Below are 72,089 nucleotides of genomic sequence, written 5' to 3' on the forward strand. Positions count from 1 at the left end.
CCTATAAGGGACTTTTTATATCAGATCATTTGACTCAGAAAGGCCCTACCTAAGTCTTGGTGGCACCTTCTGGGGCAGTCAAGAAAAACAAATAACACAAAAAAGAAAATCCTGCTTATTTTTCCTGCTTGCTTTCACATTCCCTGAAAGTTCATCTCTTTGTTATGGCGTCATGCCTTCACAGGTGTTAGAATCAGTTTCTTTGGGATTCTGAGGAGGCTGAGGAGAAGCTGCTCTCCAGGCATCCTCCAGGATCCTAGAGCCAGATTGAGACTGTTAAGACAGCCAGCCTCTGGGACTGAACAACTCCTGAGTCTCAGCCTTTCTGGTGTGAGGCAGCTGTTGTTGGACTTCCTGGATCACATCCTGTAAGCCAGGCTAGTTAATCCTCATTCACTCTATTGTTTTTATTCCTTGAGGTACTAATACAAAATACAAGTTGAAGCTGTACTCTCAAGCAAAACTATGACGTAGTCAAAGAATCAAATATAAAGGTACACAAAGAATAAGTAGTCTTAAAAGAGTCAAAATGACCATCAGAGTCATCGCCAGATTGTGAGTTAAATTTTAGTTCGCGAGTTTATTGGAAGTGATTCTATGAAGCTTCATTAATTTCAAAACTATAGATTATCTAATAATAAAAAGTTAAAGTGAAATCTAGTGATATATTGTTAACTAGATGGTATTGCATGTACAGACTTGTGAAATAAGTTTATTCAAAGTCCTTTAAAGTGAATACATTTATAGAACACCATTGTCAAAATAAACAGGCAAATAAATTAGAGTAAATGAAAACAAAAGCATATGGGTTGTTAAAACACAACATAAGGGGACTTGAAAGATGGCTCAGAAGTTAAAATCATTGGCTGCTCTCACAGAGGACTCAGATTTGGTTCCCAGAACCCACAACCAGGCAGCCCAGAACCACTTTTAACTCAAGTTTCATGGCATCTGGTTCCCTCTTCTGACCTTGTGGGTACCAGCACACACTCAGATATACACACTTACAAATAAAATACAAAAATGAATAAAACATAACACATAATTGTTGATATATATTTGTTTAAATACTCTAATGAGCATTTGGACTAGATGCTTTTAAAATTCTGAGCATTATGCAATTGCATTTTTAAATAAGCAACTAAAGGTTCATTTAAAGGCTATCAAGTTTATCTATGCCACTTCATTTTTATGATAATCATTTAAAGCTTGCAAATTTAAGTTGTGCTTCTTACAGACATACTTTCTTGTTTGTTTTTAATTACTTAAAGTTTTTACGTAATAAATTTCAGCCATTTTCAACCCCCATTTTCCTTATCCATCCTCCTCTTCCAATAGCATCCTTCTTCTCAATGAGTCACCTCTTATTTTCATGTCTTCCATTTGTGTGTAGCATGCTGTGTTTAAATTCAGTTACTTGGCCAACCATGAGTGGAAGTTACCTAATGGGGCTACACCATTGAAGAAAGCAAGATTCCCCTGGCAACAAGCGTTAATTGCCTATGGTCCCTCTAGTAGGGGTAGGCCTCATACCTCAAACCCACCAGTGATAAAATATTGATGGGCTCAATCTTGTACAGCTAACAAAATCCAGTGTGTTGATGAGTGTAATGGCTACAGAATGTCCAGAAGGGGGAGATGTACAACCCAAGAATTTTATATTTTTGATGCATAGGCTATGCCTGCTTCAGACATATGAAACTGAGTTGTTTTTCAATCCAGAGAGTAAAGCTACATGTTAGGCATGTGAACCTTCTCACTGCTAGACTGACTATATCAGACCTTTGATACACTGGTATGGCTATTGATGGTATGTTGCCTCAATTATTATTTCTCTTCCTATGACTATATGTTTACAATATACCTTTGCTGCTATAATTGAATACCATTTGCCAGGTAACTCATAAAAAGTGAACAAAAATGCATTTCTTATAGTTCTGGAAAGTGCAAGGTCAAGAGGCTATTGAGTTGGGTGCTCCCGCCTGATATTCTTCCAAGGGGATGGACTCGGCTCCATACAGTACAGACAGAAGAGCCGAAAAGACAAAACAAAATTTACTGCCTTAAAGCTCTTTATCAGGACATTAAGTCAACCCATGAGGATGATGCCCTCATAATCTAAATACCTCTTAAAAGCCCCATCTCCCAGTGCCACTTAATTGGTAATAAAATGTCAAATTAATGTTGGCAGATATTGAGACCATAGTTCAATATTGTGAATGAGTCCTATAGTCATCCTTTTGCCCTATTTTTGATTGACAGCGGTCTACATTTTAACCTTAAAGCTACTCAACAGTGAGTGAACAGTCAGGATATTTTCATAGACCTTGCATATTCGATACGCTAAAGAAAACTTAAATTGTTGAGCTTTGGAACAACCTACCCAAACCTAAACTAGAGAAAACGACTTAATCTCCCTTCCCCTCTGTATAATATGGGTTAGGCACCTTGGTCACTGCATGTGACTGTATCAGAAAAGCATCCTTTCCTCTGATTCCTAGGAAGTGATCACAGTGAAGGGATGGCATGATCCATATAAATAATTTGAAAGGTAAAGATTCTACCTTGACTGCTTGCTGAACATGAGTTAGCTTTCTTTCCCTGGATAGCAATTGGATCTTGTCTGGTCAACACACAGTCCTGGTGGAAGTTCTGCAGAATGGAGATTTTGAGGACTCTCACTTGAGTTGAGTTTTCTAATGACTGATTAATTAACTTTTGGCCTGATAGGATTCTAGATAAGATGAAGATGACAATGATGTTGACAACGACAATGAAATGCATTGTGGAGAATGATTATCAAGTCTCATCACAGTGTCTCACATGGACCAAACTTAGAGCTAAACAGGTCTTTCTGGTTATCAAGATTACTTTTCTTTCTTTCTTTCTTTCTTTCTTTCTTTCTTTCTTTCTTTCTTTCTTTCTTTCTTTCTTTCCTTCCTTCTAAGGTTTTATTTATTTATTTATTTATTTATTTATTTATTTTTATATATGTGACAAGTACACTGTAGCTGTCTTCAGACACACAGCAGAAGAGGGCATCAGATCCCATTACAGATGGTTGTGAGCCACCATGTGGTTGCTGGGAATTGAACTCAGGACCTCTGAAAGAGCAGTCAGTGCTCTTAACCACTGAGCCATCTCTCCATTCTATTATATCTAGTCTTTCATGGACAGAAAGTCTGAATATGAGTATAATTCAGAAGAAGTCATGATTGTAGTTGTAGTAAACCAAAAGAATTTTGTGGGAGCAGAATGGAGCATCACAAATGGGGACCCTGAAGGAGGTACACTTTGATTCTATAAAGTATAGGAAGCGAGAAATAAGACATATTAGGGATCATTACACATTTCTTTGTGTGTGTGTGTGTGTGTATGTGTGTGTGTGCGTGCCTGTGTGTGCTTTTGTGGTGTTTTGTTTTTTTAATGATACATGAGTATAGGGTTTCACTATGTATCTCAGGTTAGACTTGAACTTGTGAATTTCCTGCCTTGGGTTCTCAGGTACCACTGTGCTTTCCTTTCTCTTGTTGATTTTGCAACAATTTTTATTTCCTGTAGTTCAAGGCATAGGTCTCAACTGGAAAACAGAGATTTATTTAAGATACACATTTTTATGTGTATCTTATTTATTATAAGTTACATAAAGTTAGGAAATTTTTCTTCTTTGCTAGAAAATTACATCATTTTTTTCCAGTGAGCTCTCTCACCTCACTGCAACCCCTGGCAATCATTCTTTCAATTTCTTTAGAATGTATATTGCTAGCCTTCATATCATAAACTACTGCATAGCATCTGTTCTGTTTAACATATTTTGAAATCCTTATATGTTTGTACATAGTTTATTTCTTGTATTCAGCCACTGTACTACACTGTTAAGTAGACCATAAGATACAGATGACATTTGAAATGTTTTTTCCTTTTATTCATATAACTATACATTTCATGAACATTCTGATCCTTGGAATTTGATCTTCTTTTTTGAGAAAAATTCATATTTTGAGCCATGTTCATGTTATTGGATTTTCTCCCACCAAGCTACATATCAGGCACCACCCTACATCTTAGTCCTCATTGGTTGGTTTGTATGCCATTGTCTTTGCCACTGTTCAATTGCTGTAAGGAAATACCATCACCGTGGCGTCTCTTATAAGAGAACGCATTTAATTGGGACCTTGTTTATACTTTCAGAGAATTAGTTCATTATTATAATGCCAGAAAGCTGACATGTATAGCAAGAACCGTAGCTGTAGCTGAGAGCTTTGCATCTTGATCCAAAGGCAGCAGGCAGAAGAGAAACATGCACAGGGCCTGTTGGGACTTTTGAAATCTCAAAGCTTACCGCCAGTAGTGCACTTCCACTAAAAGGCCACACCTTCTAATCCTTCTTAAACAGTTCAATATGAGCCTGTAGATGCTGTTCTCATCTTAACCACATTCCACTCACTAGATAAGCCTGTAGCCACATTGTAATGCAAAGCCCAACTTCAAAAGCCACATAATCTTTCACAGTCTCAAGACTGCTTACAAGTCCAAAGTTGAAAATCTCTTCTGTGACTCAAGATAATCTCTTAAGTATAACATCCTTCCTTTATGAAAGGAAAAAAAAAAAAAAGGCAGATCACATAGTTCCAACAACCTCCAATGACACAGAACATATATTACCATTACAAAAGGGAAGAAAGCAAGCATAGTAAGGAAATACTTTGCATGGGCAAAGCCAAGCAGTATAAGCTCCAAATCTGCATCTTCATGTCATACATGTCCTACACCTGAGCTCAGTGGCTTTCCTTAACCACTGAGGAAGTTTCCATAACCCCTTTAGTTCTGTATTTTTCTTTTCTATTTCTTTTCTTTTTTTATTGAAAATGGAAAAAAAAAAGAAAATGGATTCTTTTATATAACACACTCTGACCACAATTTTCTCTCCCTGCACTCCTTCCAAGCTCTCTCCATCTTCCTCAGATCTACTCCTGCTCCATTTCTCTTCAGAAAAGAGGATCCTCCAAGACACAACAAACAAATGTAACAATTAAAGATACAGTAAGGCAAGGTAGCAGCCCTCCTACCTAGGCTGGATAAGGCAACCCAATAGGAGGAAAAGTCTCCCAAGAGCAGGCAAAGTTTCAGAAACAAGCAATAGTTCCCACTGTTAGGAATCTTACAAACAACAACAACAACAAACAAAACAAAACAAACAAACAAACAAACAAAAAACCACACAGAACAACGTAGCCAAAGCTGTCAAGTTCTTTCTGCTTCCTGGGGCAGGAACTTGGCTCCCTCCTTGAATTATAGTTGCATCAGCTTTCTGTTTTGGTTTGCGCCTAGAAGGTTGCAACACTTCCTAACCCTTCTAATCTTTCTCAAACACCAGCTGGGGGCAAAGCACTATATAACCCTATAGGGGCTATTCTCATTCAAACCACAACAGCCATATTTTTGTTGTTGTTTGAAAACTTAGGTTTTTAATAAATCCTGGCAAAACATTTTGCATGTGGTAGATGTTATTCAAAGTACTTTTAAAATACTAACTTCATCTTGACAACTCCTCAATAGATATAGGTATTCATATTCCTCAAATGAAGAGTAAAGCGAGGTGACTTATCTAAGCTCATTGAACTAGATTCCTAGGTTTCACAGGGACTTCTGTGTCCCTGAAAGTGTTCACATCTGATCATGAAAACCCACAAATATGCACTCATGCAACCTTCGAAAACTAGTTCTATCAAACATGATTCAGATGTTCACTATCCTGAACTATCACACACACACAAAAATGAATACATATAAAATGTGATGAAGTTGTAGGGTTAGTAAACAAAAGATAAATGAAACATAGGGAAAAGCAGAATTCTTGACTAATACTCATTCACGTTTTAGAGAGAAATCTTTAATCTTGTCCCATACAGGTTGCAAGTCCACATGACAGGTATGTGAGGCTTCAGTGCCTTGTCTTGCCAGTTACCCTCCATGTTATCTTGATATCAGCCTTCCACTAAATGTTTACAAAAATAATCTGATGTTGGTATCATGGACCTCATTGTCCTGCATCTGTGTCTCTGCAAAGTAGTTGGAAAGCTCATTACAACCTTTGATGCTAACATAGACTAAGGCCAAATGGAAGTTATCCAAAGGATGCTCCAATTGGAATTTGACCAAGCCAAGCCAGGAAACAGTTTTCATGACAAAGTGAAACCAAACAAAAAAGGTACTTTGAAGAAAAATTTAGGTTTGAGAATTGTTCAACTCCAACTGGCGAGGACAGGACCCTGATATAACTGTCTCTTGTGAGGCTATGCCAGTGCCTGGCAAATACAGAAGTGGATGCTCACAGTCATCTATTGGATGGAACACAGGGCTCCCAATGGAGGAGCTAGAGAAAGTACCCAAGATGCTGAAGGGGTCTGCAACCCTATAAGAGGAACAACAATATGAACTCACCAGTACCCCCCAGAGCTCATGTCTCTAGCTGCGTATGTAGCAGAGGATGGCCTAGTTGGCCATCAATGGGAGGAGAGGCCCTAGGTTTTATATGATTATAAGATTATATGCCCCAATACAGGGGAATGCCAGGGCCAGGAAGCGGGAGTGGGTTGTTTGGTGAGCAGGACAGGGGAGGGTATAGGGGACTTTTGGGATAGCATTTGAAATGTAAATGAAGAAAATATCTAAGAAAAAAAGAAGATATAAATACCAAATTATTACTGAAGACAACAGCCAGAGGAAGGCTTCTCTTGACTTTCTTGTGGTTTTACAATCCATATGCTATAGAAAGGAGCAAAACAAATTGCAAAATTGGCAGAAAATGGACTGTTTGAAAAATTTGGATATATTATTTGCTCCAGGTGTGGATTCAGCAGATAATGTCAAGATTAGCATCATAAAGACACAGATCTCACTTGTCTGCTCACTGATTTGTCCATGTAAGCCGGGAACACTTTGCTCACAGAAAGTTCTGAAAAAACGTGAGTGAACGCAGGAGTTGCTTCTTGACATGTGAAGCAGAGCAGAGGTGGTTGCAGTTAGGTATGCAGCAGTGAATTAGAGTTTTATTTATAAATAGACATCATCAGATTTGCTTACTACTTTTAAAAGCAATAAAACCAGTGATTTGTGTTTAAATGATATGAACATTTATTAGAGAGCAACAAAATATTAGACAGTTTTTTCAAGGTCCTTACAAATCCATGAGATAACAGATATCCCTCTTTGTAAGTGAGCATACAGAATCAGAAAGATTAAAAAAAATTGTTGAAATCTTATTTGATCTTTTTCAAAAGTGAGATGTGCCTGGGTGGTGGCTCATACCTTTACTCCCAGGACTTGGGAGACAGAGACAGGTGGATCTTCGTGAGCTCAAGGCCAGCTCTGTCTATAAAGTAAGTCCAGGACAGTCAGGACTCTTTCACAGAGCAACCCTGTCTCAAGGAACTGAACTTTGGTCCACTGCAAAAGCAGCAAGTTCCCATAACACTCCTTTCTCTCCAGCTGTGTTAATTTTTATAATGTACCTCTGACCTTCTTCCTATTTCCAGATGAGAGTGGTGTCAGAGACTAGCAGAGACCAGCCCAAGGTTGACAGTGGTGGGGTGCTGGAAGCGATCGAGCCTCTGCTGACTGGGCTTTGCTCAGTTTCTATAACACTGGAGTGAGGAATGAGAGGCTGAAGAAGAACACAAAGAACGTAAAGCACTTTGGAAGGGTGACATGCTAAGTTCTTCTAAGTAATGAAGATACTAATCTAAGCCATACTCTAATGGGGATGTGTTTAAGCTGTGGTTTCCCCTGAAAGTCATAATTGATGCTAAAAATAAGCTTATAAGCCCTCCAGACAATACCTCTGTTGCCAAGGAAACGGCAACAGAATGCTAACCAGAATTGTTCAAATATGCCAATGTTAATACCCAATTGATTACAGTCTAGGTTAGTTATATATTTTATTTCAGGAAAAATGATAACTATTAATTTATATAAGTATCTAAATATCATGATCAAATTACCAGGCTGGACATACCTATAAGATGACCTAACCATCTCATTTCTAATATAGTCCCACATTTTATCTTCAACACATGGTATATGGAAATATAATCTCTTAAATATGTGATTAGCTAAAGTGTCAGTTAGAGCAAATTCTTAATCACAGGAGGGATGAGTGGACCCCATTGGATTCAGCCCACTGCAGTACACAAGTATTTAGCCAAAGGCTATTTATAGTCCACACATGGCACAATTGCATGCTACGATCAAAGGGTGTGGTAAGCAGAAGGTACTGGGTAAACTCGACACTGTGAGTGCTTCAGTGCTGACTTTTTAAACAGCATTCTCAGAAGAATGGCCATGAAAATGGAATCTAGTGCTCCCACCTCCATTTATATAATTTTCACAATACCTGCTTTTTTTTTTAAAGCTCCTTCGTACCCACTTCATAACTTCCTCATAAAGACTCCACAAAATATATCAGGACATTTTCTTTATAAGGTGGAAAACAATGAACTGAAGACTGATTTAATTAACAAGTAAGACTTTAATATTTTTTGGTACTTTAAATTCATATTAGTATTGGATTCACCTGCTTCAGTTAAACCTGTACCCAGATTCTCAGATGAAGATAACCTGATGATTCTTGCCTAAATACTGACTGGGCTTCCCTGTTTACTGGCATGAGCCACACACCAACCATTCTTTACTGTTAGCGAGATCCTAGAAAGTCTGCTTCTCCTACAGAGTAAAAGAAAATTTCTAACTCCTCAGATAGATTCCCAAAAGCATCTTTCATTGGCCTTGTTTGGTCAAGCATCCTTCTTGTGAACCAGAAAATTAAGTGACTGGAAAAAATTGGGTGAGATATCCTTTAGAGAAATTCTGTGCTTGTAAACTAAACAAGAAATTGAAAGGTAAAACCAATTCTATTGTGGTATATAGTATTACAAAACACAATAGCTAGAATGTAGAAATACACTGTAAAATGTAATATCTAGAAAAGTATTTAGGGTAAAGTATTTCCTAAATATTCATAATAAGATATAATTATTTTAAAGTTAAATGTGCATAGTTGCTGGCTTTTAGCCATGTTTCCTAGGACTGCACATAAAGATGAGAGCATGTTGAATATAAGTCAACTTATAATTACATCTAATCAAAATGTTTGAGTTTGATATAACTCAAAGTATAGACAGAATCTGATCTGTTTCAGAAAAAGTAAATGATGTTCCCTAGAGGGCCTACAACCTAAATTTAAGAAATCTTGTCATGCAATATTTCTGTGGGATTATCATAACGCTAGCAGATTTTTTGGGTCCATTATACTGGTAATTGCTATGGAAACCTAACATAACCATTTACTCCCAAGTCCTATCATCAAACATAGAATAGTTCTCACCAAAAGTTGCCCCACCAAAAAAAAAAATTTAAGTAATATTACCCTAACTTTAATCCTAATTAGAATGTATCTTTATTTTAATTGGTCATTAATGAAAAGGGAGATGGGGGAAATCTTTGAGGATTTGGGGAAGGAGGACGAATAACCAGACCACTTAAACAGATTGAGATTGATTCAGAAGGATAAATAATGCATGTTTGATTTCATTTATAGAATCTATGTCTTGTATACAAAAAGGGCAAAGAAAGATGAAAGGGTATGAAGACATAGTCAAAAATGCAAAATATCCTGAAAAGGCTGTCTTTATGAGTGCTAGAATTATATATAATATCAAATTATTTTGATCTATTTTCTAATTTTTGAAAAATTTTCCACAAGAACTCTGTGTTTATGCAATAGTGTCTGAGTTTGGTGGTTGTATATGGGATGGTTCCCCGGGTGGGGCAGTTTCTGGATGGTCATTTCTTCCATTTCAGCTCCAAACTTTGTCTCTGTAACTCCTTCCATGGGTATTTTGTTCCCCATTCTCAGAAAGAGAGAAGTATCCACACTTTTGTTTTCCTTCTTCTTGAGTTTCATGTGTTTTGCAAATTATATCTTGGATATTCTAAGTTTCTGGGCTAATACTGCTTGTAACAGAGGATGGCCTAGTCGGCCATCAATGGGAGGAGAGGTCCTTGGTCTTGCGAAGACCATATGCCCCAGTACAGGGGAATGCTAAAGCCAGGAAGGGGGAGTGGGTGGGTTGGGGAGCAGGGTGAGGAGAGGGGCTTTGGGGATAGCATTTGAAATGTAAATGAAGAAAATATCTAATAAAATTCAAAAGAAAAAAAAGAATTCTGTGTTTACATAATTTCCACCTCATCCTCTCCCCTCACCTCCTCCTGTGCCTCACCATTCACTCTCCAATTCATGATGTCTATAATTGTTGCTACATGTGTGTATATGTGTGTGCCTGTATAAAAATAACTTTCTGAGTCCATTTAGTGTCACTTCTGTGTGTTTGTATGTGTTCAGGGCTGATCGCTTAGGATTGCATAACATATCCCTGGAGAAGACTTACTCACCCTCTCTAGGGAAAATTAATTACCTGTAGATCTTCATCTAAAGGATATAGCCTTATGAGATTTCATCATCTACTGAGGAATGTCAACTGGTGTTTTGGAGGTCTTGTTTAGGTGATCATTGTTAAGATTTTATGAGTGCAGCTCCCAGTCATTTATAGAAGACAGCATCTCACAGCAGATATCCAGGTCCTCTGGCTCTTACAATGTTTCTATCCCCTTGCTCAGTACTTAATGGTACATGAGACTTAGGTGGAGGGATTGTGTTGTGAATGAAGCAGTTAAAGTTGGGCATCCCATAGTCACTGATTCTCTACATTTTGACCAGTTGAAGATTTATGCGATGGTCTGTGCTACAAAAAGGAACCTTTTTTAGTGAAGGGATGAAAGCTACACTTCTCTGTGACTAAAAGAGTAAGTATTCAGTAAGGAATTCGACTGATTTTGGAAAAGGGCAGCAGAAGGTTCTCCTCTAGGGTTCATGATCTCGCCAGCCATAGGGAGATGGCTAAGTTAACAACCAATACTAGGCAGGAATTCCCTCTTACTCTACAGGCCTTAATTCCAATCAGACTGTTTCTACTTACTCCTAAGACATATGTGTCATTGCTGCATCCTTATGGGTATCTTGTCATGCTGGTCATTGTTGTGGGTCATAGGCTTTACAGCTGCAATTGTGGACTGCTTTTCTCTATTGGCAGTTGCAGAGCAACTTTGGGTACTGTGGTAGCTAGTCCTCAAGAAGGAGGCTTCCAGGTCAGTTCCAGTTCAAATTCCACAAGGACTGTGTCCAAAGTGCATGATGTCTTCAGCAATTGGGTTTTCCCTTTAAGTTCTTGGAGGCAGCCAAGGACAATGACAGTATTCTCTATTGTTTTTTCAATCTCTTGGACTCCCTTGAGATTTCCTAGGGTTTCTGTTAGTCTGTGAACCTTGTGGGAGAGATGTACATTATAACCACATTCAACTAATTTCATTTCAACTATGTGTATACATACATACATATTATATATACATATTAAATAAACATAAAATAATATAATTTCCTATTGTATTTTCAAACTCACATATTGTACTTTATTCATTCTCCCTCCATATTTTCCTCCCTCCCACTCTCTAAACACAGCCCCCTAATCCTTTTCTATTTTCCATTCTATAGCACCGGAACCCTGCATCCTTTCCTCTAGACTTAACAGCATGGGTGGAGGTAGGATGGAAACAATGTAATACAGTACTCATGTTATGAAATTCTCAAAAAATATTTATAAAGGAAAAAACTAAAAATTGTATTTGACCCAGAGGAAAAAATCTAAAGCAAAGAAAATAGATGCTCACATACTTTTCATGGTCTTTTATATATCATCAATCATTTAAAATGACATTTTGAAGAGTCTTATATGAAAATTAACATCTGATTTGCATTTCTGAGTTCATATTTAGTTATTTTATTGGACCTTCAGATTAAGAAACTAGCAGGTGACAAATTTTATTATGGGTGAGTGTTGTCTTCATAAAACAAAGAGGAAAGAATGAAGGAGTTTGTAAAACCTAAATTTTACATCTGTGAATAAAATTCTAAATACTGAGGAATGATATTTTTCTCCTAGTAAAGCATGAGGGATTTAAACTTCCTGAACCGATGACGACAGCCTTAATGAATGGGAGTGCTGCTTAGCCCCAAAGAATCCAAGCTGCTGAGTAGTTGCTGTGGAGGGAATTATTTTTAATAACACTTACTGGTAAGAGAAAGGGGAGAAACCTTAGACAGGCACTTAGATGTGACTAAGGCAGGTTTATCTCTGATTCCAAAGCATTGGAGTGGAAGTCACACTGTGACTCAGAGCATTGTGATGGGCCAGCTGTCCACAGGCTCCAATCCAGTGTGTGCTCAAGCGTCCCCATGCCAGACAGAAGACTCACGGGAATGTAACTGCAATGAGTTCACTGGCTTGACACAGTTTCCACATCAGTGGTAGAGAGGACCATGTAGTGGTTTATCTTCAGCACTTTAGCAGGGTTGGCGCTGTGTCCCAGACAGCATGAGCCATGGTGCACAGGTCCATTTGTAATTATGCTGCCTGTATTGCTGAAGGGTAGGACACCAGGGACCGCTATCAAAGAGCTGGTGATTTCTAAGACATCAATCTATTTTATGTTTCAGTGAGCAAGTGATTCACCTGGGCAGAAGCAGCTCCCTTCTTTTAGGACATGTATTCAATGGCCATGTCTCCCTTGTCTTAGGAACATTTGGTGAAATCAGACTAACCCAATAAGATACACAGCATGAAAGTGACGTGTCACACTTATCAAGATGCCATATCACAGATAATAATCCTTTCTTCAGCCAGAGCCACAGTTACTTGCTTATGTCTTTTGCTTGTTACTTTGTAATTTAGCAGCATTAAGAGATGTTCCAAAACGAGAAGACCCTATACCTGGTGATGTAAACATATATCACAATATTTTGTATTAGTGCATTTTTTCAGTTAAATTCTTAAATATTGACAGGAAAAGTATTGTTTCAAAAGAAGAAAAGGAAATAGAAACAAAGGAATTTATGAAAACAAAGGCACTGCACATTATGTTTCTAAATGATTCTATTTCTTTTTTAATCTTTTACATGTGGTTGTACTTAAGACTAGCCATATATGCATAGGATACCCAAATAAATTTTATTCCTGAAAATATCATAGTTATCCAAGACTATAGGTACAAAAAGCACCTTATGTGTGTACTGTAACTAGATCTATTATTAAGTTTAATTTGGTTGGTTTTGCAGTTTTGTGAAATGGTTATATTTGTTTAATAATTCATTTGTGTTTTATCCACACCTCCAGGAAGCTCTCTCAGACTTTCCTGTCAGCATTAGGTATGTTGCCATGATGCTTTGTCTTTTATTTGTCTGAGGTCTTGCATTTTCTCCTGTAAAACTATGCTATACTAGTGGCAGGGATAGATAGGTCTTCTTGGTCTATTTAACATATAGAAAGCAGCTGACAGGTGTTTTAAAGTGTTACACTGCTGGTGTAAATCTATTAATAGATGATGGGACAGTCTAATCAGTCATAAAAAATATTGTGTAACAACTAATTCAATGTAATCATTTATTTCAATGAGTCCTCATTCAGGTCATATCCATGACCTATTTAATGATTTATTTCATGGTTAATAAAGTTAGAGTTGAGTTAGAATATTTGATGTCTGTTCAGTATTATAAATATTATTACATGAACTATGTGGATAAAATACATAAAAGTTTACAATTTTCTTTTTAAAGTTACATTTATTTATTATTGAGTGTGTGTGTGTGTGTGTGTGTGTGTGTGTGTGTGAGTTGTGACAACCCTCCTTCCCCTATGTGGGGCTCAAGAGATGGAACTCAGGTCTCCAGGCTTGGTGCCAGATGCATTTACTGAGCCCAAGTTGGTCTTGATAATTAAATACCAAAAAAGGAAACCACCGGCCTTAGTTATTTCAATATTCGACTCCTGAAAGCCAGAACTGAAAGAGGGTGTATCATTTTATACTGAGAATGGAAAATCAGGAGGCTTGCGAAACGTGATTCGGCTGCTTCCATGGAATATTGTCAGACCAATAGGAGCTGGTGAAGAACTTTTATGGACAGTATAAATAATTTGAGCCTTAGACATCATTACCAGTTGATATTTTCTTCCCTTCGGACCAGCTGTTCAAGAGCATCCCGGAACAGAGCCAGACACAGTTGAGATTTGGCTGGGACCTAACACTGGGGCAGATTTCTCTGCAGCAATGTCGGTGTTAGAAGAAAGCCGGCCATTTGCTCAACAGCTATCTAATGTCTATTTTACAATACTCTCCCTCTTCTGTTTTAAACTTTTTGTGAAGATCAGCCTTGCCATCCTTAGTCATTTCTACATCGTGAAAGGCAACCGAAAGGAAGCCGCAAGGATAGCCGCTGAGTTTTATGGAGTAAGCCAAGGACAAGGTATGTTTATGATAGCAGGCTCCTGTTTCAAGTTGAGTAGAACTATCATTTGATCTGCAATCCAAGAAAACATCACAGGTTCTCTTTATGGGACATTTTGTAAACTTCAGTGGAAGGGAGTTCTTGTAACTTACCTCATTGACTTCATGAAAAAGAAAGTTGCTTTGCAGTGTAAATGTCTGGGCAGAATGAAAATACAGCATTAAGTATAGAGGCCCTCATCTATTAGTAAACATTTAAAAACTTTAAATGTTTCACTTTCCATATCATTGTTTCAGAGAATCATGAAGAGATAATTAGTTTGTTATGTGTCCTTTAGCATGTCTTAGTATTGTGATATTTTAAACACTATATTGGAGTCATGTAGAAATGTGTTGTGTCAGTCCTGGTGATGCAACGTGTACACCCAGCCACTCAGGTGGCTGAGGCAGGATTGTAACCTGAAGGCCTTTCTTCAGTGAGTTCAAGACAAGCTGAAGTAGTTTCCTGAGACCCTGTCTCCCTTGAGAACTGGATTGAGGCAGGGGTGGGGTGGGGGTTACAGCTCAGCAGGAAAGAGCTTGCCTAGAATGTGAAAGGCCATAGTTCTCAGCACTGAAAATGCAATTAAAGTAAAATAATTGTAATTAAAAGTAGAGGATCTCAGAATTACTTTTCATTACAATTTTATAATTTTATTGTTAAATAAGACAACAGTTAATATTTTCAGCATATATTTTTCTAAAAGGATTGAAACAGCTTTGCTTGGATTGTGGAAATCATTCCTTACAAGATGGGATCATGAATTAGCAAATTTGATATTTGTCCAGCCAGGTGCAGCTGTGCTTCTTAGAGTAAATCTGAAATCTGAGATGAAATGAAAACTGGTAATGGTACTACTACTTATAGATTTTAAATTTTGTAAGACCGTTTATTGGAGCAATATTCTAGATAGCAAAAATGATTCATGTGTTGGTTGGGAAAGTGACACTTTAATTTTTTGTAATCTTTCTGTTTATTTCTGGTTTGGGATCAATCAAGATCTGCCCCAACACTGTGTACCTTGATACCTCCAAGGCAATTTAAACATTCAGAATCAAAACGTAGCACCACATAGTTAGAAAATATAGCATTTTTAGAAAGAGCACTTTATGTTTAAACCTATTTTCCTATGTGTTGGGTTTTTTTTTACATAATTCATTTTAAAATCTAGACTACTATTGGTGTGGTGGAATGTTGAATAAAGATGGGGAATTGTCATTGTTTGTGAAGAAGATACTGTTTTCCCTTATGGAGGGTTGCTCTTGTGTAAATGGAGGAACTTGGGTACACAGTCAGTTAGGAAAATCTATGTGCTCCATGAAATTCTCATAGGGAAAATGAACCCTTAGATAAAATAGGCAGTGACCCTGTATCTCCCAGCACTGATTCTGAACTAGCAATTTAAAGCAGCATCTTTACTTTGGTTTTTTTTTTTTTTTTTTTTTTTTTTTTTTTTTTTTTTTTTTGGTTTTTCGAGACAGGGTTTCTCTGTGTAGCCCTGGCTGTCCTGGCACTCACTTTGTAGACCAGGCTGGCCTCGAACTCAGAAATCCGCCTGCCTCTGCCTCCCGAGTGCTGGGATTAAAGGCGTGCGCCACCACGCCCGGCTGCATCTTTACTTTGTAATCCACTATAAATTAAAAGTCATTTGGTGAATGCACTATATGTATACCAAGTACAAACACAAAAATAGATTGTAAAACATACGTCATACTTCCAGACATGAGTAAGAAAACTATGAGGTTATACGACGATAAAATTTATTGTCACAGGAACCTTACAGCTCATTATTTCAGAGTTAGACCTTGTTTCTATCTTATGAGACTTATCTTACATAAAGCAGTGAAATATTGGCTAAAAGGATGAAAGATGTCTGTACCTTGACCAACGTGTCAGAGGAGACCAAGGAGACATCTTTCTGTGTATTTTGGCAAATAGGAGAACCAGTCATCTCCCATTAGACCATGGCATGATCAATCAGACAATTCCTGGGCATATATGAAATGGCTTTCATGTTTCATTGTCTTACAATAGTCCTTTAAAATGTATTAGAACTGTAAGATTTTGTCCCAGATAGTAAGGTGGAAATTTATACTCACTAGTCGAAGCACATTTCCTGCAAACAGAGTTTTGAAAACTTTTGCTATGATTATAACATTTGCTCTATTTAAAAAAACTTCTCCTTTTCAACACCAAATAGAATTTGCTATATATTTATCACAGTAGTACTTAATTTTAAATATTATTCAGGGTAAGCATAATTATATATAGTTTTATTTTAACATTAGGAAAATAAGTCAAATGCCTTAAAATATTCTCTTATTTTATGAAGGTTTTACAATTTTAAATCATAATTATACCACTTCTGATTTTCTTATACTTAATGTTGACTACTCAGGTTTAATTACTGTTGCCTAATCAAGAAGTTTCCTCCTCATTTCTTAGGCTATCACCATCATCCCTCTTTGAATTGAGCTCTTCATTTCCACTCTTGGGGTTTAGTCAGATTGCTCCCCAAAATTTCTGGAGTGCAGTTGCCAAATGCATGAAGTAAGGGTGATAATGTGTAGTTCATGTCTTTCATAATAGTGGAGACATTATTGACAGCATCTTCAATATTTTCAGTGGGAAACAAAAAAACCCTTTTCTTACCTGATTGCTATCTCAAGGCAGCTCATAGTGTTAGATAAATGAAGGCTGTTCTGTCATTATAGCTGTTGTGAGTTGCTAAGCCCTGTTCAGTCAATCTTGAGATGGTCTGATTACAAACCAGAAACCTAATGAGCTAAATGATAGGTGAATTGGCTAAAGACATTTCTTGCATGAGCCCCCAGAGAACTCCAGTAAGCTTCGTGACCCTGCCTTTTCATCTCTGAAGCCTTCTTGACCCCACATCACACTGAAGAGACTTAGTTTTTGCTTAGCTTCTCGACTTTCCCTATCATTGCATCTTTTAAAGACTCTGATTAGAGCCTCTACCTTTCAGAGGACTCCAGTTGGAAATTTGTACTATTCTTTGAGATTGAAAGTCAGACTAATAAGAATTGGAATATATTTTTACTTGTAATATTAAACAGTGAAGAAAATATAATATTGAAGGATATGTTAACTTGGCAAAAATCCTCAAACTCTTGATAAAGATATGAAATACCAATAAATACACCAAGGACATGTTGAGAGCTCTCTCTGGTGTTAAGGGCAATATTTTTCAAGTTTAATCTTAGGATGTAAGCAAATGGAGTCACTTCTTAACATCTGTTTCTTGAGTCCCTATGATAGCAAGATGATAAGGACTGAAAATATGTGGTTCTTTTCCATAACAAAACAAGCACTCTCAGATTCAGTAATGGAAGGGAATTCAGAGAATTAAGGTGCCTTTTCACACTTGAATGTTCAGAAATATTTTCCCAGAGAAGGCAGCTGTTTTCTTGATCTCAGGAAGGACCACAGGCATGAATTTTAGGATGCACAAGAGAGAAAATAGCCCTGGGAAAAGTAAAGAGTTCATGAACTAGAAAAGCAACAAATGAGACTCATATTTTGAAAGAATTTGAATATGAGAAAAAATTTCAGTTTGTTTTGAAGTTAGTATAAAGTCATTAGAGTTTGGGTATGAATGAAGTTGGAAAGATAGAAAAAAATGTAAATAAAACCATAATTTATTATAGATTTACATTGTAGTAATTGTTGAAGTTACCCAGGGGGGACATGTTTGCAATAAGTAGACCAATTTGGACCTTGATAGGAGGATATAAGGAACTACTTAAATTTATAGCTGTGTTTGCATCTGTGTGTGTGTGTGTGTGTGTGTGTGTGTGTGAGAGAGAGAGAGAGAGAGAGAGAGAGAGAGAGAGAGAGAGAGAGAGAGAGATTATGACAATGTAACACATTTCTTTGTATGCTAAGTGAAATTTTAGTTGAACAATGATGGAGACCTTGATTAGTTTGAGAGTGACTATGACTATATGACTGGAAAAGAAAACAACAACAACCCCACCCCCCAAATAATATGAGACTGAATGATATTAAGCCTAAAACCCAACCTAGGTGTCCTAGAGTTACATGAGCATGTTGATCAGAGTAGCTCTGAATTGAGCAGCCACACAGGCATTATGCACATCATAAAGCGAATGCTTGGCTGTCTTGTGAGTCTGCTGGGCTATGCACTTCACTATGAACTGTCAAGAGAAATCAGGACTAGCAAAGCTAGAGTCTGGTTTTAGTGTTTGGCTGTGTTTATTTGATGTATAACCCTTCTTCACTTAAAAATTGCCAATTAACTTTCTGATTATGATTTGTTCCCTGCTGCAGCAACTGTCTGGCTTTCTGTCCAGTGTGTTTTAGATTATCCGAGATTTTTAAACACTTTGAGCTAGAATATTTATCTCTTGTTATCAGAGTTCTTTATTTTGAGCTTTTGGAGTTGCAAATGCACCTTTGAAGCAGGAATTGTTTTTGATCCTTCAAGGCCATAGACAAAATTTTGGACTATGGAAAATACCTCGGGGTAACATGTCGCTGTGGGTTTGAAATTATATGGGGACACTGAAGCTCACAAGGAAATCCTTTTGTGGTTGAGATTCTCTGAGGAAGATGCTTGCAGATTTTTCGCTGTGATTTTGAATTCATAAGTTTCTAAACTTAGGTTTGGCCTCATAGTTACCATGTACTTTTTTGTCACACATATGGTTGAGACTTGAAAGCAGGATATAATATGTATATGTTATGCCACCTACAGCCAAATGTTGAAGTGAGTTGTCATTTTGAAAAGATGATGCATACAATATATAAAAAGAAATTAGAATTCTATCTAACAGCATTGAAGTCAAGATGTCATACAAGTGAGGCAAGTGTGGTCCAACTAAACGATAGCCCTAAGCTACTTTATATCTTTTGCTCTGTATTGATAAAGCCCATGCTGTGTTTATAGCCACTTTAGTAGCTAAACTTTACAGTAGCTGTTGGCAATGTCAGAAGTGATATTCATTCTATCATTCCCAAAGAATAGTGGGTTTTGTGCTACTGTGTGATCATTTATGCAATTGCTTATGATAGGAACACTTGCCATCTCAACACTGAATACTTTCATGAGCCAAATATGATGACTTCTTTAGTGACATCCATTATATTAATGCATAAAAAACATCCTGAGCACATTTACTGAATTTAGGTGAAGTAGCTCTATATAGAAAGAACTGAAATCATGACCTGCTCTTCAATGACAAATGATATCACGTTACACTCAAAAGATGAGTTGATTTGTCCAAGCTCCATTATATTTTAGAATGAGAGCACACCTTTTCTAGAAGAGGCTATTGTTCTCTTTTGAATTAAAAAAACAAACAAACAAATTGGGAACAAAGTTCCAAGTTTATAAATGAGTGTGAGATTTTAATATATTTATAATTCCTCCTGCTATCGTTGGTGAGAAATACATTAATTCTAGAGATAAAGAACCCGACTTAGCTCATGATAGCTTTTACAGGATAAATTTTGCCAGGAGTTCTATCTTTTCTCCTTAAAAAATCCGCACTGTTTGTTTTTCTTTGTCCAAAGTTAAAGCTACTATAATAGTCATTCAGATAAAATATACCATGGCCCACAGTCTCCTTAATGTGTGGGAGAGATAAATAACAAAAGAATTAGAGACATTATAAGTGACATTTTACAAAGTCAACCAATTGCTATGGGAATATGGATGGAGAGGACAAAGCTAGGAGTAATCCTGCCTAGAACCCATCAGCTCCGAGCAGTACTAACAGTATTCATGTTCTCTTTCTGAACTGGGCACATGTTTACTTTCATGGTTTCTTCAGAATTTCTAATTCTTCACTTTGGTTCCATATTTCTTGTTCAATTAGCTACTTGTCAATTCTTAATCACGTATCACATACATAAAGATTTACCCAAAATTCATTTCACTGCTTAATATTTCTAGGAAAGGCACATGCTGGTATTCTCTATTAAGCTTCATGAAGAAATGGCATGGTCAGTCCATAAACTCATTAAAATTTCCTATCAATTCAGACAGTAAAAAAGTAAAAAACAAGTCCTTAACTTGTTTCCTGTCTTACTATTATTTCATTTAGAAATTGGTAACGGCTTAAGCTAATTTTCTTACTTGTTAATAAAACTGACATAGTTCTCAGTCAACTCAGCCCAAATATTGAATTCTGCTTTATTCCTGGCACACTGCTGTATTCACATTGTAACGTGCATAATATATGTCTATATACTGTCTAGATATCACAATATATCAAATGGTATATATTTGCATTACAACATATATGTGGTGTAGTAATTAATAAATTACTTTGGAATAAAATGAGACAATGTCACTAAGAGGCAAATGTTGCATATGTAAAATAACTAAACAGCACACAAGGGCGATTCCTAAAGTACTGCATTGGAAATGGCCACATTTTACAATTACTGCTATCTTAGAATTCAGCAAGGAAAAAGAGTGAGGTCTATTCATAGAGATGACATAGTTTCCGAGTGAGAATATATACTTATGAAGAAGTATAAATAAAACCTAATTACATAAAAAGAAAAAGAGGGTAAATTTAAAATGAGAACCATAAGAATTCTGGTTTATTTTTACCAAAGAGTCTTAGAGGTAATGATGGCTGGTTGAATAGATGATACACACTTTCTCAAATCCTGGATGCAAGCACTCACTGTTCTTTTCAAAGCTCTCTAATGTCTTTACTGGATTAAGCATATGAAGTTGTCATTAGCTGATGGTAGAAATAATTACCACCATAAGTACTTTGTAAAGTTCTTGTTGTGATGATTCGATGTGTCATGCTATACATTGCAGAAAATACTATCAGAGAAGGTGGGTGATCTTCTTATTGTAGGCATAGCAGTACATGCCCTCATAGTGGCTCCATGGGTATTCCACAGATCCTGTCAAAATTTTAGTATACTAAGCACATTTCCTAAACTAGAAGAAGTTTTTCACAGTGAATCCCCTGCTCAAGGTGATGTGATCCAGAAGATATTTATTGATTTAGAATGTCTATTCCTCTAAATCCACACGGAAGTGAAAGGGAAGGATGGAGGAAGGAAAGGAAGGGAGGAAGGGAGAGATGAAGGACAAAAGCATGGCTGTATGGGCTGTGAGCTATGTATAGCAGTTCTTCTTTGCTGGCCACATAGGGAACCGTTTTCCTTTCCAGGTTTACAGTAACACTACAAAGTAAACCATAGCCTGCTGTACTGGGAATGGCCAGTTGTTACAGATTGAGACTCGGAGTAAGGAAGTTCATGTTAGGATTAGATTGATGACAAATTGAATGCTATATCCTCCTGTGATCATGTAAAACCCCACTGGTTTCTTCAAGAAAAGGAGTCTGAAAGTCACTCTATTATATTTAAGGGAGTTCTAAGAGAGGCTGAAAGACTAAGAGGCTAGGATAGTATAGGGAAAATAAGGTTTTGATGAGTTCCTTTTGCTCTTTAGCTGGAATCATTCTATCTTTATGAGTCTTCCTAAACTGGGCAATAGGCAAAGTTTTTTTCAAAGAGTAGAATAAGGTAATATTTGCAATGAAACCATCCTATTTAATAAGATATAACTTAGCAAGTTATGTGCATCATTAAAGAACCAAATAATGTTCTAATATGGCTGACCATCACCACACATCCATTCAACAGCCTTTGGTGGGGATTAGAAGAACAGTTAACATTTTGGGGCCCTTTAGGAATGTGCCTAACTTGAAGTGGCACCAGGGCAACTTTTCTCCAACAGGGCAGCCACAATTTCCATGGCACCACTACATACCGAGGAAAATAGAAACCTTCAGAAACCCATAGACTCTTTCCAGAAGGCTTATAGTCTTAAACTCCGGACAAAGAACAAACAAACTGAAATGTAACACCAGAATACCACTCGAGTTCTTAAATAGAAGCACTGGCTCCCATCCCATGTCAAGTGTGCGGCTTGAGTCAGAAAAAAACATGACAACTACAAACTAAAGTTTATTCACTGAAAATCTGTTGTTCTCCATTATAGTGTCACAAAGTGCCTTATTAGAGTGAGCCAGGTGAGGCTGCTCAAGTGTAAGAGGAAGCCATCCATCTCAAAAGGTTTAATCCTACCACAATGGTGCTTCAACTATGAGTTCAGAAGCAAGAATGCCCCTGTGAATCAACCCAACAACAACTAAACACATCCTTAACTAACCACTGATGAGAACTAAAAACATTCATGTTTTCTAAGTCCTGCCTCAGTTACTAGAAACATAATAGCGTTTACCACCCATCAAGTGAAAGCCAAAAGGACTTTTTAGAATGAAGTAGCATGGTGTGTGTGTGTGTGTATGTGTGTGTAAAACAATAATTATTCTAGAAGAAGTCACAAATTTGAGAGAGGGTGGAAGTAGCTATAGGGTAAAGAAGGAGGGATGGAAATGACATAAATACAGAATTGTCAAGCATGGAACTCCAAAATATTTTAAGAAAAAAAAAGAAAACACTGAATTCTAATAATGAGCTCTCTTTGTCAGGAAGCATGTAATCATGCCGGTTGTACCTACTAAGCATGCCTCATATTCTAATAATGTGTTAATAAATTAGGTAAATAACTTCAGAATTCAAGTGTTTGATTTTATTTGTCATTTTGCACTAATCAGTGGGGGCCCTGGAATATTTATTAAGTTGTCATATGTTCATTATGTATCTAGAAGTTAAACATTTCAAACCAGGTTCTGTGGACTCCAACACTAGTCCTTCACAGTAAGAAAAGAGGCACAGAATGAATGAAAAGAAAACCCTGATGCTCAAATTCATGATTCTCTGTCCCATAATGCCTGCTCTCTCTACTGGCTTCCACCGTACAGAAGGATGAGTATCAGAGAGTCTGAATTATTCAAAAAGTCTACAAACCACAAAGCTCTTCAAAAATCTAAGCAAGATAAGCAGAGAATTTTAAATCAAGGTTTCAGGATACCCTTGCTTATTTTGGATCCTGTGATTGCCTTCATGAAGAAAGATTAGCCATCCTGAGGCATTACACAGATTCGGAATAATAGTGCAAATGGTTAGCTAGTTGGCCACAAGTTAAGCAGGATTAAGTTTAGACAACCTAGCTCACAGTTGGGAGTTACGAAAATTTTTGCAAGAATTTTTTCTTTGATCTTAACTATATCATAGTATTTCTTTCTTCATAGAAATTCTTTGAACAGATATCATTCTTTTTTTAAAATTATTATTTGTTTTTAAAATCTTATCAAACATCTGGTCCTACTAGACTGCAGGTAAATAGAGATCATGTATGATGATCCATACATGATCTTGCATTACGTTCTTGTAGCTCCCTGCTCAACTTGTAGGCAGCTCTACCAGAAAACTTTTTCTCCTCTGAACTTGCTTGTAAGGTGGGAGAGGAACCTTTTGGATCCTCGAACTTTTGTGAGATGCCTAAGTGTCACGAGCTTCCTGAGCCTTGTAAATTCAATTAGCTTCCTGGGATTTGTGATCCATCCTTCCAGAGGGAATGCTTGAGTTAGGAGGAAATAATTATACAATAAGTACTTTAGACTTCATTTTTAGATTTTATTTGTTATGCTACTCTCTTTTTGGATTCTTGTTGAATCTTTGGACCTGTTTTAATTAGCAAAAGTTAGACATTTTACTTTAGAACCCCCACCCCCACCCCCACCCCGCCACACAAACACACATACACAGATGGTTTATTCATTTGAGTGTCTGTTGGGAACTACAAGGAGAGGAAATATTTTATCTCTAGCGTTGGGCATCCTAGGGATGCTCCTGTAGTCATCTTAGTAACAAGGAAGGAGAGAACAGCATCCTCTCTAGTGGGTCAGAATTTCTGTTTCACAAAGACAGTACCAGTCCAACACTCAAGGCTAAGCTGTCAAAGTGGATGAGGTGCCAGCTTGGCACTTAACATTAGAATTGAGGCCCACATGATAAATGGCTTTCTATGTTTGCTGTTCTCAAGTACATTTGCAAACAAACTCCAATTTTCATTTGGAAACAAAAAGAATATAACATAACATCTTAACAGCTACCAGAAACCCAAGTCGTCTATAAACACATGCTTCATCATGGTACAATTTCTGTGTCTGCAGTCCTCTGGAGGAGAAGAGTTCCATGTAAAGTCTTTAAGGTACACAGCGTATTTGTTTTTTTTTTTTTTTTCTGCCAGCAGTTGTATTCAGACTAGAGAACACAAGTTGCTAATTTTACTCCAAGTACAGATTTGTGACCCTTCTAAGATTTCAAGCCGGCAAGTGGCAGAGACATAAATGTATGTTACCAAAGTAACAGCATGTAAGGAAAACATTACTTTATGAGACTACTGAACACCATGTTCTCACACAAGTGCTGGGGGCTGTCCTAACCATGTCCCTTTATGAGCTCACTTCATTAGACAACATTTAGTGATGTATGTGGTATTGGAGATTACGTATGGTTTTATTTCCCTTACGTTCTATTCACTGGTTCAGATGTGTTAGCCTGTCATGCTTGGTAGCAATTTCATATGCAGGGGAGAGCTTAAGGTAAAAGCAGTTACCCTAGGTCCTCCTTCTTGCTTCCTCTCAATCTTAGTGCTGACTTTGAGAATAACACTTTATCTTTCTTACCTCAAGTTTTGTCATCAAAATGCCTTAGACAGGATCAGTCGTGTTGAATCCCACCCAGCCACTCCCATCCTCGTGACCTTTTCTGTAATGATCTGAAGCTCACTGCAGTAGCTGATACTTTGCATGATTCTCCTGGGTCAAGACACAGTCCTGCCCACCCCAGCACCCTCTGTCAGTCCTATTAAGTTCGTAAGGTTCTTTGAAGGTATTTGTGAGTCTGGGAATTGATAGTACCTCACTCTGTTTTTAGTTATAACATGCTATAGTTCATATTTTGACTTGTAGTTAATTATTTCTGACCCAGAAAAGCTTTCCGCATAGAGTGCCCAAGTTACCTCTTGCTCATGATCTCATGCATCCCATTGCTTCAGTAAACATTCGGAATGTCCTCAACAGATCTTCAAACAGCAGCTATTTTAGGGCACTTCCTGTGGCATTGCAAATGATACATACTTCTGTCATTCACTTCCTCTCCAGTATCTTCCATGCTGAGCTGAAGCACATTGTGAGTGAAATTACTCTTTTATTTGCATATGTTCTCATCACATCCACCATGCATACTTAATGTGCTTAGAAAATGCTGCTAGGTCATTTTTAGTGTTCCTTTTGCTCCACAAAGATGAGCATTTACTCCTTGGAGTACATGGGGAGAAACACTACCTTCTTATTTTTCTCACTAGAACAGGTATTCAGAAGATGTAGACAGTCAGAGAGAGCAAGGAGACCCAATAATACTCAATATGGAATAAAGGTCATCAGATAAAAACAAATATGACCTCTCTTTACCTTAATGGAGCTATATTTCTTGGTGATGCCTTCCTCTATTTTAAAATCATTCAAACTGTGTTGTTGTTGTTGTGCCAGTTGCTGAGGCTTTGTGCTATGTTGCCTTCATACTCTCATTTTTGTGTTTTTCTGTATGGCATTGGCCAGACCTGAGAACTCAGTGTAAGATTTGCTAGCAGCATAACAAAGCTGTCTGTTTCACCCCATGAACTTAGTGTGAGGCGGCAGGTCCTGTGGCTGTTTTTATCATGCCAATAGTCTGTTCATCACCTGGCCCCCACCCCACCCCAATTTGATCAGCTTATGTCCCCAAGTCAGGCCAACAAACAGTTTTACATAGGACACCAGCTCCTCCTCTTATTCTTTGTAATTGAGCAGGAACATATTTATAGAGAGACGTGGCCATACGCTTGCCCCATAGGTTCTGCTTCATTTTTGCTTCCCATTAGCTCTCAGAGCCAACTATGAGTGAGGTCGACTGCAGTGACTCCAAGCCTAACATCTGGCACAGAGATTTCTTAATCAGACTCTACCAAGGTTGAAGATATAATTTAGCATAACATGTCCTTCATACTCAGAGAGATCAAGCTAACAGATATTTACGAAGGGAAATTTTAATTAGTCACTAATTAAATCCAACATTATGAATGAGCTTTCAACAGATTTTATTGTGAATGTTTTCTATTTGAAATAACACCCTGGTTATAAATTGGGAAGAAAAATATAAGTAATGTTTTAATACATACAAATTTGCTTTTGTAAAAGAGCACTGACAAACTTGTGAAGTTTTCCCCAAGAAATTATTTTGAAGACAACCTCAGACATTTCACTTAATCAGTAGAGAATGAAGGGTTGGGTGGTAGCCAGTGGATGGGGGCAGCACTGACAGCAACTATTCCTGTATTTAATTTAATTTATTTTAATTTTATTTTTGGCTGGTGGTCAAAGCCTGGTATGTACTAAGCAAGAGCTTTCCAGCCAGCTTCATTTCTTAGGCTCTTTGATGGTATTTTGGTAGCTTGGCCTCAGAAGCCATGAAATTAGAAATAAAATCTGGAGATAATCAGGGAAAATTCATGACTGGTGAATTGACATAATGAAGTAATGAATTGGATTATGTACGCTTCCACTTTGTTAAAAGCCTTGGGGTATAGATAATTGAGTTTATTAAGACATTTCCAGTGTAACAAACAAGACTACATTTTTAAATACTTGATTATCACTAGTTCTCTATTGATCTCAAGGACACCTAGGGAAATCCTCAGACAGCAGCATTCAATGCAAGCCAGCAAACCTGTGGTAGACATTGTCGAGGCTACATAGTTTACCAAGACTTTCTAGCGATGGTGTCAGGATAACAATCGGGAGACTTCTAGGCTTCAAACGTATTGCTATTTCCGTTTACATTGAACTCTGTGTCCTCTTCTGGACACTGTATTTTTTTTTAAATTATGAGCTTGACAGGGTACTGCAGAGCTATATACTTCAAGTCTGTCAGCTACAGAGGATTTGAGGACAGCTGGGCTACGTAAGACCCTATCTTAAAAGCAAGAATAAGAAATAAAGACCAAATAACCTAGAATACCTCCTGATTCCTAGTTATTAAAGTATTTGCTTTATCTTTTTTTATTATTTTGTTATCCCCGTCCCATTCTGCCTTCCGACAGTTCCTCATTACATTCCTCCTCCCGTGTCTCCAAGAGGATGTCCCTAAACCCCCCACCCCCCTCTGCCAGGCCTCCCCATTCCCTGGGGCCTCAAGTTTCTCAGAGATTAGTTGCCTCTTCTCTCATTGAGGCCAGACCTGGCAGTCCTCTGCTATATGTGTTGGAGGCTTCATATCAGCTCATGTATGCTGCCTGGTTGGTGGCTCAGAAAGAAATCTTGAGGGTCCAGGTTAGTTGAGATTGCTGGTCATCCTTTGAGGCCACCCTCCTCCTCAGCTTCTTCCAGCCTTTCTGTCATTAAACCACAGGGGTCCCTGACTTCAGACCATAGGTTAAGTCTAAATATCTGCTTCTGTCTCAGTCAGCTGCTTGTTGGGCCTCTCAGAGAGCAGCCATGCTAGACTCCTGTCTGTAAGTACATCATTAATAGCATCAGTAATAGTGTCAGGCCTTGGAGTCTCCCCTTGAGATGAGTGCCAGAAGTATTCTTTCACATGAAAATGGCTGATCTTTTAGACAATGTGTTTTATACCTGAATGAAATAAGGACACTACTGCTCCAAGGTGTGGCTGAGGAGAAGGATTTTATGGTAGGTTGATGGAGAGTGCCACTGCAGGCATTAGGAAGAGCCCACAGCAAGGAAAAAAAGCAGTAAACTTAACCTGGCCATGAGAGGAGGTGGGTAGGGGTTGATGGGCAGAGAGAGGGTCAAGAGAACCAAGACACCAAAGAGATCCAAGAGAGCACGCACCAACTGAAATGGCAGGGCTAAAAATGAATAAGAAGCTGGGAGAAGGGAAGCCCATGTGTTGAAAACATTTAGGGTAAAGGGTGGGGATTGAATTGCTAAGAGGAGCCAGGATGCCAGCAGCCTTTGTAACAGGGACTTGTTGAAAGAGCCTAAAGACAGCATATGCTTTGGTGTGCTAATAGGCACCCCTGTTAACCATTTTAACCTTTATTTTTATGTGCATTGCTTCTGCTTGCATATATGCCTGTATGAGGGTGTCAGATCCCCTGGAATAAGAATTACAGACAATTGTGAGCTGCCACTTGGGTGCTGGGAATTGAAAGCAAATCTTCCTGAAGATTGATCAAAGAAAGTATCCACTGAGCCATCCCTCCAGCTTGGACCGGGCACCCTGCTTATGCTTGTTAAATTGTACCTTAGTTGGCAAAATTTAGATCTCACTTAGATATCGTGTCTTGTCAAAATTTTCTCCACACGTGACTAAATGTCTTTTGCCACACTGTTTACTTAGCCGTATGTGCTATCTTGTTTCTGTCAAGTCATCTTTTAAGTTGCCTGCGCCCTCTTCTACTTAGTCTGCTCTAGGTAAGAGGGGAAGTATCATGGACCACAAGACAGGCCACTGTAGGTTTCACTGACTTTTGAAACAGAGGCTAACTGTTAGATAACAATCAGTCCACACACTCCTGGTTGACTTGCCTCAGGCTCAGTCTATGGTCATTGAATCTCACTGGGCCAGCAGACTTAGAGCTGTTCATGTTTAAATAAAATCGAATAGGAAGTAAGATGAAGCAAGAATGGGGCTCAGGAACACCTCCTAGGAACTGAATGAACTCATGGCCTTGTGAGGAAGCTCCACCACAGCCTCTTGGGAGTGAGCCATGCGGCTCTGTAAGGATGAAAGCTTTCTACTGAGCAGTAAGCCATTCTTAGGTGCCTCTGTGATGGCATAAGGTGAAAAGGATCCTGCCTATACTCCCTAACCCATCAGTAATTTGGATGACTAAATAAACATCTGTTAAGGATGAGAATGTTAGAGTTTACAAAGTGAAGTGAGGGCATTCCTATGACTATCTGGCATCCTGAGTTCAGCCCCTGGAGTGGCACATGTGATATATATATATATATATATATGTGTGTGTGTGTGTGTGTGTGTGTGTGTATATGTGTGTGTATATATATATGTGTGTGTGTATATATCATCACTTTAATCATTTTTATCATTTTAATATACATATTTTATGTGATATATATATATCACATACAAAATATACAAACAACTTACACACACAGCATACACACACATGACACACATGCACATTCAAACATACATATCATATACAGACAAACACACACTTACCAACACACACAACACACATGAACACACACCCCATATACACAAGGAGATATAAACATGCCATATACATACACAAGCACACTCCATTTGTACACACAAACACACCATATACATACACACAAACATATACCATATATACACATAAACACAAATATACAACATACACACACAATACACACACCCCACACATACATGCACACTCAAACACACAGACACACAGACACATACATATGTACATACTATATACACACACAAACACACATACATACCATATATACATGCACACAGACGCACATACACGCATACCATACACACATGCATAAACACATATACTATAAACATACAGGCACAAGCACACAAACAAAACATATAAACACACTCCATATACACACAAACACTATATACACACACTAAAACAGACACACACACATACACAAAAATACAAAAGCACACCATATACACAAAATATAATAGAGAGTAAAAGACACTATTTAGTGTTTTGGGGAGGATCACAAGTGTATGTTGTATATGTTATTTTTCCCAATAGTAAAGGTTATATAAATGAAAGTATCCCCTTAGAAGCCAGTTTGTAAGTTGAGCTCTTCTATAAGAAATAAAAACTGTCAACCTATGCTTGTTTTTATAGTAAAATTAGTTTTTCCTTGATTAGGATACTGTGATTGTAGTGAAAAGGTAATATACAGATGCCAAAATATTTATGGATGAGATGATATACTGAGATTTATCATCAAATAATCCTAGAAGTGTTTTCAGAGTACATTATAGATGATGAGACAAACTATGAGTTGGTAACTGTTGGAGGCAGGGGATGGCTTTGTGGATGTACTCGAAAGACTTGTTAGTAGTTAAACTCTGGGGAAGGTGCCAATCTAGATATAAGCAGGGTTTGCTTGTTTCTTCTGTCTTTTTCTGACAGTGGGAGAAAAGCTGTTCTGGATCCAAGTCCCATCACTCAGAAATGTCTCTCAGAAATGCTGAGCTGAGGGGATTGTCTGGCATCCATCCACTTATCTAAACAGTACTTCCCAGAAGCAGTAGTCTCTTTTTGGCATGGCTATGCTGACATAACAAAATAGTTTAAATGTGTGTCTTGAGTTTAGATTTTTAAGTGGTCAGGAGGTAGGCCCACTTTCTATTTTTTTTACAGTTTTATTCTTGCCTAATCCTGCTTTACAGTGTTATGTGGATCTTGTCTTGTCACAAAGCTTCGCCTCTTAGCTTTCTGGCTCGCAGTGTCTACAAGACAGGATTTCTGCCCTCTATAAGAACGTCCATGGCATAGGCTCCTAGGAAAACGTGTCTCACTTTAACCTCACTTTTTTGATTGGAGATTGGTGAGCACATCAAAGATTTCGGTGTGTTCAGACACATTGGCACTAATAAAAATGGGAATAAAATAGCTCCTGGGAATAACATCAGATCCTTCCATATCCCATCACTCTCCATATAAATACTGGGTCATCTCTAGTTCAAAATATATTTTTGTTGCTTTTTCTCTAAAATTTAGTGATTTAGAGTTCTATAAGATTTAATTTTCCTTAATTAACTTATTGTTTGGTTTTATCTTGGTCCTTCTACCTACTTATATGACCTAATGATATTCTATAATATATCCAGCTTGGCTTTTTCCATTCGCACTAGGGATGCTCTTAGATTCATCTGTATGAGAGGAGATTACAGACTCCATCCTCATTTGCACATAGATAAGCAACATCTGAAGGGATCTGCGTCAAGTCTTTACTGTGTTTTATTTTAAGGAAACATGCAGCTAAGCAGAGCATGCGGAATATGATCAGACTCTATTCAACACTTTGTACTTTTTAATTGAATGACCTATTATACATCTTGTAATCTGTGACATCACTTTTAAAAATCTACTTTTCTTCTGAATAATTTACAATATTAAAAAGGAAGAGTTTTGGGGAGTGGGGGGGAGGGTATGGGGGACTTTTGGGATAGCATTTGAAATGTAAATGAAGAAAATACCTAATTAAAAAATGTCCTTTAAAAAATTATAAAATCAATGTAAAAACACTATGGGGAATTTGAAACACAGAAGAAAATAAGTCCTTTAAATGCTTCTAACACACAGTTTTTATTTTTGCTGCATTTACCCTTCTACCCATAATACTTAACACAATCTGTACACAGTTACCACTGTCAATTTATTCAGTAAATAATTCCTAACCTAAAAAAAAAGAAGAAGAAAAATCTGCTACAGTCTATCTCAAAGCCAGAACATAACTCAATTACATACATAGACATGGTCAAAGCTAATGTCTTATTTTTAAAATACATATTTATTGATTAAAATAGTATTGCATCACCTCTACCTCCTCTTTCCTCCCTGCCACCCTCCCAGATACCCTCCCTCCACTCCAACTTCTCCAATTATTCCTCAAGTTGATATTTTCCTTAACTATTATGCTCTCTCTCTCTCTCTCCCTCTCTCTCTCCAAGGTTTTATATATATGTATATGTGTTTATATTTATATGTGTATATATGTATTAACATACACACATATGTATGTGTATATGTATCTTGATAGAACCTGATTTGGTTAGTCATTTGTATATCACTTTCCCCTCTGCACTGGAAAAGCAATAAGTGTGTTCATTCTTAGTAGAAGCCAATTCTCCTTCTCCCAGAAGTCATTTGTGACCCATAGTTCTTTGTCTAGGAATGGGACCCTGTGATACTTTCTCCCTTTCACATAAACACATCCACTGATGTTGCCATTGTCGTGGTCTTGCTCATGCAGCCATTTACAGGAGAACTGGATTCACAGAAGACTTTCTGGTGCTCTAGCTCTTATAGCCTTTCCTCCCTCTCTTCCCCAATGTTTTTTGAGCCATAGTGGCAGAGCTATGATGGCGTTGGATCCACTGGAGCCAGGCTTCTCATCATCTGTTGATCTCTCTATTGTGTCCAGTTGTGGTTTTCTGTGATGGTTTCCATTTGCTCCCAAGAGAAGCTTCTTAGATGAGGAGTGAGAGCTACATTTATCTGTGGGTATAAAGAGAGTGCTTAGAAAGTAGTAAGGACTTATACTGCACTAGCAAAGTGGGTATAATAGGTTTTTGTTTGTTTTGGTTGTTTTTTTTTCCCCCTAACTGCACTAGAAATTTGTTTATAACACAAGAGCCATAGAGAAACTTCTGAGGCATTCTTAAATTTCTATGTCAAGTCCTCTTTAAAGTGGCACAGCATTTAAGAAATGAAGGCCTGGGAAATAACGTAATGACTCAGGCTTTGCAATCTAATTGCAGAGCATAGATGGAGAGCTGAGCACAGAGACAGTTCAGTGGAATTCATCATCTCTACCACTGTTTTAAGGACAAAGTTACTCCAGTATCTGAGGCTTCCTGTATTTATTGTACATTAATAAAAACATGAAACTGAAAAATCCCGCGCTTTAAACTGAATTTCCTTTCACTGATTTAATTACTATTAAACAAAAATAATATTTACTTTTATTGTAAAGAATTCATACTTTATTTGAAAGAATAAACGTTGCAGTAAGGACACAATAGTTAAATCATTGGCTCAAGTTGAACACCAAAAACTGAAAAGGCCTTTTTAGCCTTTATTTCATCTGGGGAATGAGCTACCCATGCAAATTGCCTAAGATGAGCTGTCCCAGAGTATAAGTTTTATTGGAAGTATCTAAGCCCCTCTAGTGGTATATATCCAGTGGTAATACATTGTACCTAAAACTCATGTACTAGCTTTTCTTTTGTGTGTGACTCCTAAAAACTGAATCAAAGACTCTTATAGTTAGAAGACTATGATAACACCCACATGACCTATGGTAAAGGAAACGAAGATGGGATATCTTTAGGTGAAATTTCCAGAGACATCCAAATAGTAAGCCCAGAACTTGAAATAAGAAAGACATTTTTTTTTTGGTATCCGTTAAGGACTCATTTGATGTAAATACCAGCACTGAAACAGCAGCAGATGTAAACAGGTAGTGTGGAAACTCATTTTCTTTATTAAATATTTTTCCTCCTACTTGACTTATTGCAGGGAGATAGAGCTCTGGCTATTTCGTTTCCTCTCTGAGCCGATAGCAGCTAAAGCCTTATCGATGGTAATAACGAAGTCAGATATCAGGCTCTGTCGCCAGTATTCATCTGGGCAGATCTCAGTCTGTTAATACCCGGTAACATGATGAGCGGCTCAGTTAATCCTTGGAGTCCCATCGCAGTTCAGTTGCTATTCGTCCCTCCATCATGGCCTGGGAGCCCTGCTCGGCGCTACATGCCAGCAAAAGAGAACAGGCACATGTTTACTTTTTCCTCTCATCCCTCCAACTTCTCCTTCCGTTACCATTTAGGGTAAAAAATCTCAGCTGTACTTAAATTGCCTGCTGACATCTTTTGGTTTAGAAATGACCTCTGGGGGAAAAAGCATGATAATGAGCTGTGCCTATATAAACAAGATGTCTGCAAGTTTTAAATTCTAACCTTAGATCCTCACAAACGTAAGACATGAGTTAGATACCATCTGGTCCTAATGCACACATAATGCTTATGTCTGATGATGGTGGAGCAAGCCTTAGACTCCCTAATCACTCCCTGATCACTGAGCTGTATGACTGAAGTTCTGTCTGCAGCCATCATCAGTGGGCAATTTTACATTTGATTGACTTGCATATCATACAAATAGGCTTTGACACCAAAGTAACAGCTTATTTGTCTTCTGTTCTTACCAAGAAAAGCTGTCTTAGTAACGTTTCCCATTTTGGATCCCACAAAGAGTTAAACATTTCTTGCTGCCGAGAGTCTCTGATTTAAAAATAGAAAATGGTACAGCATGTCTGGCCCTTCCCCCCACACTGCATCTACCAGCCCCTTTCCAAGTATTTCTGAGTAGAGTTCAATGTTGAAGCCTTTCTCCAGACTGCACACAGGAACCTTTGTGAAAGTCTGAAGGGAAGGAAGAAGTAGGTAGAAAGCCAGATGCTACTATTTCTTCTGGGTAGAGCACTTGTTCTTGTGACACCTGCTTTGTTACAGACAAAAAAAAAAAACCCCACCAACCCAACCAAGTATGTCTGCAGACATTGCTGTTGAAAGGAACGGCATTGAGCAAATGCTCATGAAAAGAAAGCTAGCAAATGTAGAGGAATGCTCTTCTAAGCGAAAAGCTAGCTGGGGTATTCTGACAAGTCAAGGTTAGTATAGCAGGCGCTGTAATAAACTATGGTGACCTCTTTTGCAAATACTAACTTGAAACTGTGGGTGCTTTCCAGAATGCGGATTTTAAGGTGTGACTGTACGGCATGAACAGCGTTCTCATCTTTTAGTTTTGTGACAATGCCACAAAAGTGATTCTCCACTTTGATTGTATATTAAAGATGATGGTAAACTTTTAGAGTCTGGCTTAATCCTCTTTTCCTTTTATCAAGTATCTCTAACTGGCATGGAAATGGATGCTGGCTATTAAGCAGGAAAAGGCTGTTTTTAAGCAACATCGACTTTTAAAAATCATGTAAATTAGGCCATAGGCTGGAAGGATGATTTCAGAAAATGAGTGTGAGACTTTTGTGGAGATGTCCTCACACTTTGTGAATATTAATAATAGAAAATCATATTAAGTATAAAAAGGATGAACATGGCAGTTAAAGGAACAATTATGGGGGAATTTTATGTTAAAAAGAGAAAACACCTTAGCAGAACAGAACGCCAATATAGTCCATAAAAGATTGAAATGTGATTTAGCCCTGGGTGTCATATGCCTGTTTATTTGTACTTCATTTTATCTACTTACTAAAATATTAATTGTAAATAAAATTTTTATATACACATAAAAGATGATTTAAATGTTGGAAATAGAGAGTCTGAAACAGTGTCATCCCACCTTAACAGTTGTGTTTACTATAAGATAGGGTTTGAAGATGGTTAGTTGTAAATGATGGTCACTTTTTAGACAAAGCATTTTTAAGTAGGAACATATGTTGTTTTCTTTAAAAGATTGAAACAAGCAGTTGGACTGTGTCTTCTCATTACAAACCTGTCTCCTTTTTAAATGTTATCAATATGCTTAACAATAAAATCGCCCAATGATATGAGCAAAGAGTTAACTACAAAGGAAGCAAGCAGAAACAAATGAGCTGTCATTTTAAAATGCAAAAGCCTGATTCAATGTTATTTTATAATGTATTTATTACTTGCTAGGGTTCGGAAAGCATCAATAAGTAGCCTCACAGCACGTTATAAGCTTTTATGTCTTCAGTGACCACAGTGATTATGGTAGAAATGAAGATCTTACAGACTTTTCCTGAATGGAGAGGAAAAGATCTCTGTGGTAGACCTCAGAAAGTAGTGATAATTTTTGTGTGGGAGATGGCAAAAATCTAGTGTTTAAATTCATCTCAATGTGTCTCTTGCATCTTAGTGTTGATAGAAACTCCATAGAAGGTTGAAAGAAAGCCATAAAATTACATTCCAAATCTAACTTTGATAAATGACCTTTGACCTACTTTAAACCTATTGAAATTATGGGAAATGAGATATTGTCTGCATATATTTTCAGGGGGAAAAAAGCAAGACTTATTTAAGCAAACTTCTGTTAGATTGAGGTTCAGAATTTTCCAACCCTGTTAATATGAGTGTAAATAGGTCCAGACATGATGCAGGTCATTTGATGATAAAGATCAAAATTTTAGAAATTTATCCTAAGCATATGTGTAGGGATATTCACAAAGGTACATGATTCTGCTGATTTCCTAAATCTAGAAGTCATTTGAGGGCCAGGAAAATTATAGATAGGTAGAATTTTATGATTTACCAATAAGGAGATTTTAAGGCCTTCAAATCAAGGGTTCAATTCCGTTGGGTTATCTACTTTGATATCTAAGGGGAGTCATTAAGTAGTCAGCTAGAAATAGAATATCAAGTTGAGAAGACAATTGGAGTCACCAATATGTGGGGAATGTTTAAGCCCAGAATAATGGTTCAGAGTATAAGAGAAATATGCCCTCTGGCCAAGCTTGTCAACTTGGGTTTTGTTCTTAGAATCCACATAGTAGAAAGACAGAAATGTCTCCTTCAAGTTGTTCTCTGACCTCTACCCACATGTGTTGGCCTGAGTGTACATGTGACACATGTACATGCATACACACAGACACACATTAAACAATTAAATGTAATAAAAAGTATATTAATCATTAGTTGATATATGGTGAGGTATAGTATGGCTGTCAGAACTGGACTCTATCATATAGTGGTTATGTAAAATATTACAGAATTTCATTTTGTGACATCAAACAATGTAACTAAATGAAACAGAGTACTGACATGGTGGGTGACTTTTGTAATTTCAGCCTACTAGAAGCTGAGGCAGGAAGATTTCCATTGAGTTTAACGCCAGCATGAGTTACCTAGTGAGATCCAGTATGGCCTGGACTATACTGTCTAAAAACCTTGAAAACAAAACCCCAAGTAGACTCAAAGGAGTGTGAACAGTGTGGTTGCATCTCAAATTGACATGCTCATTTTTTTTTTAAAGTTATGACTAGTGGTAGAATTGTCATTTGCCAATAGCAGGGCTTTAGGGGCCTCAAATGAAGGATTCCCTTAAGTTGAATTGCCTGTTTAGACATCTAAATGAAGAAGTTGAATAGCTAGGTGGAAATGAAAGATCAACCTGTGGGTGATAGTTATACCCAGGGACTGGTAAAGATCTCATGAGTTAGTGAAGAGACACAAAGCCTTAGCTGCTAGTTTGTACAATGCTAATCTCTTAATGATGTATTTATTCATAAACTCATTAATTCCAAGAGTCCATCTCAAAGTATAACATTAAACAATTTTCTACATTTATTTTATGTGTATGAGGGATGAGAGTTTTCCGTACATTTGTGTATGTGCACTGTGCACATCTAGTACCAGTGGAGATCAGAAGAGGTGGTTTTTCATGCTAGAACTCTAGTTATGGATGCTTGTGCACCATCATGTGGGTGTTGGGACCCAAACAGGGTCTTCTGAAAGCACAAGTTCTTGTAACTACTGAACTCTTTCCAGTCCTCTACTTGTCTCCATGGTTTCTGTGTCTGTTTTTGGTTTTGATATTTTTTGTCTTATTGGTGTATTTAGTGTATTTCTATTTTGATTTCCTTTTTTTTTCTTTTTGGAGGACTTTCCCATTTTTAGCTTTCTTTCTTTCTTTCTTTCTTTCTTTCTTTCTGTCTGTCTGTCTGTCTTTCTTTCTTTCTTTCTTTCTTTCTTTTGTTTTTAGAAAAGGTGTAGGGAAAACATGAAATTAGCTGGGTAGGTAAGTGGGGAGGATATGAGAGGAATTGGGAGAATGAGAAAGGAGAAAGAATATGTTTAAAACATTTTGTATGACAAGTGATTATTAACGGTTTTAAAGAAGAAAGTAGTTAAGTATACCATCACTATTTGGCTTTCAAATAAAATGTGCTATTCCATTTCATTGGCTTCACATAATATTTTAATCAGCAATCACAAAAATGGCCACTAATGTCTATTGATTACAATGCTGATCTGATTGCTGAGAATCCAGTAGAATCTATGACTTTTTTGTAATTATGACAAAAAGATAAACTTACCTAAAATCAGTTGAGTATAGTTATGTAGTCATAATTTATTTATTTGATTCTAATAAACTCAGCAGTGGTGTTAGCTGCTTTCTGTGAACATTTTTACCATATATATATATATATATATATATATATATATATGATACATATATATGATCAACTATTTTCTTTTTTGTCAATGATTTTAGAAAGTAGGAACAATTTTTAATTTTTTAAAAAAGTGATATACATCTAAAAGTTCCAGAGAAAGAAACATGAAAATATTTATTTTATAAAAGTACTAGGCTAAGTACTTTATTAACAGTGCCTTCAATTCCATGAAGGAGGTGGAGTTATTGAAACATTTGCAGTTATCAAAACCTGATTTTCATGTGCTGACTTCCGAAGCTCACATAGGTAGTTACTTATGTACACTTTAAAAAAAACAAGAATATCTTATCTGATGTCCAAGATCATTATGAGTGTGTGGAAGCACCATTGATCTACAGTGGTTAACGGGTATGATTAGATTATCTCCCTCAAATTAAAACTTTTTCCTGAAAATGATCTTCAAATTCATATCTCTTGATTTGGGGATATTTATAGAAAAAAAATGATCGGGGAAGACATTGAACATTTAGTTCGTTTCCCAAGGATAAACTGTAACAGGTTTTATTTTTCTTAGCTTTTGTATTTCTGTCTAACCCCATAGGCATATAGGCTGTCCTATGAGAATCTGAATGACTCATAGTGAACAATAAGAAATTAGAGTAAGTTGCATGACCATGTAATTCAGTCTATCATTCTGTAGCAACTGAGAGTCCAGCTAAATCTAGGATAACATTATTAAAAGGAAAGTTTCATAGAGATGATAATTATAGCAAGACATGATCAGTCTCGGTTCTTGAAGACACAGGCTTGACAGTTTACTTCCCTCACAGTAAGCATGACCTTGAGAATTTCTGTTAATCTGGTTGTTTGAAAGCACACAAAATAGCTCATTTCCTGTCTGGTGACTTATTTATAAACATGTGAAAGGATATTGACTAAATGCTGTTGGGCCTGCAGCTTACATATGTTTGGGGACTTCTTTAAATTTTCAAGCTGCAGAGTTTTACAAAGGATTCTATTAGAAACAAAACAAAAACAAACAAACAAACAACAACAACAACAACAAAAAACCCAAGCAGGTGTTCCCAAACTCCCAAGTCCTTTACAACATTGCTAAGTTGGCTCTTCAGAGAGTCTAGATGTCACTTCACTGATGGGGCCAAGATTCTAAGCAGGCAAAGACTAACTAACACGATAGATCGTGTCATAGGCAAGGGCAGAAGTAAAAGTAAAATGCTTTCATTTCCTGACAGGAGCTGTGGTCTTAAGGATAAAAATAAGCGAGGGTTACTATTTCTCAGAGAGGGCACTCAGTGAGGGGGTGAGAAAACATTTTTGAAGATAGATCGGATTTTCTAAGCACCAAGTCATATTACAAGGAGCTTCAAGGTCCTTAAAATGGCTGAACACAACTAGTAGACGACAAGTGATTTTTTTTTTTTTCTTTTTGTGCTTCTAAAAAAAGATGAGTCGGGTTTACCTCAGCAGTGGCTGGCTTGAAGTGCCATGGGGAGATGGTGACTTAGGTATGGTATAGATCTTTATGAAACTGTATACATATAGATATTAAACCATGAATGTTTTGCTCTTGTGCTGTGATATTTACAAAGCAGGAGCAGGCTCTTACCATGTAATAATAAACCAGATGTCTGAGAACGAGTGCTGTTTCTAAATACAGACGCTCACCCCACATAGCTCCTCAGACCATAGCAGTATGTGTTTACAGATATTTTGTAAAACAATTTCATACGGATAATTTATCTTGATAAGTTAAGCTGAATATTTTTTTCCAGTAAGGATTTTATTCCTAGATACTGGACAGAGATTGAAATAGCTATATATGAAAATATTTATATCTTGTTTGATCTTAGAAAACATAAAACATATAAAAATAATATAAATCATGTTCATATGGGAAAGTATGATATTTTTACACTGAAAGTATTTGAATAGATACTTGCAACTTATAGTTGCTAAGTTTCTGATTTTGACTAGGAATAGAAGGGACGGGTGAAAAGGTTTTGAAACAGAATTAGGATGCAATCTAATATCTTTTGATTTTCATGTTACTAAGATTAATTATAGAAAATTTCCTAAGGAATTAGAGGAAGCAAGTGATATGAGGTCATTTGGGAATTAGTTAAGTGGAATTTAAAACAAACCAGTTTTTGTTTTTGTTTTTGTTTTGTTTTGTTTTGTTTTGTTTTGTTTGTTTCATGACAGTGTTTCTCTGTGTATCCCTGGCTGTCCTTAAACTCATTCTGTAGACCAGGCTGGCCTTAAGCATAGAGATCTGCCTGCCTCTGTTTCCTGAGTGCTAGGATTAAATATGTATGCCATCACCTTTTGGCTAACAAATGATTTTTGTATAGGCTTGTATGCATATTATAAATCATTTCTTTAATAAATTGGTTCATTGATTAATTGATTAATCCAGAAAGAAAAAGTGTAATGCAGTTATTTATTTTGGTGTAGATGGGACCAATTTTTCTGAGCATCAGTGCAGTCATTCTGGTTAACAAAACATTAGAATGCAGAGGCAAGCTTGCTGGGAAGGCTGTGGAGAAGCTCTCAGTTATAAACCTTGTTAGCTTTGTTGCTGCTTTAAGAAGCATAACACTGGCCTTCATAACACTGGAAAGGACCTGCCCTAAAAACAAACCTTCAGGTGTCAGTTTTTTAGGCCTTTGTCAATCTTAGCATCTGTCTGTCTTGTCAGAGACAGTAGAAAAATGGGTAGTCATAATATAGCAGAATCATATAATTTGGCATCTGTCTTTAAGACAAGTACAAATAGAACTTTATTATAAAAGAACATTATAAAAGAACTAAAACCTTGACCTTGCAAATATCATACATTACTGAATTCAAGCACTGATTATTTGAAACTCATTGATTTTCTACCTCTCTGTGGACGAAACTAAGGGTAGTAGTCCCAATATGTGATCTGTTTTGAAAGCCAACATTTTCTTTCCTGTTTGACTGCTCACTGTAAGGATTAATCTACATTTTGAAGTCCCCCACATTTCATTTTGCACTAAAATCTTTAGTAATAAAACAAACAAATGTGTGTGATTTGTGAAGCATTATATTTCATCTTGGAAACTAGGTCACAGCACATATATGAAAGACAGAACATAAGTAGTGGGAGTTGGTTAGCTCCACCCATTTTGGGGGTTTCAGGGACCCAACTCAAGTTGGCAAGCACCCTTACCTGCTGAGCCACTTCACCAGCCATGAAATTGTCGTTTCTTGGTTGCTTGCTTGCTTCCTTCTTTCCTTCCCTTTTCCTTCCTTCCTTCCTTCCTCCCTCCCTCCCTCCCTCCCTCCCTCCCTCCCTCCCTCCCTCCCTCCCTTCCTTCCTTCCTTCCTTCCTCCCTCCCTCCCTCCCTCCCTCCCTCCCTCCCTCCCTTCCTTCTTTCCTTCCTTCCTTCCTTCCTTCCTTCCTTCTTTGAATATGTGTGTGTGAGTATGTGCCTGGGTGCATGTCAGTTTGCATGTATATACGTGTGCATACATGTAAAGTGCTTAGACCTAGTGTCATACACATAGTCAATTTAACATCAACTAACACCATCGTGATTTATAAGTCAACAGTAAAGAGAAAATGTTCTCTTGCCCCCTTACTCTAACATTTGTAATTTTCAGTAAACTGTTGTTATGCCATTACATATAAAGAGATTGTTGACTGACAAGTGACTCCAAGCCTCCATGTCACACTCATGTGCTCTCTTCTTTTTCTTGTCACATATATCCAGACTTTGGTCACTGGAATTACTTGGCCAGCATTTACAGGGTTCTAGTCAAGCTTGGGTAGAATCAAATTGGGCTTTTAAATTCTCTAAAAGATGGAAATAATGAAATCATTTCTAAAATACAGCATTCTTCTGTACTTATGGCTCTAATAATTTTATGATTTATTTAGAAAGTGTTTCATAAAACTTGCATTTTTATGAACAGTCAAGTGACTTTATAACAATTTGTATAGTAAAACCAATCAAAACCTGTAAAATTATTACCATATCTTATGAATTTAACAGTGGAAGAGAAGCAGACAAGAAGATAGATATTAGTAGTCATAACCATACTATTTTATGAACATTTTCTCTTTAGTCAGTGTTGCTTTTATGTCTTAAAATTTATCTGAATAGGTGTTTTCTGTCTGTTTTTATCACTTTAAAGCCCTTTAAAGTAATCACACTGAATCTATAATATATTATCTATAATATCCAGGAATTTGCAGGAAAAATACCCAGAATAATTTTTAACTGCTTAAGTGACCACAGGGAAAGTGAGGTAGGAGCACTTGATGTGTCTCTTAGAAGAGGAAGAGAAGAAAGTTCACGCAAGAAGACTGCTTTACCTAGTGGGTGGGGCATAAGAGTCACTTGAGAAGGGGAAATTATGGGGCATGACATCTAGGTTGGGAGCTAAGTGCCCTGACCCACCCACACCAAATACATGGAGAATGATGCTCTACCAGTGAGCCTTTGACAATAGTAGCACCATTTCAAAAATAGCTGCCCCTGTGCCCCTCTGATTACCCTTTCTAGGACCCCCTGAGGCTATGCTATGTTTCAGACTTCAGGATTAGCTACTTGACCTTCTTAGCAACATTTTACAGCTCACATCAGGACCAGGACAGTGTGAGGCCTGTGATTAGGAGGAATAACAGGACAGGCTTAGAGTGTGGAGACATGAGTCTGGCTGTGAGCACTGCTAAAAATACAGTAAATGCATTTATTTCTGGTTATGTATGGGCAAGTTTCCTAAGATCGGAACAGTCACTGGGTCACCTTGTTAAATGCTGACTGTGTCTAATTTATATGATATTAGAACTGATGGAGCCTAATAGAGTTTACATTGACCCCACGATTTCCTTGTTGTTGTTCTGGACAGGATCCTGGGCAGATCGATCACCACTGCATGAAGCTGCAAGTCAAGGCCGTCTTCTTGCTCTGAGGACATTGCTATCACAAGTAAACTATTACTTTATGTCAGCTCCCTTCCTATGTGCATAGAACACCTTCAAAACAAATCCACTCAAAAGTAATGAATTTAAAAGTGTCACTACTGTTCCTTCTTTGTAACTTGTATTAGGGAAGACCATAGTTTCCATTTTACATTTAAAATTCCTTCATGAATGCTTTGTTATATTGCTATGTCTTCCTATTTCAACTGTCTCTCATAGTATATTTGGCCATTAATAAAGATATTTAGACTAGCACTTTTATTTATGTATTACATATTACTCTAAATATTCTTAATTTGGTGTAATATGTATAGCTAAATATAGACTTAGTTTGGTCATATAATATCTCCAAAGGGGTACTCAGAGCTGATGTGGAAACAGCACATTTTACATTATGGTAGTTTATGAAATATTATGATAAACTGCTTGTGAATGCAAGAAAGTACTTATTTCTATGCCTGCCTGCTTCTTCAGAGTGAGCAGAGGGAGAAAGAAAGGCAAGGATTCCTCCTACAAACAGAAAGTAACTTAGCTTGGATCAGCCCATTGAATATTCACAGCCTCCTATCTGACTGTAATGTATACTCAGTGTTGGGGCATTAATAACTCCCCATGTGACATAAAAAGAAATTTCTCAGATGACTATGAGAAAGGTTAGTTCCTAACAACCTAGTTTGAACACCTGACGCTTGAGGGCAGCCACGGGCTACCCAGAGTTTCATTTTCTCACCTGTAACATGACCATGTGTCCAAGGTGTTCCCTTGGAGTCCTGTGACAGCCATGTGACTGTTTTGCTCATTACTTCATGATGGGGGAAGGACCTGTATAAAAAGGTCAGTGGTTTCAAGAGATAATCATTTGGAGAGGGTCACCTAGTGCTTCTAGAGGAAGGCAGTCACAGTGTTTCTCAATGTACCTCCTGTCCACAGATATGCTGGCTAAGGGAACAGAGAGGCTCCAGCCGAGCCCTCTCACATGTTTCTGGTATCTGGTCACACTAGGGGGTGGTAGCATCTCCTCAAACCAAATTGCTTACTAGGAACTCCAGATCTTGGAAAGGACAAGGATGGTTAAAAATGCCGCTGGCTAGCCACAAAGATACAGTGTGGCTGTCTATGCCTATGGCTTCATATTATTCCCTGTTACAGCTTATGACACTCAGTACTATGTTAGGAAGATATTGTTGCCTTGAAACATCATATAATTTTCTTAGTAAAATGATCACTAATGGGCAATAAATTATAAATGATCCTCTACAAGGCAAAGAAATTTATATCCTAATAATTTTATATGATTTAACCTCATATTGTTAGCTAAACTGGAGCACAGTAAGTGGATTAATGTAGAAAATGGAATGAAATCTCTTATTTTCTACCCACTGGAAATGGTAATAATTGTTGTAAAAGTATGTATCCCGTTTAACTCTTATGACTACCCTAAAACTTAGAAATCAAAGTATTTGTTCATGATTATTGTGTGAGTCACAATTTAAACACAAGTTTAATTTTGAAGACAATCCTACTATATAACTTAATCTTACCTATTAAATGAATAACTATTGAGTGGCACATTCATAAATCAATTTACTAAACTCTATTTTCCTGGTTTAGATTAACCACTGATTGTATAATCACAGTCAAATCAAATTATCCAGTTTATAAAAAGTCTTTAATCCTATCAAATGAGAAACCTTAAGAAAACGAACTCTAAAGAAAACATGCCAGAATCTAGTAACAAAATGCTTGACATTATTGGGTAAGAGTGCTATAGTAATCATGAGGTTCCTAAGCTTCAATTAGTCTTGTGAATGGGGCATATTAAAATGATTACATATTCATAGGCATGGTATGATAAAATATGTATATATTATATAATGATAAAAGGTAGTTAACCTTTCCATCTCAAACATTCTAAAATCAATTTTGATTGATATTTAATAATTGAGCATATTTATTGAGTACAGTATAATATTACAACCCATTCCTGTGATAGGAATATTTCAACAGTATTCCCTGTGACAGGGCAAAGAAAAATAATTGATTTATATCAGTTACTTTTCTCATTACTGAGACCAATTGTCTTGCAAGAAGGCACTCAGGGGAAAGGCTTGCTCTGGCTTACCTTGTTCTGCAGAAGAGGCTGGGTGGCTGGGGCTGGGGCTGGGGTGGGGAGCCAGCCAGTCACACCACACTGCTTGTTATATTCACACACATCAAAAGCTGAGAACATTGAACAGGAGCAGCAAGGATATAACTCATAAACTTGTCCTGAATGAAAGGGCCCTCCTTCTGTCAGTTAGACATTTCCTCTAAAAAGCTCAAGGAAAGAAGCAGAAGTAAAATGAAATGCAGAATATTAAGTAAGCAATTGACACAAATGCCACATGGAGGAAAGCTTTAAATAGTTGACTTGACAGACTAATGATTAGCTGAAATTAAAAAATTCTAGAACATAAGTCAGATAACATCACAGTAGCCTAACATGCATACTGTGTGTAGCTAGAAGTGGGGGCTAAGGAGTTTCAACAATTGATTGGCTCAACTGCTAAACTGGAAACCAGTTGACTAGATTCTTTCATCTTGTAAAAAAGTCTCTGTGACATTTATGGGGATGAATGACATTGTGTACCTTCTCTTCTTACTGTAGGGTTATAATGTAAATGCAGTAACCATAGACCATGTCACTCCACTCCATGAGGCCTGCCTGGGTGACCACGTGGCCTGTGCAAGGACTCTCCTGGAAGCTGGGGCTAATGTAAGTTCAAAAAGTAAATTAAGAATTTCACATCTATTGACCAACAGAAGCCAGGTTCTCGTTTTTCCTTTTCTCTCTCTTTTTCATAGTAGTATGGAAAACAAGAGTATGTATGAACAGTGCCCTAGAACTGCCTCAGCTCCTCAGGACACCCTGTAAAGGAATCCCAGCCGTTGTATAGAGTAGCACACTGGGGCTCCTTAGATTTCCTGCTTCTGTGAATCAAAAGAACAAAAGATGAGCATCTGCATCTTGTATCTTTGCTTATTTTCTGACAAAGTCTCCAGAAATAAATTCTCAGAAATAATAGCTTTGGTGCATGCCTGTATTTCTGTATCTTTGGAGGCAGGGTAATGAGGAGTTCAAGATCCTCCTATATAGACAGTTGGAGGATAGCTCAGGTGATGTGAGATCTTCTCAAACACACACACACACACACACACACACACACACACACACACACAACCACGATATGCCATATTTAACTCTCTACTAGTAAAGTGGCCTTGTCATTTCCTTCACCATTACTGGTTTCTTTCTCTCTCTTTCTCTCTCTCTCTCTCCCTCCCTCCCTCCCTCCCTCCCCCCTCCCTCCCTCCCTCCCTTCCTTCCTTCCTTCCTTCCTTTCTCTTTTCTTTCTTTTTTTGACTTCCTGTTGAATTTGTTTGGGTTCTGTACCTGACTCGTGTTTTTATTCCAATGCATTTCAATAGTAGGGTCCCCATTCCTGTGACTCCTCTTCCGCATCACATTTCGATGATCTCTCGAAGGTTTAAGCTTCTTTCTTTGATGTGTATGAAGTAAATACACATTGTCAGACTTGCAAGTCATAGAAATTTTGACAGTGCATAAACAAGTTCCTTAGTCCCACATGGCTTTCAAATCTCATTCTCAGGTTTTGGGTTTTGTTTAGGCAAACGCAATCACCATAGATGGCGTGACTCCCTTGTTCAACGCTTGCTCACAAGGCAGCGCAAGCTGTGCAGAACTCCTTTTGGAATATGGCGCCAAAGCCCAACTGGAGACCTGTTTTCCATCTCCAACACATGAGGCTGCCAGTAAAGGTTAGTTAACAGGGTGGGGTGGAGTTTAAAAGGAAAATATCTCTGGATAATGCATATGCCGATTTGTCTTTCAATGGATTCTACTTCTGTGGGAAACATGGGTAGGGGGAGGTATGTGTTCAAGAGAGCATCGACAAAATGTAAAGCTGTCTTTCCTTTGCATTGGCAGGTCACCATGAATGTCTCGACATTTTGATAGCCTGGGGCATAGACGTTGACCAAGACATTCCTCACTTGGGAACTCCTCTTTATGTAGCTTGTATGTCACAGCAGTTCCATTGCATCTGGAAGCTTCTTTATGCTGGTAATTTTCCATTCTATCCATACATGTAGATAATTATCTGTTCGTCTAACTAGCTTCTTTCAAAAGTCACATCTCATTGCTAAAAGGTTCTTATTATAAGTGCTCTCACCTATGCATATGCAGTCTACTAAGGAAACTTCTACTTCATGAGAATATGTCAAAGCTCATAGATGGCCGGGCGTGGTGGCGCACGTCTTTAATCCCAGCACTCGGGAGGCAGAGGCAGGCGGATTTCTGAGTTTGAGGCCAGCCTGGTCTACAAAGTGAGTTCCAGGANGATTTCTGAGTTTGAGGCCAGCCTGGTCTACAAAGTGAGTTCCAGGACAGCCAGGGCTATACAGAGAAACCCTGTCTCGAAAATCCAAAAAAAAAAAAAAAAAAAAAAAAAAAAAAAAAAAAAAGCTCATAGATGAATATGCACTCTCTATGAGCTGCAGCTGAGTAATCAGAACACATTTGTTACATAATTGAGTAGAAAAGCCTTTCTTTGTAAGCAGTCATAAAATTAAGATTCTCCAGACTGAATATAATATTGCTAAGTATGTAAACAAATCCCACAAAACTTTAGAGTTCTAAGTACTTGAAAAACTTTACTGCCTACTGTCTTAGTTTGGGTATTATTGCTGTGAACAGATACTATGACCAAGGCAACTCTTACAAGAACAGCATTTAAATATTTGAAAAAAACTAATGTATATATTGCATCTCCAGAGATACCAAGTTTAACAATTTATATATGCAATATTTATGAAGTCTATATTATGAACAAAACGCTCATTATCAATAAAGGTCCTTTATGTGTCCTTCTCCATGTTGTCTTCCCCTCTTTTCCCTACAGAGGTAACTCCTCGTGAGTGATTGCCTTTTCATCATTCCTCCCTGTTCACATACAGGTGCTGATGTGCACAAAGGCAAGTACTGGGACACACCACTGCATGCTGCTGCTCAACAACCCAGTACCGAAATCGTGAACTTACTGCTAGAATTTGGAGCAGATATCAATGCAAAGAACACGGATCTTTTGCGGCCTGTCGACTTGGCTACATCTAACAGTGCTGTAGAAAGAATACTTCTTCAACATGAAGGTAGAGAGAAAATATGGGAATGCTTGTGAATGGAAAAATATACTTTCCCAAAATAGATGAAAGTGAAAAGTGCTTTGTTAATGTACGAAGTAACAGTGGCATGAAATTCCAGTTATTTATTGTGGGGGAAAAAAAACCTCAATTTAGGTCCTATGTAAGGAAAATATAATTTTAGAATTCTTTTAGTGTGTCTAAATATTTATATTTCTTTAGTATAATATGTTGGATGTTTCAACAATGTATAATGTGTAGTTTTCTGACACAATTTTTAGCTACATCACTATTTTAAAAGTATATTTGAGTACTGGGTAATTGAGCCCTAGGTCTAGCACACAACACAGCAGCACACGCTAGGGTAGTTCTCTACCAATGAGCCACATTTATAGGCACCTGAATACCTCTCCAACCACTCCCTCCCCTTGTTGCTGTTCTTTGGAGGGAGGAGGGAGCAGAGTTTCCTGTATCTCAGGCTGGCCTGGAACTTTTCTAATCCTCTGCCTCTGCCTCTCTGGGGCTGGGGTTCTAGACATGCGTGGCCATGCTTAGTTTATTCAGTGCTGTGGTTCAAATTAGATCTCTATATCCTCCAGCAAGCTGTCTACCCAACCGTGCTCCATCTCCAAGCCATTCATGCACCATGGTATAAGGGATGGTGTGTGTTCTGGAGGAAATATTTTTACTTTTACCTTTTATGTTTTTCTCTTAAACAAAATTTGCAAACCTTAGTTCAGAAATATAATTGTAACTTAAAATTGTGCCTTTTGGTAATGTATCTTAGATTGATTTAGATCTCCATTAAAGATCGGAATTTGTTTTGAAACTTTCAGTGAGAGAATAATTAGACAATCTTAAGATAATTATGTCTTTTCTCAGTTATTTGTATGCTGTGTGTTTTGCCTGTATGCATGCAAGTACATTGAATGCCTGCTGCCTACAGGAGCCAGAAGAGGGCACCAGATCCCCTAGAATTGGAGTTAAGGATGGTTGGCAGCTATAACGTGGGTGCTGGGAATCAAACCCAAGTCCTCTGTAAGAGCAGCACGTGCTCTTAACTCCAATACTATGAACTTTAATGCTTTAAAGAACATATATTGGACATTTCTCAGTCATGAGATCTCATGAAATATACCTCAAGATTTCTTAAATAAAGGCAATATAAATAATAAAAGACATTTGTCATCCGCCAAATTAAAATTTGTATGCTTTCAATTACTATATCTTACCATGTGTAATTTTGTTTTTAACAAATATGTTCTTGTCTTCTTGTAGCTACCCCAAGCTCTCTTTGCCAACTGTGCCGACTCTGCATTCGCAACTACATAGGAAGACAAAGGTTCCATCTTATCCCTCAGCTCCAGTTACCAACATTGCTGCAGAATTTCTTACAGTATCGATAACACAGAAAATAGTTTCACATTCTTAAGAAATCAAAATTTTCTATTTTGGTTTCTTTTTAAAATATAGAAGATAAGGGTGATGATACATATAACTTCACCCAGGAAAGCGGTAAAATCTAAGTGGATTTTCATCTGAAGAATACTCATTGGTACTGTTTATCAATTTTTACGGTCTTTGGATTATATTTAAAACATCTATACCATCTCAGCATTCTTGGTGTATCTTCTTGACTTAGGGGAAAGATGGGAATTTATTCATTTTATGTTTTTTTATTATAGAGTGGAAAGAAAATTGCACACTTTTGCTAAAATATTAGTTTAATTATAAATTTCATCCTATGTTACATTTTGAAGGATCTGTATTCTCAAAAATGGTTAACTGTAATTTCAGATACTGTCATTGGTTACCTGTGTTTTTAATATTGTCAAAAATTAGAGCAATTACTATGCTTTTTGAAATAAAGATGACTTATGCACTTGCTATTGTAATAATCAATTCATAAAAGAAAGATAATCTCTCCTCCTCTGTAGAGGGACCTCAAATTTACTTTCACATAGTAAGTTTCATTATAGACTAAAAGTTAGAGGGCCTGAAAGTTAGTCTTGCCCTCACACAGACAGATGTGGGAGACTAAAGACCTGTGAGGGCTCTTTGAAGACCTTCTCAAGAGATGTTTCTGAAGGAATGTCTTCAGAGCTTTCTTATGTTACTGTAGTCTTCTTCTAGTTCAAACACTGTCAGAACCTATCTATAACACACTGAAGAAAATGGACTCTATGCCTCAGTGACAAAGGCCTGAGTTACATTCTGGGGCTATCAATTCATACAGTAAGAGAGAGTTCCACAATAACTGTCTCAGAAGAATGTGTGCCAGGGCTCTTTAACTTCTGAGTGTCTGCACTTTAAGGGACTGTGTCACTCCCTTGAGAAATGCATGCCTTGGCCTCAGTCTTTGAGATAGGGCTGATGATCAAGGAAGCAGACAAATTCATTCCATATGCCCTTTCTCTTGTTTCACACTACGAGGAAGAGGGCTTTCTTTCCATATGTAATTTCATATACTCCTACTGGAAGGAGGTTAGAAGAGGCACGCTACAATTCTCTAACAGGAAAATGGCATACCTGCATCTTTGATTGATGAGAGACAAGATTATAACACAGTACCACCTATAAAAGAGCAGTGTCAGAAAAGACTGACAAAAGATTATTTGTATAAAAAAAGAGTAATTTTTTAAGCTAATTGTTCATGGAAATATAGTTTTATAGATAAGGTACACTGAGTGTGTTCTAAGCTGAAGAAGCAGAGTAGCCACATAGTGTCTGGAAGTCTCCATCTCCTGCCTTTAATATTATGAACCTTCTTTGATGTGAAGATCCTTTTTATATGAACATATCCCAGTCCCATGGCATCTCTATAACGCTTGCTTTCCTGACACACTCAAGGCTTGCTCGAGACAGATGTTGGCCAGTAAACACATGGGGAGTAGATTCCATAGAATTACTGACTTCTTAGTGTCAGATGTCCTCCCTGGAAAAAGTGTAACGGAAGTGAGAAGGTTTGGACTAAGTCATCTGAATGGTTGCCCCCCCCCCCAAAGAAAGTGAAAAATTACTGAATTGGCTGAGTTAGGTCAAATTTCACTTGGGAAAGAGAAACTTGAGATAACAAAAAGTAAATTATTTCTGTTTAGGGTCGACTTTTTGCAAACATTAGCATGTAGTTTGTCCAATTTTTACTCCCAATAAATGGTTTTCATAGGACAAAATTATTTTAAAGTGTATTTGAGCACTAAAGTTACTTAAAAGACCGTCCTTATACAGAAGTCACCTAAGACCATCAGAGAACATAGATATTTACATTATTAATAATAGAAGTAGCAAAATTACAGTTATGAAGTTGCAACAATTTTTTTTTATTCAGGGGTCACCACAACACAAGGAATTATATCAAAGGGTCACAGCATTAGAAAGGCTGAGAACCTCTGTCTTAAATCCTTCCTTGGAAATTTACCTAGAGAAAATGAAACTATACTTGCCTCAGAGAGGCAAGGGGACTGTATAGTTGTTGAAACTGTTGGAAGAATTCCTCTTCTCACTGTACCATCCTTGCTACATGACTGTCTCTATATTGTGACTCGTGTTTGGATGGGTCTTGTTTCTTGCCATGACTAAGAAGTACTACTGCAAACTTCAGCTTCTGTTTTCATGTGAAGGACTTGAGACCACAGAGGAAGGAAGCCTAGGTTGGACTACTGGAAGATGGGAAAATTGGTTTTGTAACAGCCAATACCCAAAGCAACCTTGTGAGTGCAGTGTATTAGTTAATTTTCTATTGCTTTGATATAACCCCCTAACTAATGTAACTAATAGATACAGGGCTTATTTGGGCTTATGGTCCTAAAGCAATCGTTCTTAACCTTCTTAGTGCTATGATCCTTTAATATAGTTCCTCAGGTTATGGTAACCCCAACCATAAAATTATTTTTGTTACTATTTCATAATGGTAATTCTGCTACTGTTATGAATCGTAATGTAAATATTTTTGGAGCTGGAAGTTCGCCAAAGGAGTTATGACCCACAGGTTGAAAACCCATGTTCTATTGGTCTATCACTGTCAGAAGGCACCACGATATCAGGTGGGCAGCATGGCAGTTGTAGCAGCAAACTGATAGTTCATGTCTTGAACCACAATCACAAAACAGAGAAGAACATCGGCTATGAAACCTCAAAGCCCACATCCAGTGATATACATTCTCCCATAAGGCTATGTATAGGTCTCTAAATCTTCCAAACAGGGACACACACTGGGAACCAAATATTCAAGTGCATGAACCTATAGGAGGTATCCTCATTAAACAACTACATGTGGTGATCTTAGGTCATGCTGCCCATATGCAGTAGACAAAGACTTAAAGCCGTATTAGCGACTTTAAAGGGAACCAACAAATAATTGAGTCCAGCCATAAGAGTGTACAAGAGAAATACATTTTTATGTGACTTAACCAGTAAGTGTAAACATAGTTCTATTATATAGCAATCAATGCAAATAAGATAGAAATATCTTATGTTGGGGGGTTTCTTGTAGCCTCCCTCAGCCTTGAAGCAGGCTGATCCAGACTTTGACCTTGTTGCCACTAAGAAGATTACCTAGGGTAGAGCCTTCTGACCTTGATGGCTCTATTTGCTCTTCTCCAAGAGTCTACTTCCTGCTGAAAGGTCCTTGAGACGTTCCGGAGACGTACACTGTAGATTGCCTACGGGCTGACTCCAGGCACCAAGAATGGGCTGGCGGGGGATGGGCTACCCTCTTTATAAGTATGGACTCTCAGTAAACTTCTGAGGCTTTGAACAGAAAGGTTTGTCTTGGCCTCATTCTTTTCTCGATGTCTGATCTCTTTCAGCCCTGGCCCGCCTTTCACAGGTGGCTACAGTTTCTGAGGACTTCCATCTTATTTCTTCTCTTCACTTCTCAGTTATTACCTTTCCTTGTAAGAAATTGTGAGGAACTTTTACAAGTGCATGTGGGCTACAGAGTGCCTGCTGCTGCTTAATGACAGCAAACTAAATGCCAATTTAATTCAACTAATGACAAATTAAACTCTTGCCATCCTACTGGCAGGAAACATCTCTAATTTAACACCTTCAATCATCCAGTTGGATAATGTCAGAATTTTGAAGTGACCCAACAAGAATAAAATGGGGAAACAAAGAAATAAAATTATTAGCATAATGTCCTCAAGACTATTTCCCACCTAGAATCCTCCAAGTTGAGTCTGAGGTTGAATCTTCATAGACAATATACAGAAAACCCAATATTCTTTCATCACCATAAATTCTGTTTACAGATGAGGATCCGATTTCTTTTACAAAGAAGTACACAATAACAGCCCCCCGCAATGCACACTTATGCTGGTGAAATACTACCCAGGCTCCTCTGATTAACTTAGATTTTCATACATGTTGACTGAAACCATTTGAAATGAATGAGTGTAAGTGATGTGTTCCACTTGCAGCATTTGCAGAGTGACAGCCATTATTAATCTATTATTAATTTCTCTATTATTAATTGCTATGCTAGAGGTGCCAGGATATGTAAATGTTTGCAGCTACCTCACCTGCCTAAAAAGCCAGGCAAGCTGCCTTGGTGGGGAAGAATCTCTCCCACTATGCTAATAGCTTTTTTGTATGAGAAAGAAGTGTGGCCTTTGAGGAATAAAAAGCTGGTGGCTGGAGCAGGGGAGGAGAGAGGAAGAGAAAAGCAGGGAGATGGACACAGAAAGGGCACAGGAAAGAGAGGGAAAGCAGATAGAGAGCCCCATGGAAAAACCCAGTGTCAGGGAAGTCAGGTTGAATGTGGTCGGTTAGATGAGGGACTGTCCCACAAAAGAGGCCAACAGCCTTAGAATTTACAGATATCTTCATGTTTTGTCTTCATTACTAAACCCCAAGAGGGACCTTAGCTTTGGTCACTCTACAGCTCTTGGTTCACTTTTCTAAAAACACAATTGGGAACTCTGTATAGTTAAGGAAAAGAAAGCTATTTATTCTCACTGGAGTTTTCATTTGTAAACTGACAGTTATAGCTCATTGTAGTTCCCTCCACTTGGAGCTGACTTGCCAATTGTTGGAACACAGGTTAAAAGGAATGACCCATGATGACCAATGCCTTGGTGACCTGTGGAGAGGCTTCAGGAAAAAGGGCAGAGGGCCTTTTACCTCTGAATTTTGTTTCCTGGATTGTTTTTGGACTTGTTTTCATGCCTCCTGTGACAAACTTTTACATTCAATTTATACAAAATGTTTATTCTTGTTGGAACCCAATCTAGTCAGTATGCCCTGAACTTTCATATGGCTTTCTGCCTTGTTTTCATGCTTTGCTAGATATAATCTATTAGTACATGCCAAGCAATTATGTTTATGTTGGTCTGTCTTCAGAAAGTTCTTGGGAAAAAAATTACTCTGGTAATATTTAGCATGTGCTTACTAATGTTTGTTTACATGTTTTTCTGATTATGTCTTTCTGAACTCAAATAACCTTCTTTGGGTCATTGCTTCCTTTGTCACATTCACGTCTAAAAGTACACCAAAACAAACATGAGATTGTCTGCAGCATTAGACTGTAGTCTGCTTCATCCTTTCAGGTCCTCAGATTCCAGGTCCAGTAGACAAGATCTGTACATGTTGGCTGAGAAGCCAACAGCCATTAGTCAACATTATCCAGTCTCATCTGTGTAGACAAAGGGAGGGGTATGTTTTCAAATATTATTGTGGATAATGCTTCTGGACATGGTAGAGAAACTCATTCTATGAGTAGATGAATGAAAAAGAGATTCTAGACGTATTAGCTTCAAAATTATTCAGCCTAATAATATCATTTGGGGGATTGAAATATTTGGATAGACAGTTAAATCTTATACTCACTTATGTAAAGTGTATTCTAGCTGTTCCCAGAGTCTGGAGTCTTCTGTAGGATCCACAAAATAAACAAGATAACCTTTTTCAGATGGTTAGTACAGAAATAGAAAACAAACCAAAATATTCCATAGAAAGAAACAAAACACTCACACTTTTCACAATATTTAACGGCATTGTCTCTTATTATAACCTTTAATGTAATGCACGTAAGCTGTTCTCAGTGATTCAGAATAAAACACTTTTTCAATCTTTGATCTTGGAGGGATTCAGTAATCACACCCTATTTGGTGACCAAATTCGAGTGAGGGCACAAAGATGTTTGCCCTCTGCCCCTAAGGCAAGCAGAGATTTGTGACGTCTTAATAGCTCATGGAAAGTCATACGATTCCCTGCATTTATGATACTATACTTAAAGTGTTACAGCTCTGAAGGGAAAGGCATCCCGGCAGTCAGGGAGCCAAAGAATACCACAAAGCCACACCACACAACAAACCTCACACGAGAGAATTTTGGGAAAAACAGGCGAGAAGTGACTGCCTCTGCTTGAGAGAAAAGCAGCAAATATGTAGGCAGAAACCAGGCTTTATATAGGTTTTGTTTGTTTGTTTTAAGTGGGGAGGGCTTTCCAGGATAACCTGGATTTCAAGGGATTTTGTGGCCTGACCCTGGAGTAAGTTCAGGGATTGGTGGGGTTTTCTTGGCGTGACCTTTTTTCTTTTTTTTCTCTATAGGGAAGGCCTGGCCGTTCACCCACATCAAGGACCTGGAAAGAGCCATTATATCTGTTAGAGAAATTGTATCTCAAGGGGCTTGCTGTTGGGTTTGGGGTAGAAGCCAAGAAAACTCTCTTCACAGACAAAAGCTTAAAAAGGAAAGGTTCATTTTCTGGCAGGGCGGCAGCCAGTGTGGGATCTGCACTCCATCCATGAAAGGAGATTGTGCATTTTTATAGGATGGGAACATAAATGGGTGGGGCAGGGCAGTGTAGACTATTGCATTGACCAATCATATTTTGACACAAGGGGGTAAGCAAGGAAGTTAACATTGGTGACTAGGTCTTATCCCGGTCACCTGGTTTCAGGCTCTTGATTCTGCTTTTGTAGTCAGGTCCCCTCCTGGACTCTGGTCTGGAATTTAGAATGATCAGAGAACAGAGGAATGGGCAAGCTACACGAAGTCAATTAAATCAAGACAAGCAATAGTACATTTACTATTTCTGTACCTTAGTTTAGATCGTGAGATAACAGCAACTTCCCTCTTTATATCCTTTACTGATTAACAGACAAACATAAAAACCTGAGGGAGCAGGAGATGGTTCTGGGGCCTGAGAACATAAACTCATTTGGGCCCTGACAGCAAGATGGAACTTGTTCCTGAGGTAGCTGGACCCAGGAAATTGTCTTTAACATTTACAATTCTAACAACCCAATGAACAGGAACAGCTAGTTCCTTAGATGCCTTAGTAAAGGGTAGGTGACCTAGTATTAGGGGAAATCTTTTCTTTGGGTATCAGTCAGCGTCCTTTCAGAAAAGAGTTGTTCTGTGTACCAATGCCCCAGAACTTAATGTAAGAAATGTGTTAAGGAGATACTTCAAAACTGAGCAACTTAAACAGGAACATTGAATTCCTGTTGCTACTGATGCTTTGGAAGCATTATCAACACCACTGTCAATGTTGAAGTTGTAAGAGCCTGGGGCTTGGAGGCGAAGCTCTATAGATGCAGAATTTTGAGCAGAGATCCCCTGCAGCTAGTGCCCTGGTTCAGAAACTCCAGGGGACCATCTGAGAATAAAATCTGGGTCTCAAACTTCTCAGAACAAGTTGAGGGTGGTCTCTAAAATCCCTGTGAGAGTATGATAAAACCAGGAAAGAGCAGGGAGAAAAAAAATAAATGAAAAGAAAGAAAAATTGGTTTGGATACAGGAAGCAATTGCCCAGTGCTTTGTTGTTAAGGCTTTGTTGTTATGGCAACATGGAAATGACTAGCAAGCAAATGCAAACCAGCAAATCCAGCCTCTCTTCCAGTAGCCTCCTGGGTTTCTCAGTCTCCATTATCGGCAGAGTTTACACATGTTTAGCAAAAGAGATTTCAGAATCCCAGTTTAGCGGCATAGGAAGTATGCTGTACAAGAGGTGGATGTATTTAACAGCCGACGCATTACAGAAATAAAATTCTAACTTCAGAGTAAGACTCCAGAATTAAACCTCAGCGGATAGCTAATTTGCATCTGTAGGTCTTAGCAACCGAATCTTGTGTTAGTCTTCATGCATAAATACTTTCTGTAAGCCTAATGAGCTCCTTATTTCCCGATATTCCTAAGACAGTGGAAATGCCCATGGCCGTGTTAACATGGAAGGTTGAAAATTTCACGGGGTCCCCAAACCTAGACAAAGAACTACAGGAAACTTCTGAGCACTGAGAGGAGAATTAACTTTACCCGGAAGTGAAACCCTTCTGAAATCATATATGTAGTTCATGAGTAGTGAGCTGTGGGGACCGCCACTGCCTCTGTCCAGTGAGGTAACACTGCAGGAGCTGCCTCAGCTATGATGGTACCTCCTCTCCAGCCTCCCTAAGTGCCTCTCTACAGCAAGGACTGTCTTCCATTCCTGACCCATGTAGGGAAAAGGCAGAAAACTCCACCCCTTAAAACAATCTAGCTGGGTGTGGTGATGCACACCTTTAATCCCAGCACTAGGGAGGCAGAGGCAGGCAGATTTCTGAGTTCGAGGCCAGCCTGGTCTACAAAGTGAGTTCCAAGCCAGCCAGGGCTATACAGAGAAACCTTGTCTTGAAAAACAAAACAAAACAAAAATCTATATAAGTTCCTCTCGATTATTCAACCCCTTGCTGTCTTCTCACTAGAGCAGAGGCAGCCATCCTCTTAGGATTTTCCCTCCCAATAAATTCCTTGTGTGACGTTTTTTGTGCGGAGTGAATTTGTATCGTTTTTTCCTTGGTTCCCAGCTGTTAGGATACCTTTCCCTTCAGAGCTGCAACACTTACAGTATATGCACCACCAAGGAAAGCAAACTCAGCGGGGGTGGGGGAGTGGAGGGTTGGGGGGTGGGGCGGAGGGGAAGGGGGAGGGGGAGAGAGAATTATATTACTCGTATTTAAGACAAAACACTAACTTAACCCAGAGGATGCAGCTAGTTCTTCAGATGCTTTAGTAAGAGATAGGTGAGTTAGCCAAGGGGAGAATCTTTATTTCAGGTATACGCGTTTGAGGATACACACACCAAGCCTACATGACAGTCAGCAGGTTGTTAAAGGCAATGACCCGTTGTCTCAGTTATTTCTCCAGGTCATTCTGCTGCAGACTACAAGTGAAGTCTTGCTCAGCAAACAGGCAGCACAGGCAGTGCTTTAAGCAAACCATTAATTAAGTCAATAAATCAGTACCTAACCATTGGTCTTTTTTTTACCTCATTCTACCTTACATTTGGGAGCTTATTTTCGTTTTTAATTTCTTTGAATATACTTATAATCATTTTTTGAGATATGTGTATGTAAAGATAATAAAGACAAGGAAGCTATCAACCTGAGAGCACAGATACGGGAATGGTTCAAGGCAGGACAACTCAGAGGCTGGAGAGATGAAAGGGGAAAGTACAAAAAGTCATATACCTGTATTCCTCATTCCATATAAAACTGGCCTTTCTCCTATTGTGAAACACATTTCCAGAGTCATAGAAATAAGGATTTTCACTGAGGATACATTACTACCTGCTTCCTCTGTTGCTTGAAGCACTATATATTTGACTTTTATCTTTATTTTTTAAACCTCCTGAATTTTATCTTATTTGCATAATGGATGCTGGTATCAGGATGGGCTCTGAATCCAGTGACATCACACCTAGGTGACAGCAACCCACACACCTGTTGCCAAGGCAACAGCCACCATATTCATAGAATCCACTTGGCTCATCTCCCACCTTTTCCTGCAGCTATGTCATTTTCCATATAAAAGGAAGACCCCTCTGATCTCTCTCTCTCTCTCTCTCTCTCTCTCTCTCTCTCCCTCTCTCTCCCTCTTCCCCCCTTTATTCGCCCCCACCTTTGCCACCTTTGCCCTTCTCTCCTACAATAAACCTCACGTGGAACCGTTTGGCCTGGTGTGGTCTGTCTGGAGCCGCGCGTCTAACACATCAATGGACAAATACTGTAGGTTAAAAAAACTTGCTCAAAGTCACACAGCTAATTAGAAGAACCAGTTTTTTAAAAGCTCCTCTTAAAATAGTATTTTAGTTACATGTTTATGTGTGTATGGATATGTACTTTTAAGTGCAGGCTCTCTCTATAGAGGCCAGAGGCATCTGATTTCCCCAGAGCTGATGTTGTAGTGACTGTGAGCTGCCTGACATAGCTCTGAGAACTAAATTCAGTCCTTTGCAAAAGCAGTTATATGCTTTTCACCCCTGAACTATTTTCCAGTTCCCTAGCTCTCCAGGTTCTGAAACTGTGTCTTAATCTACCAGAATACCAGTGCCTTCTAAAATCCACTGCAAAGATTCAAAGGTCAATTCTTCTGAAAGTATTTGCTAGATTTCCAAATTACCTGTTCCTTGTTCCATTATGGGACCTATGCGCGCGCACACACACAAATGCAGACGTACAAGGTACAGCATTCTGCCTCTCTTCACCAGCAGTGTTGGGTGCCACCAATAATTCATCAGCTCAGGGAGGAGAGAGGCAGAGTCTGCTGCCTGCATTTCCCTGCCACTGCTTGCAATGCTGGAAGGGAAAAGTGAGGCCTGGGACTAATGTGATTCCTGGTCTCCTCTCTGGATACCCAGGCACCACTGGTGTACTGCCTGGAGAGGAAAGTTGGGAAAGGTTGTCCCCAGTCCACATTTCCCCTTGGGGCATCTGTAAGGCAGGGAGGAAGGTGAAAGCAGACCCTCGGATGAGCAGGATCCGGTCCAGTAGGGAGCAAGTGCCAAGTATCAGAGTGGGGGAAGAAGAGGAAAGACTTTCTTCCTGAGTCCTAATGTCATAGCTCATCTAGGCAAAGGCATTCTCTGTGGCGATCTTTAATGAACCAGATCTCAAAAACAATACTTGCTTGTTCATATTGCCTTATTGGGCGTAGATGTGGACACATACACTTTATTCCAGGTGAACCATGCATACTTTTGGAGGAAGGGTGTGGGAAGATCCAAGAAGGTCATTGGTTGAAGGGCTAAGGCTATCTAGATTCCTCATTAGCATGAAGAAGAACTCCAGGTACTATGCTACATAACAGTACCTGTGGTCCTGTGTCCTGTTCTGTGTCCTCGTTACCTGTTCCAGAACAAGTACAGAGACAGGTAGAGAGTGGCTCCATTGCTGATGCTCTCAAATCTCACTCAACACCCCAGTTCTTATGCCTGCATAGTAGCACAGCCCACTTGCACACACACACACACACACACACACAAATATACATACATATATATTATTTATTATATATTTAATGATATAGATAGATAGATAGATAGATATAGATCTAGGTGAAAATATCAAGGCCTAGATGAAATGTTAAGGCTTAGGTAACTGTCACCTGTCTAGCCTGCCATTTTGTACTGTTATTAATATTATAAGGAAACTTTTTCATATGTTGTTTCTGCTGTTATTTTCTCATGCCCAAATTGATTACATATTCTGTTATGTTCTGTGCTCTTAGAAACCAATCATGATAGAAGGCAGAACTGCTTTGTGGAGTTACCCACAATAAGTTTGAACCCAAACCAAGCCCCCAGCAGCACTTCCTGCACCTATATATAAGCTTTTATTGTATTTGTTTTAATAATCTGCCCCTGGGATGGACTCCAGTGTAAAAGAGACACATGCACTAATATAAAAAACTATTTGGATTAAGACTTCCATTTTGAGAAATGGTCAAGTAAAGTTTAAGTTCCCAAGACCTTCCTGGGAACTGATATCCTACTTGGCAGAAAGAGTCATGTATGTGGATAACTGACACCCTGCCTAGCAACTTAAGATATGAATGTTAGACAAGGCAAGCTACCTGGCACAGGTAAATACCCCAACCAATAGGAGAGGGGTAAGTGTACACAAGACAAGTTCCTAAGGAAATCCCTTATTCCTAAATCCTGGTTAGTGGAAGAACTTGGCACAGATTTTTTGGATTTTAGGCTTAAAAACTCTGCATACACACACACACAAACACATACACATACACTGAATACTAGCATGGCAGCACTTGTCAGTGTAGATGAATTTTTCACTTATATAAATGTATCTGTATATCCTAAGGAGTTCCCACAGTGGTAACGCCTACACATCAGTGTTATCTAGAGGATCACACATGGGTATTGGTCCGATGAAAGTAGGAACTACAACAGTTGACAGTGATGGTCTACTTCATAGCTTAAGACAGTTTCTTAAAGAACAGTCATTAAAAGAATGAGTCATTGATAAGACATATATCACTGGACAAAGAGAAAACATACTACTTCTCTCTTTCATGCCTACTCTTTAAGAATGACATTTTTTAGTGTGTGTGTTTATATGGGAAATTATGTGCCAAGTGTTCATGTGTTGTCAAAGACAACTTGAGGAGTTGGTTTTCTCACTCTCCTATTGAACAAACTGAAGTTTAGTAGCAAGTGCCTTAATCATCTGTCTCCCCAGGCCTCGTTTTAACCTTATACAAAGTCACATTAGTCTACCTTATAAATGATCAAATATACAAGAAAACATTCAATAATATATTACATAACACCACCAAGATCCAGCCCATGCTTTACACGTGGGATACGTATTCATATTCAACACTGAATATATTCTTGCTATAGAGATCTTAAGAGATTAATATTATCTTCCTGCAGAGCAATTTAATTTGTAATTGCCTATCACCACATTGTAATAAGTTTTCATTTTCTGCATCACTCATTAATGGAATACAAATATCTGCATCAGTTACAGGCACAGAAGAAATACTCAGTAAATACTAGTTAAATGAAATTATACATCTCAGGACATCTTGAAGTATATGAATGTGATCTATAAATAGTTTTAAAATATGTGACTTTAATGTACATTTTACATAATCATTACGGAAATAGGTATGATACATTTTAAAGTTTTGTTTTCTGCTTAAAACACAAATTTTTTGTGGTTTCCAGTTCTATCTCCTACACTCATCCACGCCCCCCCCCCCCAAAAAAACAATTTTCACTGTCTTCTAGAGCTTTCTCACATTTCTCTTCAAAATTCTTTATTGAACAATGGCCTTTGGCTGGCAGACCAAAATACATACGTACACTATAAAATGTGTGAACTGGGATATAAAAAGAAAGATTTTCCAACACAGTGAAAGTGAAGCCAACAACTTATACTTGAAGCTCTGTCTTCAAGTTTAGTTCCTCAGACTGTTAACGTTCATGGATCCAGAGATTACTCACTCCAATACATTGAGTCACATCCTAAATGTCACTTACACAGAGCCTTCTTGGAGGCCGAAGCCCCGCCCTTCGGCGCTAAAGCCTCGATTCCATCGGACCTTATCAGCGCACAGCAGGTCTGTTGCCATAGAAACCCACAAAGCACCATGGCTGCCGCCGGCCAGGCAGAGGAGTGTTTACCATTGCCGGCGGCAGAATCATCCAAGACGTCCTTACCTACACCACCAGCAGTTCCCGCAGGAAAGAAGCCTAAGAAATGTCTGGTGTATCCACATCCGCCTAGGAGCTCCCGCCTGAGTCGTTCTGTCTTGCGCTGGCTCCAGGGTCTGGATCTCAGCTTCTTCCCTAGGAATGTCACCAGGTGCTGAAGCCAGACAGGACCCAGTGATTCACCCTCTCCTCCTCAGGTGTCACCCTCCCCTAGGCCATATGCAGCGCTCAGTTCAGGCTCCCCCTAAGCCTGCAATCAGCCTCCTTGGCCTTGCTTTCCCTTCTCATGGAGACAGCCTTGCCATCCAACTCCCTGCTCACTCATGCATGCCACAAGGCATACATATCAAGATAGGAAGTTCCAGAAAGACATGGACTGTTTCATTCTTGATTTCATTCAACTGGTCATTACATTGTAGAGTTAAGCTATTCCCGAATGCTTTGATAATCACAAAATTCAAGGTTTTTGTTTTGTTTTATTGTTTTGTTTGTATTAATCATAATAAGGACTAGTTTACCGTCTTTTTGAAAATGTATCCAGTTATCTGAGGTTTTTTAAAGCTTCTGTTTAACGGATACGACAGTCTATGTAACTGGCTGTTACTATAGAATGTGAACAAAATTCCATAAAAATGAATACCATAGATCTTTTGCAGGAAAACGAATAATGCCAGTATTGGGTTTTTCAAGCATCTGTGAATTTTTCAATAAGCGTTTTAATCTCTTGGCAACATTGTTAAATCTAATAATTAGGAGGATTCATTAAATGAACACCTAAGCTTTAGCTAACTGCTTTCTTTCACATTGAGAATCCTTCTCAGAGAAATGAACCAACACAAGTTTTTCCAGATAGTTTGTCAATATGGTATACTAACTATTAATTATATGATTATCTTAATTATACTTTTTCCATTTCCTTATTGTTATGTATCAGGGATTTTTCAAATGGCTACCTAGTTGCAGAGATATTCTGTATTTATTACCCCTGGGACCTTCGATTATCATCCTTTGAAAATGGAACCTCCTTAAAAGTCAAGTTGGATAACTGGGCACAGATAGAAAAGGTAAGACACCAAATTGACAAGAGTTTCCTGTGAAGCTTGTTTTAGATAGTACAGTACATCTCTGTCTGAGAGAAAAACTGAAAGACAGGAGAGAGAGAGAGAGAAAGAAAGAGAGAGAGAGAGAGAGAGAGAGAGAGAGAGAGAGAGAGAGAGACACTATGTCAAGTCTAAGAAATAACTGATTAGTCAAATTCTAGTTGTTCATAATATACAAAACTATAAAATTTAGTATATGACAATTAGTTTGGCATATAATAGTGGCTTTCTTGAAGAAATAGTGAATGTTGATAACATAGAAAAAGTAGTTCAAATGAAAAGTCAGTTAAAGTAAATTCATAATATTTGATTATTTTTCTAGAACTTCTGATGATGAAATGCTTTCTTTCTATTATTAAAGTTTCTAGCGAAAAAGAAGTTTAAACTACCTAAAGAACTAATCCATGGAACAATTCACTGTAAGGCTGGGGTGCCTGAAATACTGATACAGGAGATCTACACTTTACTAACACATCAAGAGTAAGTAGACTGAAATTTTCCAACAGCATAATTTAATGTAAACTTTTGATGATGTAAGGCTCGCTACTAAGACAGAGTTTGCCAACAATATTTTGTTTCTTATTTCCAGAATTAGAAGTATCCAGGATGATCTCGCTAATTTCACAGACTACATTTACCAAATGCGCTTGCCCCTGGTTCCCAGGAATACAGTATCAAAGTCTATTAAGAATAACATTAGGTTATCGGAACTACTAAGCAACCCTAATATACTCAGCAATGAACTCAAGATAGAATTCCTCATCCTTTTGCAAATGCTGCAAAGAAAATTAAGCAGAAAATTGAATCCAGGTAAGCTTTCCCTGGAGACAGGTGAGTGCTTTTGAAATCACCAAGGCTGTTCCTAAGCTGAAATGAGAGAAAACCATTTAGTAAAAAGATTTTTATGATCACTGGAGTGGATGGCTTTTCTGTCCATTCCTTTTTGTGGAAGCACAAGTTACAGAGAGATAGACACTCAATTTTAGAAAAACAATTTGTCAGTCTACTAATTAAACTTTTGTGGAAAACACATTTCAACTATCACTCAAAAAGAGCAGAAACATTTGACTAAAGTGATCCTTAAGCTATTGGGAAAAGCTTAGATTATCACGTTTCACTCTGGATGCTATTGGGAAGAAAATGGTCCGAGATCTTTTTATCTCCAGTATGTTTGTTGATATGCGGATGGAAGGGCAGGATTCCAAAGGCTTGCCCAAAGTCATCTTAAGTCATCTTGAACTCTTGTGATATTGCTTATCCATTGTCCCAGGCAGGTGGGATAGTAAGTGAAAGTGGTGTGGTGTTCTGTCTTTATCATTAGCTTCATTCTGGCCTATTTTTTAATGTTTATCATATATCTGTCCTTATTTCACACATAGAAAACTGAACATTTCTGTAGCATATCAACTATCCAAGAAACATGTGTGCCATTAGAATGTTCCTTCCTTTGAACTATATTTTCTGAAGGAAAGAGTCATTCTCTCTCTGGTATCTGGAAAATGGAAGGCTACACCTTGAATTCTTCTTCACATTAGGGCTATTTGGATAGCCCACAAGTGAGTGTGGTGTGGGTTGTGTCTACTCTTACTGTGTTCGCTTTCCAGACTCCTATATTATATTGTTTCTCTTCTTTGACTTGTTATGGTGTCTGGCCTTACTCATGAATTTGTGCGCAAACAAAGAATATGAGGCATCAATCCGTTTGCAGAATTTTATATTCAAAATGTGACTGTTTTAAACATTACAATTTTGCTGCAAAATGTGTCACACATATCCATTTTATATAATACGTGAGCAATTTTAAAAACTGATAATGGTGTTAGGCACTTGTGCATCTTGAAAGAGTTTAAGAAATGGAGTATTTCCAACCCCTCCCACTTCTTGATTGATCTCACCACACCCTCTCCCCATGGAAACCAACGCCTTCCTGCTTTGGTTGAAAGCTTCCTGGATTAAAATGGAGTTAAGCTATGTGTACTATCATATTATCTCAATTTTAGCCACACATAGACACACTTGTTTTTGCATATTGTGCATGTGTTGTGTGGGCGATTTAGTTTGGGGCCTTAAATATTGTAGTCAAGTCCCCGACCATTAAGTTAGATCTCCATGCCTTATACAATCCTTTTTTTTTTTCTAAGTGAGTTTCTTTAATTTTGTTGTTGTTTTCCAGAATGTCTTTCGTCTTTTTTCTTTTACTTAAAAATATTTTTTCTTACAACATATTCTGTTACAGTTCCCCTTTCAACAACCCTTAGTTCCTCCTTGTCTTCCCTCCCATTTTTTTTTGAAAGTGGCTCTTTGCATACAATATACTCTGATTGCAGTTTTTCCCCACCTCCAGATCCTCCCTCCCCTTCTAACTCTCAGCTTCATACCTCCCTTCTCTCTCTTAAATTAAAATTTAAATTAAAAAAGACAAAACCACCAAACAAAAACTAAAGTTAGGAGCACAAGACATGAGTCTCCATGTACCAGCCTGCTTACTTTTAAAACGAGCAACCAGACCCTGTATATTGTTTTCTTTTGAACATACCTTCATATAGCCATGATCATTTTTCTCCTTCTTTAAATAATCAATACTCAAGTCTCCTATGGTGATTTGTATTTTTTTCATTTTGTGAGTGTGAGTGAATATGTTTGAGTGTGTGTGTGTGTGTGTGTGTGTGTGTGTGTGTGTGTGTGTGTGTATGTGTGTATTGTACTGGTCAGCTGGTACAAAGTCAAACAGTCCTCTGAGGGGGGAATGAGGATTATAGGAAACACAGAAGACTCAGAGACACAGGTTAGACATCGGGAAGGCTGTTCAGTCAGTACTATGGCAGCCCCCAGTTTCTCTTAGGCTTTATATAATTTGCAGTATTGGGGGAAACAAAGTTACAAGCCAGCAGAGACAATGGCTGACATACATTTGATATCTGTACCCATCCAGAGGCCTCCCTATTCCTCCTTGTTCCTTCCTCCAAGATTAACAAGACTGAAGCCTCCAAGATGAACAAGCCCCTCATCTTGAGCTTCAAGTATATCCCCTCTTACAGTTCCGTGTATCATCAGGCCAGGTAATCTGCAGTAGACCCTGGCCTGACTTGACTGCTTGACAGGTATAGGCTTTCACAGAAGCAGACAAAATGGCTCCCATCTGTGTGTGTGTGTGTGTGTGTGTGAATGTGTGTTTGCGGTTGTGTGTAGACCACACCACACATGGTCAGAGGAAAACTCTGTGAAATCCGTTCTCTTCTTCCACCTGAACCTTTTAACCTGCTGAACCATTTTACTGGGCTCCTCTAGATTTTTGGTACTTTTGATTATAGAAGTTTTTTTTTTTAAAAATCTATACCCAGAGCAGTTGATAGAGATTGTTATAGTTATAGGAATGCTGCTGCTTGGGTGGGTGTGTTTGTTTGTTTGTTTGTTTTCTCTCTGAGACTGTGAGTGGTAAGTGGGAAAACTTCCTGTAAAATAAGCTACAAGGATGGAAAGGGCCCTTAGGGGTTAAGAGAAAATGCTCAAGTGTACAACTCATAGGATACGTTTTAAAATAAATTTGAAAAACATGAAAATAATTTTGTCATGAAAGCAAATACACATCTGCAAAACAAAAGAGATGCTGTGTGATTTCTTTCCATGAACGACAGAACTAGGTAAACGCACCTTCCTGTTGTCAGTGTCCTCGTAGGACCCTGGGCAGCAGTGCAGGGCTGGCACTGTGTGACTTATTTTGAGCTGTGTAGCGATGCTTTGGGTGCATCTATTCTCCCAAAAGATTGGTAGAATGAATTATACTTATGGCTTATCTTTTTATGTAAGATCTTGAATAAAACTATATTAAAACAGAAGGGGCCACCTAGAAGTCTCAGTGGGAAAGGAAGTGTGCCACAAAGCAGGATGACCTGATCTACAAGGAGAGAGTGGACTCCTGCAAGCCTTTCTCTGATTTCCAGGACACTCAGGACCACCCTCCCCCACTCCCATCCCCCTACCCCAGCGCGCGCGCGCGCGCGCGCACACACACACACACACACACACACACACACACACACACACACTCAAATAAACAAATACAAGCAACAAAATTTTAAAACTTACAGAAACCTAAAGATACTACCTTTAAAGTAATATTTTAAAATTCAGTTACTCCTTTGCTGATCAAAATTACCAGTAGGGCAGCTGAGATGTGGCTCAGCTGTTAAGGGCATTGGCTGGTCTTCCAGAGCATCTCCGTTAAACTCCCACATGGAACTATTGATTGTTGTATAACATTTTAAAAAATGCCTTTGGTGTTTGTATTTTATAGGGTGGTTTGATGTCAAGCCAACAGTGGGAGAAATCACAATTGACCGTCTTCCTGCCCATAGCTATAAGCGCAGATACAAGTCAAGAGGTTCAAAGGAAAAAGCTGCACAACCTTTATGTAAGTTTTGGTTTTAAGTTTTGTTGTTGTTGTTGTTGTTGTTTTTTATCTGCTGAACTTTTAAGACTGTTCCTTGACCATTTTAGAATAAGTTCAACTGTTAGATTGAACGTCACCTGGTTTGAATACAACCAGGTACTAACTTAGTGCTTCTTTACAAGTGGAGTGACATAGAAAAAGGTTTTCTTCCCACTGCACATTACATAAACCACCTGAGTTCTCATCTATTCTCAAGTGCATCTGCCTGAAATAAGGGAAGCTGCACCAAGCCCGAACCTTATTACCCAGGGAGTGAGCCAGTCCAGAGGTGACTGGAAGACACTTGGAGATCTAGACTTCCCAGAAGCAGAATGACAAGAGGACCCTTATTTAAACCTTGTCAACACGGAAACCTCTGAATTACAACAAACCTCATGCCATGAGAACAAGGTAGCCTGTTCCCAGCTATTGTGTAGCTAATCATTTAAGAAAGGCTTTCTTTTCTTTTCTTTTTTTTATGGCTGGAAAAATTGAAACTGTTTCTCTAGACACAAGAACATGTAATGGAATTCAAGTTTTTGTTTTGATAAACTACACAGGACGGACATAACTGAGCATCTTGCTTTCTGCTGGTTGTGACTTCCTTTGCTTTGTAGGAGAGGGTAATTGCCCCCTAACCAAGGTTCTTCTTATTTTTTTAATTTAATTTTTGTTTTGTTTTTCTTTTGAGACACCATCTTGTTTTATAGCCCAGGCTGGTCTTTAATTTATGCAGTATTCCTGCCTTACCTTTCTGAATGTCTGGGTTATAGGCATTTTCAACATACCTGGCTACAATGACTAATATATTGGCTTATTATACATTTTCACTTAAAAGATAATGCTTATCTTGAATATTCATTTACTGAGTACTGTATTTTATTTGACCATTCTAAAATATTAGCAGATTCATTACAGAACATACTTATTCGTGTTGGAACAAGTTTCTTTAAGTGCTAAATTTTAATGGGTAGGAGATATTCCTTGTTTCCATCAGATATGATAGAACGATCTCAATAGATCTATTAAAAAAGAATTATGACCTCTGGAAGCCTTTAATATACTAATATGTATTGTAATTAATTTTTAAAATATTTCAATCCTTTTAAAAACTCAAATTATTATTATATTATTAATTATTATTCAGTTTTGATTTGTTTAATGGCTTTGTAGAACAAGTAGTCTTCAGAGCCCAAATTGTAATATCCACACATGAGGCTGCCCATCAATCCCCTTAGTGGATCATCTACCTCAAACATACAACACTTTAGTATGTTAGAATCCAGCAGATGTGACACATGATGCTTCTTTGAAAAAAACATCCTGAGTTGCTCTCTGGATTCCTGAAATGCGTCTGTCAGCTTTCATAAGCCTACCACACGTGATTGAGAATTGTAATAAAGGCTTCAGCTTGGTAGGGCCGTCAGTAGGAACAGTATATACCTGGGAAGAAGAACCGGAAGGAATTATAGAATGGAATGAAGACCACAAGTGGAGTTTGGCTCCCTCCTCATCCCCTTGCTTCTTTTTCCTTATGGATGTTGGCTCTGACTTGGGATAGGAGAAGGTGGGAGGGAGCAGTGGATTCTCACCATGGTTTCCTTCCTGTGTAACAAAGAGAGGTAGCATACAAACTGCTGGACTTGACTACCTCCCCTCAGCGGGACACACATGAGTTAAGATTGGGCTGGAGGCAAGTCTGAAAAGCATTTTGTTAATTAGTGATTGATGGGGGAGGGCCCAGTCCATGGTGGGTGATGCCATCTCTGGGCTGGTGATTCTGAGTTCTATAACAAAGCTGACTGAGCAAGCCATGGAAAGCAAGCCAGTAAGCAACATCCTTCCATGGCCTGTACTGGCTAGTTTTGTGTCAACTTGACACAGGCTGGAGTTACCACAGAGAAAGGAGCTTCAGTTGTGGAAATGCCTCCATGGGATCCAGCTGTAAGGCATTTTCTCAATTAGTGATCAAGGGGGAAGGGCCCCTTGTGGGTGGGACCATCCCTGGGCTGGTAGTCTTGGGTTCTATAAGAGAGTAGGCTGAGCAAGCCAGGGGAAGCAAGCCAGTAAAGAACATCCCTCCATGGCCTCTGCATCAGCTCCTGCTTCCTGACCTGCTTGCGTTCCAGTCCCAACTTCCTTTGGTGATGAACAACAGTATGGAAGTGTAAGCTGAATAAAACCCTTTCCTCCCCAACTTGCTTCTTGGTCATGATGTTTGTGCAGGAATAGAAACCCTGACTAAGACAATGACCTCTGTAGCTAGCAGCTTCTTCTTCCAGGTTCCTGCCCTGCTTGAGTCTCTATTAATGAGGTGATATATAGAGCTGTGAACAAAATAAGCCCTTTTCTCTCTGAGTTACTCTGCTCATGCCATTTTATCACAACAATAAGATCCCTAACTAAGACAGCCTGACACTGAATTAACTGCCAAAAACAACCCCAAAAACCCAAAGGCTTCATTCTAACTGAATTGTCAAAGGATATGTCTGATTATGGTTATTTACTTTGGGAAACTCTAAAAGATCACCCAGGTACTTAGAAAAACTGAATGCCGAACTAGGCGAGGTGGTTTCTGTCTGTGTTTAAACCCATCACTTGTCAGAGTTTTAGGCCAGCTTGAACTACATAGTGAGAAGCTGTGTCTAAACAAATTAATCAGAAAGTAAAACATGAAAGAAGCAAGAAAATGAAAATGGCCTGTTCTCATTCCTGCAGAAAGCACTTCATGGAGAATGAGTGTTTGCTTTTCCCATTTGAAAAATGAATTGCTGCATATCCATCCTCATCTTGCCCTCCAGTGTTTCCATTAGTGACTCTCTAGGAGACCTTTTCAAAATGGCTTATGGACCTGAGGAAGGATACCCTCACTGTATGAGGCCAGTTTGAATCAGATGTTGAACACATACTATCAACTCTTAACTTTTCTCAATCCTGTCTTAGCTACTTAGATTCTTACTCTAGACACACAAGGAATACTGTGACTTTGATTTGGGTCATTTAATATAGGTAAACTCTTTTAAACATTTTATTGTCTTTATTCAAGCAATTCCAGTTCAGTTGCTTTGATGAAAAGGATACAAACTGTCTCTTCAAGCCCTATTAACTTTCATAAGCTGAAAGTTAATAAAAGGAGGAGAAACAAGTACTGCACTCCAGGAACTTTGCTGTTTAGGTTTGGTCACAATCTCCCTAAAGTTACAGGCTGTTCTCTAGAATACAGAATCCCAATTAACACTAAAACCAAGCTACTATTTTAAAAAGTTATACTCTTTAAGTTGCTGTATTTATTTACCTCAATCTTATCTGAAGGGATAATATAGGCAGATTTCTTAGTTGCCACTGGCCCATCATATTAGAATGGAATGACCTGGAGTCTGAGCACCCAGAATGGATGACAGAGTAATCAGAGCTCTATAAACTGTGGTATGAGCCACACATATTTGCCAAGGCTAAGTACAAAATCATGTCTCTGTTTGCTCAGCTGCTTTCTGAAGCAATATCTAAAAATACATGAGTCATATCAAATGCACCAAAATAAACCCTGGATATTTTTAGGGATTGCTGATAAATTTTGGAGGAGGAAACACACACACACACACACACACACATACACACACACGATATATGATTTAAACATCCTGTTTATTA

General features: G+C 38.2%; 2 protein-coding genes across 4 annotated transcripts in view; both read left to right on the forward strand.

Moving 5' to 3' along the window:
- The first annotated feature begins 14,103 nt into the window (after nt 1-14,103).
- Asb5 (ankyrin repeat and SOCS box containing 5) lies at nt 14,104-50,365 on the forward strand. Of its 3 annotated transcripts, none has more exons than XM_021170729.1 (7): nt 14,104-14,413; nt 43,192-43,271; nt 45,912-46,019; nt 46,933-47,083; nt 47,253-47,387; nt 48,281-48,472; nt 49,742-50,345. In XM_021170729.1, the coding sequence occupies exons 1-7, from the start codon at nt 14,218-14,220 to the stop codon at nt 49,867-49,869; spliced, it is 990 nt and encodes a 329-aa protein (XP_021026388.1). In that variant the 5' UTR covers nt 14,104-14,217; the 3' UTR covers nt 49,870-50,345. The 3 variants fall into 3 exon arrangements, with proteins under 3 accessions (XP_021026388.1, XP_029336662.1, XP_029336663.1); XM_029480802.1 differs by lacking the exon at nt 14,104-14,413 and adding an exon at nt 34,554-34,812 and having other exon boundaries at nt 49,742-50,365; XM_029480803.1 differs by lacking the exon at nt 14,104-14,413 and adding an exon at nt 39,719-39,818 and having other exon boundaries at nt 49,742-50,365.
- A 12,462-nt stretch (nt 50,366-62,827) lies between these two features.
- Nucleotides 62,828-72,089, forward strand: part of Spata4 (spermatogenesis associated 4) — a 9,606-nt gene continuing 344 nt past the window's right edge. The window contains exons 1-5 of the mRNA XM_021170652.2: nt 62,828-63,060; nt 63,844-63,973; nt 64,371-64,489; nt 64,599-64,819; nt 68,304-68,420. Of these exons, the coding sequence (XP_021026311.1) occupies nt 62,846-63,060; nt 63,844-63,973; nt 64,371-64,489; nt 64,599-64,819; nt 68,304-68,420 (802 nt within the window). The 5' untranslated portion in view covers nt 62,828-62,845. The remainder of the gene's footprint in view (nt 63,061-63,843; nt 63,974-64,370; nt 64,490-64,598; nt 64,820-68,303; nt 68,421-72,089) is intronic.

Source organism: Mus caroli, chromosome 8 (genome assembly GCF_900094665.2).
Source record: "Mus caroli chromosome 8, CAROLI_EIJ_v1.1, whole genome shotgun sequence".
Classification (NCBI taxonomy): domain Eukaryota; kingdom Metazoa; phylum Chordata; class Mammalia; order Rodentia; family Muridae; genus Mus; species Mus caroli.

Coding starts and splice junctions, on each gene's coding strand:
- Asb5 (XM_021170729.1), top strand. CDS start 14,218: ATGTCGGTGTTAGAAGAAAGCCGGCCATTTGCTCAACAGCTATCTAAT. Junction 14,414..43,191: donor TGGAGTAAGCCAAGGACAAG/GTATGTTTATGA, acceptor TGTTCTGGACAG/GATCCTGGGCAGATCGATCA. Junction 47,388..48,280: donor CTGGAAGCTTCTTTATGCTG/GTAATTTTCCAT, acceptor GTTCACATACAG/GTGCTGATGTGCACAAAGGC.